Below are 72,089 nucleotides of genomic sequence, written 5' to 3' on the forward strand. Positions count from 1 at the left end.
CAGCCCTCTAGAGGGCAGCAGATTCTCAAAGAAAAGCCATTTGCAGAGGATGCATCTGCTCCAGTTCCAAAGCAGACAGGAGGTTGCACATCCAAGAGGCATCTGCATCGTGCACGTCTGCATTCCAGCCAGGCTCTGCATCGACCCCCTGCCGGACAGGTGCAGCTCCCAGTGAAGCCAATGGGTGCTACGTGTGCACAGCCCAGAGTGGAGTTTAACCCCTAATGCATGGCTAGGCTCTCCCGTAGCTTCTAATTTAGGCCTTCGAGTGAAAGCTCCTGCCAAGGAGACTGTTCCGGAAGGGGAGCAGGTCACCAGAGCAACTGAGTGGCTTTGGCGTGACCCGTTCCTGGCTGGGACATTGAGAGACCACAATAAAACGGTGCAGAAAGCACATGCTGGCAGGTGCAGAATTCCAGGCTCCCGCCTCTGCAAGGCAGAAGCACCGTATAGTCCTGCGTGCTGCATTGCCCCAGCCAGCTGCAGGGGTGCTGCCATAACCTGGGGAGCAAAGGCTTAATGAGGGCCATGTGGTCACTGATTGGGCAGGGGCCTGGGGTGGGTGCTGATGCTGACAGCCCCCCTAGGAACATCAATCTGTGAATGCAACTAGTGGCAAACAGCTGCCAGCAGTTGTTGCTGCAGGTTTAGGGACCTTGCGGCACCTGTAAACCCCCCCCGCCCCGGTACTTCAGCTTCCTTGTGTGTGTAAAATGAGGCTTAGCAGGTTTATCTGCTCTCAGAGATGTGGCAAGACTCAGCTGAGAGCAGTGACTGGAAGGTGAATGGAAATGCAAAGAACCAGTGCTGCTAGCATAACCCACAGCTTAGCGTGTGGTACTTGTCCCCCCTATGCCCAAGCCACGGGCTGGTACAGCCCCAGCGAGAGAGGTTTAGCCTGTAGCTCAAACCATAGAGACTCATGCTCTAGCTCTGGGAGCCCCCTTTCTGCCAGCCTCTGCCCGAAGCCACCCTGGAGTTTTACCTGCTGCTGTCTCTTCACAGGAGTTAGCAGGCTGAGGTAGATGCCACTGCAGTCCTGCTGCAGCACTTCTAGTGTAGACTAGCCCTGAGTCCATCTGAATCCTAAGCGCACTTCACAAAATCGCTACCGCCGCTGCCTTGTAACGCAGAGGGGTAAGGACTGCACTGCCGTAGATGGACATGAACCCAGCACAGCTTTGTGCCTTAATGGGCTGTTAACTGATTAACATGCAGGTGCAGATAAATAAGGTGCATAGCAGGCCTAGGAAAGGATGAGTAGAAGAGGGTGCTGCAGGGCTCTGAAGTGGCCTTCATTTGGCTTGCATCTCAGGGCCTTCCTGGCAGTTTCAGGAGCTAGGCTCAGGCATTGGCTATGAGGGGCAGGTAGACAAAGGGGAATCTTGGCAAACCACTGACCAATCCTGTGGGTAAACCATGTACTGAGTTCATAGCAGGGCAGGTGGTATTAGTAACAGGCTGCAGTTCCTGTGATTAGTAGGATCTACTCCCCCTCCAATAATCCTAGTTAGCTAGTTCCGGGGAGGGGGATTTCTTGGGGTGGCGTGTCAGGTCTGTCCCAGCTCCCTTTCAGAAATGGTGTGTAGGGAAAAACAATCAGGCAGAGGAGAGGGAGGGTCAGTGGTTTGACCAGCTGTGGTGTCAGGCATGGGTGATGCTGTTTGTATGAAGGCCTTTCAGCAAAGGGCAAACCAGGCCTTCCTTGAGCTCATCTCCCCCGGAGCCACAGTCAGCCACCTTCAGGCCTTGTCTGTTGGGTCAGGAAAGATAGCAGCTAAAAATACCAGTTTAGGGCTCTGGGGCTTTCTTCCTCTAGTACTGGCCTGCTCCTTTTAGCGGGTGAAAGCCTAGGGACTGGGGTAGTCTGCTAATTTGCCTTCATTTAATAGCTGGAACATGGGCTACTATTTGAGTCCTAATAGGAGCAGCATTCTGGTTTAGGAGCACTAATCTAGCCTCAGAGGAAATGAAATAAAGGAAAAAATACTCAGTGGTTTATGACAACCCGGGTGGGTATTACTGGGGAAGCACATTGTGGCACTTCCTAGTGTTGTGGTCCCTGTGCAGATCTTGCCTGATTGAGTTTGAAATGGTTGCTCTCAGTTCGAGTTTAGGTGGATCTCAACTGAGGCCTGACAAAGTTTGGTTCGTGTGCTTTGATGGTAGATTCAAGAAATCTGAATAAGATGCCCATAGGGAAAGTTTCTTTCTCAATCCCAGCAGTCAGTGAATAGCTCATACCCTAAAGCATAAAGCTTTATATCCCATATCAAATGTTCTTCATCCTATCTATAACTGTGAATGTTTTCATAATCCATATTAATGGCTAATTCTTTCCTTCATTCTTACTGTATCCTTGGCCCCAATGGTATCTGGTGGGAGTGAGTTCCACAAGTTAATTATGCATGATGAAAATGTGCAGTTCTGATTCCATCCCGGGCAAAAGCTAACCCCCTGTTGGGCCAACAGCAGGGTTTGAACCTAGGCCCTTCAGCATTAAAAGCGTACACCTTTTAAACCTCTGAGGCAGACCAGCCACTAGAGGAAGACCAAGACCCACTCTCTCCTAATATGTTACACACTCTCCTAGTATGTGGATTCTCAACCTGGAAGGCTGCAGTCATCCTAAACTTCCCATGTTGCCCAAATGGGAGGACGATCCCAGCTAGATGGGGGAGGTTGCTGAGGATGGGTCATGCCAAGAGAAAAAAGGGGCTCTGATTTTCCATAGAGTGAGAATATTCCACAAGAAGATAGAAGCTCATCAGGCTGTCCTTAGCGTGTTATCACACTTTCTCACATCTTTCTCATTTTCCTTCCTGATTAGAATCAAACACAACACAAGGCAGAAGGAAAACACTCATTAGGTTGTTGTCCAAAAAAAAAAAAGAAAAGAAAAAAAGAGCACCTTTACTTGCATTTTCATCAATAAATAATTTACAGTATGTACATGCAGAGACACCCATTATGGGTCCAAAACACAAGGAGCAGTCAGGAGATTCTTCCCCCCATCCCAAAACCAAAATCTTTTGTTTTTATTCCAACCACATCAGGTCTTCCTTGGCCACACTTCACCTTTAACTAGAATTGGGTCAAACACAACCAAAATAAAGTGCTTAACTGTTTGCTTCTAAAAGAGGGATAGCCCAACCACCATAATATATTCAACCACCACTGGAGCACTGACCTACTGGGGGGGGCCTGGGCTATGGAGAGACAATCAAGATCACGGAGGACTTTCCTCCTCCAGAGAGTAGCTCTGACCCTGGCATAGCATCCTCTCTTATGCTGGCATGACAGGAAGTGGCACCGTTGACAGCAGATGTCACATGGCCATTATGGACTATACTGATTGGCTAACAGCAATGTCACTCTCCGATGTGCTGCCTACACAGGGCAGTACTATTCCTGTAGTGATGGCAGCTCCATGACCCACCCCTCAATATAGTTGGGATTATTTGTGGCATACCCAGGTGTGTCACTGCCCACCATAAAGCTGATAATGTGACTTTAAATAGTCACCTCTCCAATTTCTAGGGGCAATAAAGATTCAGTTTTTATGTAGTGAAGGAACTAAAGTGATTGAATAACTCTGGCCTTGGCTAGTCGCACTGAAACCAGAGAACCTGCCGGCTGCTAGCTACCAAACACACTAAGGGAGTGGAGTTCCCCCACTGACACGTATGCACGGGGTCAGCAATGGACAGTTCCTAGGACTTGTGCTCACCCAAGAAGGTTGGAAGCTGTTAAACTCAGCAGAAATAGACTATTGGTCATGCCATATGGCCAGGATAAAACCCAACTCAGAAACAGGCAGTTCACAGCCACTATAGGAGCCTTAAGGGAGGCAATGTGGTCTAGCAGACTGGACTGGGACAAAGGCGACCTGGGCTCTATTCCTAGCTCTCACACTGCCCAGCTGTGTTACCCTGGGCAAGTAATTTCATTAATTCTGCCTCAGTTTCCCCTTCCTTCCTTAGCTATCTAGATTGTAAATTCCTTGGGGCAGCAACTATCCCTCACTAGGTGCCTTGGGGTCCTGATCTCAGCTGGGGCATCTAGGCTTCTCTAATTTAAATACAGATAATTTAGAATGTCTCAATTATTTCTTTTTCGAGCTGCCTCCCCCTCCCCAAGAGCTCTGTGGCCAGCGAGTTGGTAGATTTACCCTCCAGTGGTTGGTCTCCCCAGCTCCCTACATTGTGAGATCCCTATTTTAAAATCGCCCTAAACAGAAACACGGGCCACCAGCGGACAAAGCAAGGAGCGAAGTAGTAAACACATCTTTTTGTTATTTCTTTTCTGTTTTTTGTTAAACACCTAAAAACCAATGACATCTCTTTATCTGTACAGTCACACGAAATCCATGCCAGGGGTCCATAGATTAGAGACAATATAAATTACATCCAATGACACACGTTGCATTTCTCTGCTGCTTTACAAATGGGAGTTCTAGAGCTGGCAGGACACAATGAATAGTTGCTTAGAATATCAGGGTTGGAAGGGACCTCAAAGCAGGACTAATCCCCAATTTTTGCCCCAGATCCCTAAATGGCCCCCTCAAGGCTTGAACTCACAACCCTGGGTTTAGCAGGCCAATGCTCAAACCACTGAGCTATCCCTCCCACCTGCGAGTATTTTACAGGAGGCTGCCATGTGGCGCTAGTTTGTATGCGCTGCAGGGCACGTCACACATCCAGTCCTCTTTGGGCGCCGTCAAGAGACCATCCATGATCGCTGGTTGTCCCAGTGATCTACCTGCACTTCTGGGGAGACCTCTGGGAAATTCGTGCTGTGGGAACGATGGAGCATTCCCCCAGAGCTGTCCCAGCTCCAGGCTGAGGTACAGATGGTCTTGTCATTTGCTGAGCAAACCATCAGGCAAATCCCAGAAGAACACAGAGAAGGGGAAGGGGCACTCCATCCTAGTAGAGGAGATTATTGATCGTTTACTGCCAGGGAACAGAGCCTTTGGACACCTGGGATTTCTCAGGGCCTGCCCTGGCTGGATTTTCAAACAGTGCCCTCCTCAGAATCGAGCCAGGAAGAACTAAGGTGCAACCGGTCTGAAATGAGATCACTCGGAGAGGAGCAGGTGCTTAGCAGCAAACAAGCAAAACTCCCCCCCGCACTCCCTGGGCACTGCCTTTCTTAGAGCTTTGCCCCAACCCCACAGCTGCCCTCCTGTGTGACAAAGAGGGACAGGGCTAGAGTGGCGACACTCCAGCCTGTCAGTGAGGGGCTTGAGGAGGTCTGACTGGTCACCCTGAAGTACAAATCTGGGAGATCACTGGCACCTCCCGCCTCGCTTTGCCTGAGCCCCCTGGGAGCTCATGGAATCAAAGGGCCACATCACAAGGAGCACTTCAAATGCTGGGAGGAGGCCAAAGGCAAATGACAGAAACCACTCGAATACTGGCCAGGTTTCTCCCTTTGCATCTCTGAGGCGAGGAGGCAGGGCAGGGAGGGCCCAAAGGATTCAAAACCTCGTGGCTATGAAGTGAATCAGAGCGTTAATGTGCCAGGATGGGATTTCCCAGATCCTATTAGCTCCCAGATGCCCTGTGAAGCACAGCAAATATAATCAGTGACTGACTCCCCCACACCCCCCGGAATGGTGCCCATCAGCGAAAGATGTACTGTGCGCCTCAGACCCCTGCAGGGAACTGGGTGCTGGGAGAGCAGGGTCTTTAATAAGGGACAGATACCATTCCAGCCAACTGCCCGCCCCTGCACCCTCTCTCCGTGTGGGTGTGAGTCCAGCGCCCGGAGGGCACCGTTGTAGCTCCTTTGTCTGGTGTTTAGCACCTGCATTTGCACAGGCAGCCGGCTGAGCCCCAGGGGTGAGTGGGCCCCGCTTAGGTGCGTACCACCAGCTGTTTGCATACACAGTCGTGGGGTGGGGTTGGGGGGGTGTGAGCCCTTTAGCAGGTGGAGTCATTTGCGTGAGCAAAGCGGGTGTGAAAATCAGAGGCCAGCCTGTCTCTGTGTCCCGTGATGGTCTCTAGGCACGGGCCCATCTCGCCAGCACGCCATCCTGACCAGCTGGGGCGCTCTCCCCTCCTCCCAGGCAGCAGCTGCCAACTCTCCTAACATGAAGTCACTTTCACAAATGCCAACATCACAGTCACCACAACCGTTTGCAGTACCACGAGGGAGCACTAGAAGGAGGCGGGGGCATCCCACCCTCCTCACCTGCATGAAGAGGAGAGGGTGAGCTGGGGAAGGGCTATATAAGGTCTGGTTGCTCTCTGGGGCAGGCCCATGGCGTTCCAGGGAGTCTAACTCTGAGGACAGGGGCTGATTCTTTAGCTCCCAGCCGGACCTGCTGTTCAGCCTCTCCTCATCCAGCACAGACCGTCATCCCCTCCTGCTGAGCTCTTCCCCCCGCAACCGAGGTCACATCTATAGGAACACTGACCAGCACTGACTCAGACACACCAGCGCCACCCAGAGGGCAGGGAGGGTCCGGGGATGCCCCGAGGGGGCTGTGTTTCCTGGGCTCAGCTCCCGTGTCCTTTCATAGAGGTGCAGCTTGTCCTTGTTGGAATGAAGCATCTTCACGTCCTCGAAAGCGTAATAAGCTGCCAGAGTGAAGTTGACATCCCCCGTGGTCAGGAGGTCGAAGACGCAGGACTGGAAGTACAGGTCCTCCACAGGGAGCTTCTCCCGGCACTTGGCCATGGCCGTTTCGTAGGTGAAGAACTCGGGGGAGGAGACGAGGCTGGGCCCTTTCCTGCGAGCCCGGCCTTCCGTGCCCTGAGCAGAGCGGAAGGTCTGGAAGTCAATCTGTTGGTTAAGCGGGCAGCCCCGGAGGCAGAGGTAAAGGCCCTGGTTGTCCCTGTCCTCCACGGCGTTCACTACCTCCTCGGGCATGCGCACGGCGAAGGTGAGGTAATGCCCCACCTGCCTCACCACAATGGTGGTACCGATGTACTTGGCTTGGATCTCGATGTGCTGGCCAGACACCTTCTCGGTGATCTTCAGGCTGTTGGCGCCATGCTTGTCACCGCCGTTCTTGGAGCCGTCAGCGAAGGCAGCTGGGAGCTCGTCCATCTCCGCCTGGTACACTTTCTGGTCCACACACTCCTGGAAGCTCTTGAAGATGATGGTGAGCTGTGAGGGGATGGGGGGAGAGAAAGGGGCATTAACCAATGCTGATAACCCATTGAGCTTGGTCACCAGTACATCTCATTAATGAGTACAAGGGGGTTTAGGCCTGACTGGTTCATTCATCAACCACCACCACGTGCCTCCAGAAGCGGTTTGGAACACGGAGAATCAGTCTTTTGGGGCATTTTAAATTCCACAAGCACAGAGTTCCCACTACGAGATTTCCCCCTCTAATGCATAAGGCCACCAGGCTTCAGCCTACAGGCATCAAGGGGCATATCAGCTACACACAGGAAGGAACCAGAGACAGGACTAGAACCCAAAGGTCATGCTGCCAAATCCCACAGAAGTTACTTGTTGGAGCTGAGCTGTGACCCTGAGACCTGGGAGCAGAGGGGGAGGGAGAAAAGAGTCCATTGGTTAGCCCCAACTAATATGCATCATGTCCCCAAGCCACTGACCTATTAATTGTTCTTTACACTTAGCGCATGCTTCCCTTCTTCAATTCACTGCAGGCCCCTTTGACAAGCCTGTGAGCCAGAGGGGTATCCAGCCCCATGTGGTACGACCACAGAGAGGAAAAGGGACTTGCTCAATACCATGCAGCAAGATGGCGGTTAGGCTCCCAGGTGTTCCTGGCTCCCAGTTCTGTGCTCAGGCTGACCCCCTCTCTCTAGCTGGGATTTCCCTGTCAGGCTACAGCAGGTTTTAATACCTCATGGGAGAGCTTACAGGGAGTTTAGAGCTTATACGGAGTCTATTTATTAGGGATGTGTCTGAACCAAAGTGCTCTCAAAACCTCAGTGAAGTTCCAATCTGGATCTAAAATACACAGCTGACAACCAGGCTCCTGGATCTGACTCCTGGGACATTTGGATCCATCCTGCTATTTATTTACATTGCTTCTGGAACAAAAGCCAATTTCAAATGGCTCCCAGTGGGGCCCCGGCATTCCCCTTGGCTCTCCCCCTTGGGGGGATCTGCACCAGCCATTCTGCCCCAGATTTCCCATTGCTGCTCCCACCAGTTCAGTCCCACTTAGTACAGCAACGGGGGAGCTGTAGCACAGATCAGCCTCCACCCCTGCTCAGCACAGGTTTGCACAACACAGGGCTTAAAATCCCCGCAGCTTCCTGGAGCCAAAGTGGGTACCACTGATGGAGCTGAACTGGTGGTGGGAACAGCAGGGAATTCTAGGTAATACTTCCTAGCACAGCCGAGGCTATCCACAAAATACCAGCCACCCCAGGCCCTCTTTTGGCAGCAGCATAGGGCCCATTTCTTTGCCCCTGCAGAATACTCTCTTAGTCTGAAGGGTTTAAGTGGAGTTAAAAGGTGTGTCCCTGTTTTCCTCGCCAGATATCTCTATTAAAACTTTCAGGTGTTGGCAGGTATGCACCAGGTTACTGGAGGTTGTATCCTCTCGCTGAGAACACCCTGCTCCAGTGAACAGCACCAGAGCGAAAGCCTGGTTGCACACAGACACCATCTGCCTTGGAGCCAACCTGCGGAGCGAGGGCTGCCTGTTCCAACAGCTCTTCCTGCTGGGTAAACTTGCTGAGTTGCCACCCTGAGCAATGACTCATCACTTCTCAGCACCACGGTCTTGACGCAACATAGTGCAGTGCCCCAAATAAGTTCCAGAACCTAAGGGCCCTGCAAGCTGCAGGCCAGCCCTCATTGAAACTGTGATGCTTCCCCCTTTAAACAGGGATGGTGGCAAACCCTCTCCTCAGTCACCCCAGGAGTACTGTGAAAAGGGTCAGACATGGATCGGTGCTCCCCCAAGGCCTGCTAAGCAAGCAGATCCCTTCTCACCAGCCACCCTACCTTCCTCTGGATCAGGGTAACTGAAATGTGTTCCCTTCCAGCTTTAGCACTCATGCAGCAAAGAGGAATTCAGCCACAGTGTCCCTCAGCTCCAGAGCCGTCCTCAAGCAGAAGCCAGATTTAACACTTAAGCCGTGTCACTTTGAGTTCCATTGTGCTACAACTGGGCATTTGCCACTGGATTTACTCTGTGCTGCACCCATCCCTGGAGAACATTTATCTTGGCTGCCACAGCACAGTGAGAACAGACTGCGCCCCACAAAATGCCTCGTCCTGACCACAGACACAATTACTAGCTAAAGCAGCTGGGAAGCCAGCACTAGAAACCCAGCTCTTCAGCTCCAAACCACAGGCTTTCCCATGTCAGCCAACACTCTCTCTTACTCGTCATCGGTCCTACAGCACGTCAGGTGACTTATCCTCCCCGGGGGACTAGCCACTGGGGACACCACCACACACAGACAGCCAGAGCGGTATGGAGATGGTGACAAGGGAACATGATCCCTGAGGCTCCCCCACTTCCACCAGGTTTTCTTCTCCTCTGGCATTAAAACCGTGGCTGGTTGTGAGGGGGTGGATGGATGAGAGGGTTTGGAGTCGAGCTGGGGCCAGATGGTTCAGGTGGACTGGGCAGGGAGCCTTTCACCTTATGGTGACTGCTTCAAATCAAATGCTGGTCAGCAGAGAGCAACAGAGGTGACCACCCTACGGCTGTGTGGTGGCACACATGAAACGCATTGTGTGTGTGTGTCTTGTTCCCATCACAGCTGGCACTCACTCGCCCCCTCGATGGCAGAGGCACCAGAGAGGCCAAGTTGAAACCTGGCCTTGGATACTGAGCGACTCGCTCTCCTCTCCAGACGGCGCCTGCCCATCCGGCTTTGAGGCAATACGGAGAGATCTCCCCCTGCTCAGCCTGCTCTGGAAATGAAGAGAGGGCTTCTAGCCTCAGCGCTGTCAGCCTGGCACGCCATTTGCTTCAAAATTAAAAGGACACAGCCGAGGAAGCCACTAACCTACGGGGCTGAATTCCTCCCCACCCGGTGGGGGTCTCTGCAGAGAGACACAAATAGCAGCATCGTTCTTCTGCAACCAACAAACTGCTCGTTATCTGCCCACCCCCCTGCAGCTGAGTGCAGGACCTGGGACAACTAGACAGGACAGGCAATGTGCATAAAGAGCACTGGATCTCTCTCTCTCGCAGTGGGGGCCTTGGCAAGAAGGTGAGTTTTCACCCTGCTCTGCAGGCTCCTTCAGCTGCCATCTCTGCCACTTTGCACAGGCCACAAAATAAACAGGAGGGCGGGTTCAGCGAGTTTTACTTGTTGCCAGCCATCTCTGGCACCTTGTCATCCGCCTCCTGTTCCCATCCCTGAATGGGAGTGTCGCAGTGCCCTGCAAAGGAATCTGGCGGGGGGGGGGAGGAGTGTCTGGAACACAACCGCAGCTGCAATGCCATGGGGAAGGGCAAAAGGGAGAGACGTGTGTGTTTGTGGTTTGCCCTTCAGGGGCTGCTGCCAGCCTTAGATCCCTGGGCCTGCCCACTTCATGATCTGTCCCTTTCTTCGCAACCCAGACCTACGCCAGGGATGATACATCTCCTCTGATGATGCTCAGCAATCTGAGGGGGGCCAGATGCGGTGGTGAGAAACCAGAGTCCATCTAAGGGAGGTGGGGAGTGGGGAACCAGGGAGAGGGGCTTGATTTTCTGGCCCGGACTCTGCACTTGTGCTGGGCTCGGACTCTGTCTCAATCCGCTGAATAACCTGGCACTAGTGGATGAGACTCACCAGCTTTTTGGGACCCTTTTGTGGGTGGCAGTGGGAGAGAAAGTGATTAAAAGGGTGACCCCAAGGGAACAGTGTCAGAACGTCACCATCCCCCACGGGGCAGCCAAGCCGCCCCATGCCTTTACCTTGGTCGTTGCAGTCGCTGAGGACCCAGGTAGCACTGGCGTGTTGGTGACCTGGACATTCAGGTAATTATTGTCTATGAGTGGCCAAGCCCCCTGCACTTTGCAGGTCTGGAAGCTGTCTGTGAAAGTCCTGAGGTGGGGGTCCCCAAAGAGCCCGCAGTGGGTGTAGTTTGGGGGGGCTGAGTGCTTGTGAAAGCTCTTCTCATAGTGGCAGATCTCGGGGCTGTCGGAGCGCTCCTGGCTGTCCCCGGGGGGCAGTGTTCGGAGGCGGGGCTGCGAGGTGGGGCCATCTTTGGAGCAGTTGTGTTGGACCATGAGGTCATCTATGCCATGAACGGCAGAGTGGTAGGCCAGGTCCCCTCTGCAGGTACGAGCCGTGCGGCGGGTGCAGTGGGCGTAGGTGCGGAGAGCCGTGCAGAACTCTGGTGCCTCCTCCGTGCCCAGGTGGTGAGAGCCAGATGTGGCCGCCCAGAACTCAGAGTTACACTTCAGGATCTTGCACTGAGAGGTCGCTGAGGGACAAAAAACACAGGCGCTGTCAAGATGCCCAATACACGGATCAAATACAGCACACCACCAAAATGCCACCACTGCTGGAAATGTAGGGCTGGAAGGGACATTCAGAGGTCATCAAGTCCAGCCCCGGGTTCTGAGGCAGGACCAGGTAAACCTTGACCATCCCTGGCCGGTGTTTGTCCAATTTGTTCTTAAAAACCTCCCAAGACAGGGATTCCAGAACCTCCCTTGGAGGCCTATTCCAGAGCTCAGCCACCCTTAGAATTAGAAAGGTTTTCCAATATCTAACCTAAATCTCCCTTGCTGTAGATTAAGCCCATTACTTGTGGTCCTACCTTCAGTGGGCATGGAGAACAACTGAGCACAATCTCTTTATAACAGCCCTTAACATATCTGAAGACTCTCCATGTTGGCTGGGATGCTGAGAATAGCTTAACATCATTGATTCTGGGGGGGAAATACCATTGGGCTTTTAAAGTCAGGAGGCTTTTAGGGCTTGACATTCAAAAATATGCATGAGCAATTGCGCATCCAAAATGGTGTTACAGTGGTGCCATTGATTTGCATTCGCATTTAGCACAACTGCATGCCCGAAACAGGTGTTTGTGTGCAGTGGGCTAGCTAGATGAATAACTGGTCTCCCCATACAGCTGATTTGTATACAGGGGCATTGGCTGTGAGGCTTGGCACACAGCCCTGGGCCTGTCTGTGGACAGTGGGGTAAAACCAGGTTCTCAGCAGCCGTAAGTGGGGAAGCCCTGGTTTTACACTCCACCCTGCTCTCAGGAAGGGAACTCAGTCAGTTCAGCAGATCCTAGCACGCCTATTTTCTGACTGACAGGTATGGTTCCGAAGACTGGGGATTTTTCACGGATGTAAATGCACTAGTGCAAGACCCTAGTGCAGACACACCACACTAGCATGAACAGTGACTCACACCAGCACAGCACCCCCTTGTGTCAAATTGGGCTCTCTGCATTAGGGCAGCTACAGCAGTGCAACCCCCTCAAGTGCAGACAAGCCCTGAATAAAGCCACACCCCTAGCCCAGTAGGTAAAGGCATGGGGCCAAGATTCCTGGCATCGGGTTTGCCTTCTGCGGCCGTTTGTTCACACTCCCGATACCTCCCCACCACTATGTTGTGCTGCTCTAGCATGGTCCCCAATTGCTGGATCCCTCTTGTGAGTCTCCTCTACTGCACTAAAACCTCTTGCAGTGCAAATGCCTGGCTCCTCCAGGGTCAGCAACTCACTCAAACCAGCCAACCCGGCAGCTGTCTGGGGAGTCCGAAAGGCACAGAGCTGAGGAGGAAATACAGTGCAAAGGCGGAACAAACAAAGTACAAAAGAGCCTTCTCAAGCAGCTATCACTCACCTGATCTCCTGTACCTAGCACCTTGACACAATGCACGTTCCAGCGGCTTCACTAATGCTGGGAACAGTGCGCGCCGACCTCTGGCCCACCTGCCCCCGCCTCAGTGCTTTTCTAAAGCTGCAGAGATACGGGTATCAAAGGGAAATGTGTGAAAGGAAACAGGCAAAATCCTAATCAGCTGCTGGCCTTGGTTGTGTAGAGAACAGATAAGCTTCAGCAAGACACTAAAGCAGCCTGCTCCCAGGTCAATGCAGCCAAAGGGGCTGTGCATACTGACGGCCCACTGCCAACCCTGACTTCTGCAGCTGAGCACTCAGAGCTGCGCTCAGGTTCCCAAAGCCTAGGTGCAAGACAGGGAAAGGCAAAGTACAATGGGAGTTTAGATTCAGTTCTTTTGGGGGGACGTATTTTCCGCAGAGGGACATGAAAGTGACAGTGCAAAGGCACTTGGCCTGCATTGCACATTGCACAGACAGTGCGCTGCCAATGGCAATTTGGAACCTCTCATTGCTCACTTTGCTTAAACATTCATGGTGTTTTCCTTTCCCTCCTCCTCATCAGTCCCATTTGAGCTTGGAGGGCATGGAAACTGTGCAGGATCAGGCTCAAAATTAATTTCCAGATGCATTCTGGGGGTGTCTTAAAGCCCTACATGTTTATTCCTGTCTTGGGCTTTGTTTAGAGGGGAGTTCACAAGGCAGTTACACATGCACAAATAAAGCTACAAAACCCAGCACCACTTCATACGGAAAACAGTATGTTCAAGTTTTAACTATTCCCTTGCAGTGTTGGAAACACAACAGGTGCTGGAGAAAGAGAAGGGGAACAGAACTTCAAATGAAAAGAAACCCGGCATGGAAGCCATCGATCTCATGTCACTTTCCAAGAGGAATGAAATGCAAAAGGAAATGACGGAAAGTTTCTGAGTTTAAAAAATCCAGGTTTAAGAAGCTTAGGTGCTAGTAATAACACAGGGAACATAACAGAACCTCACTCGATTTTATCAGCACCAAGCTTATGAACCATTTTTCCTGACTGGGCGGAGGAGGGGGTAATCAGAGTGAAAATGATGTCAATGAAGAGCAAGTTGACATCCCTTCACATTGCGATCTTTCAATGCATTGGAAATCATTTTGAAGAAGTTGGAAGAACAAGAAGAAAACAATGCAGTGCAGTAGACAGCAACCTATGAACTGGACCTATCGCAATTTGGAGGTGTTAAATTTTATGAACTTTCCATTCCATGAACTCCTTAATCCCCAGTTAGTTTGTAAAATGGGTGTTCCACTGCATAGGATTATTTTTATTTCAACAGCATCCACTTAAAACTGAACATGTAATTTCATCAACACCCCTTTTCAGTGGATTGCATTTTGCTGGAACATAGTGAATCCATGTCACATAAGCGTGGGTTTTTCATCACAGGCCGCTATGTGAGTTGCAGAAAAAGCCTGTTGCTGTGTGTTTCAACCAGATGAGATTTTACTGTTTGATCACATTATCCCAGTGGTACTTACCCCGGGGTCTGGATTTATGACCTCTAACTCTAGGCCTTGAATATTCTACAAAGGCTAAAAGCCACATGTTAAAATTGTCGGGGATTAAACATGGCTGATATAATACTGTCCAACAGGACACATGTGAGGGCATGGTGCATTAGAGACAGAGAGCGAATCAGAAGTGAAGAGCGCTACGGAGTCAGGGACGCTGCTATAAACCATCAGATTAGCACGCGACGGGACACCTCCGCCAGAGTATCAATCTGTCGTTGTGATGATTCAACCAGACTTTGCTGTCACCTGGAATGCAAACAGGCAGCATTTCAAGGTGAGACATTCAAGGTGTGGGTTGGAACGACAAGTTCAGCGTGGAAGGCTGTCATGAAGGGAAATTGCAGCTCCCTTTCTTTGGTGACAAGCCACCCAAGCTCAGGGTTTGTGATGCCACTGAGAACCTCACGACAGAAGAACTAAGTAGCTGAAAGGAGCACTGGGTGATAAAAACAGAACCATGTCCAGAGACCCCCATGGTCACCAGCTAAACCATAAATCCATGGCATCAGGCAACAGGACTTGCAACAGACGACTCAATAAGACTCTCAGCTGTCAGTAACAGTAGCGCTTAGATGCTCATTTGTAGGAGCCCAGCTATTATCAGGAATAGATACTTTGTGCTGGTCTCTCTGGTGCATCTTTAGCTTGGAACAGGAGGTACAAGCCAAGTTCTTTACTGGCATTTGGGCTACGACCCAAAGCTGGCAATGCAGTAACCAGGGTTTTCCGGCTGTGTCACAGGTCCCGTCCTCCTTTTGAGACAAGCTCGCCGGGAGGGAGTTAAGGATCCAGTGGCACTCAGAGCAATAGCCTCAGGGCTGCTCTCTCAGCACTGCAGGCTCTCATAGCTATGGCCATAGGCACGTTATCGCTGAGCACAGGAGGGCTGCACATGGCTGGCGTCTAACTCATTACTTTATAAGGTACTCTGAGAAAAAAAGAAAAGAAACAGAAAACGAAAAGCCTGTTGCATTTCTTCCCTTGACCTGTAGGGGGAGCATTTTTCTTAAAGATCTTATCATTTGGGTTTTGGCAAAATGTTCCGATTTGCTGTTTCGTGCAGGGCCCCATATAAGGCCAGATTTCCAAAGCCAGGTGGCTAAGGAGCAGGACTGCACTGTGTGTGTCTGTGTCTGCATGTAAGTACGAACGCAGCAGAAACACTTTCACATGCAGTTCTCCCATTTACAGGCGATACACCGACTGGGACGGCACCTCCATTATGGAAAAGGCAGCCCATCTCGTTCTGGGTTTGCACCTGGAGCAAGCCAGGGAGGTGGCCCTTCCTTCTTAATCTCTCTTCTGCCAGCAGATAAAGACGGTGGGGTCAATTCCATTTCACAGGGCACTGAATAACCGTGGGTCTCAAGTAGGCTGTTTGGCCTTGTTCTTTTAATCTGTTAGCAAAGCCTCTCTCTCCCCTCCACCCCTCGGTCTGCGCCTCCCTATCCAATCTGTTCAATAGTGTGATTGTCTGACACCTGGAGCTCACATAAACACCTGCGTGACTCACCCCACCCCCCAGCAAGACACGTGTCAGGACCGAGGAATCCTACAGCCCCGAGGAGTGAGGAACCCAGCAAGCAGAACTATGCAGGAAAAAGACAGCGACCCTTCCCGCTTCCCCCCCCCCCCCCCATATGCTTCTCCTCACGTCTCCTATTGCAGAAGCTTTGGTATAAAAGCAAAAACTCATTTGAACAGAAGCCAAGAAACTATGTTTATTCAATTTCATATAATCTATTTTCCATCTCCTCACAATGGATCTGTTTTTCAACCGCAGATGACTTAGCATGAAAACAGGCCCCTCTGCTGCTATCGTTCAGCGACGCACGTAGCAAGTCGCCTGAGCACAGGGATTCTGGGCACAGGCCTCACCCAGGGGGCTTGGACCTAGGTGTCATTTCGCAGCCTGCCCACCCACATGCCCCCACATCCCATGCCCGCGGGCCTGCTCCCTGGCACTGTGATCATGAACGACGGGGGAGGTGGGTCCTGGAGACTCTTTCTCTGTCTCAAGATATGGTCCATGCTATGTAAAGATCTGGGAGCCCGTGGCCTTTGGAAAACTGATGGGTCACTATTGAGCAAAGTGAGACCATCTATCTATATCAGGGGTGACAGTCATGGATTCCCCAGGGAATCTGGGCTAGCCCTCCTCAACTGGAACTCTGTAGGGTGCCGAAAAAACAGGCCCCTGAATGTGGGAGTTTAAAATGGAGGCTAATGGATGTGCAAGAGTTCAAGTAGCCAGTCAAAATCTACTGACCTTAAGGCTGGCAGGGATCATTAGATCATCAAATCTGGCCTCCTGCGTATCACAGGCCATAGAATTTAACCCAGTTACCCCTGTATTAAATCCAGTAATTTATGTCTGGTTCAAGCATCTATTTCAGAAGGAATGCAGCACTTCCACTGGCTGTTTGTTCCACTGGTTAATCACCCCCCCGTTAAAAATCTGCACCTTATTTCCAATTGGAATTTGTCAGGCTTCAGCTCCCGGCCCTTGGTTCTTGTTAGGCCTTTCTCTGCTAGATTACAGAGTCCTTTTAGTACCTGCTATTTTCTCCCCAGGAACGTACTTATATCTATACCGTACTTAAGTCAACTCTTAATCTCCTTTTTGATAAGCTAGATAGATTGAGCTCTTTTAAGTCTCTCCCAATAAGGCATTTTCTCCAGCCCTCAGATCATCTTTGTTTGTCTTTTCTGCCCCTCTCCAATTTTTCAACATCCTTTTTAAAATATGGACACCAGCAGTGGATGCAGCATTTTAGTCTTGGTCTTGCCAATGCTGTGTACAGAGGTAAAAGGGCTTCCCTACTTTTACTCATTACTGGGGTAAATTTTTGACCAAAACTTTTTTTTTTTTGGGGGGGGGGGGGGGGCGCGAAGGCAGATTTGGTGACACCAAAACATTTTGTGAATTCATGGTGATTTTGCTGCATTATTTTGGTAGAAAAAGAAAAATTTGGAATAATTTCATTTTGACATTTTCTAAATGAAACTTTCAAATTTTTTTAATTTGAAATGACTTTTAATTTGAAAAGAATTCAAAATGCTTAAAATCAAAGCAAAATGTTTTGCTCTGGTTTAGATGAAACATTTTGTTTGACCTGAAATAATTTTTTTCTGACTTGCCAAAAATGTCAAAAATGTTATTTTTGGTTCCACTCAAAATGATTTAATTTTTTTTTCAGAATTGCTAGCAAACCAAAAAATTTGTTATCCCTTTATATTTACTCACTGGATCCTTGTGTATAGATCCAAGGATCACACTAGCCCTTTTCGCCACAACATCACCCTGGGACCTCATGTTCAGTTGCTGGTCATATGATCCCAAATCTTTCTGACTCCTTTCCAAGACAGAGTCTCCCATTCTGTCCCTAGAGGTATAACTAACTTTGCATTTGGCTGTATTAAAACATTTTGTTTGACTAGGCTCAGCTTACCAAGAGATCCAGATCGCTCTGCATGACTGCCCTATGCTCATTATTTACCACTTTGTGTCATTCACGAATTTTATCAGAAGTGATTTTATATTTAGTTCCAGATCACTGAGAAGACGTTGAATAATGTCTGGTCTGATAACAATCCCTGCAGAAACCCACCAGAAACATTCTCAATTGATGACAAATCCCCATTGATAACTAATTTGTATGAGCTGTCTGTTAGCCTGTTTTCAGTCCATTTAGCATGTGCTTTATTGATATTGTATAATGCTAATCTTTTAATAATATCATGCGGTACTAAGTCAAACACCTTACAAAAATCTAAGTCTACTACAGCTATGCAATTTTCTTTATCAGTCAAATTTGTAATCTCATCAAACAATAAAATCCGGTTGTTTGACAAGACCTAACTTTTTTTTATAAAACCATGTTGACTGGTGTTAATTCTATTCCTATTCTTTAATTCTTTATCAGCTGAATTCCATATAAGCTTTCCCATTATTTTGCCTGGGACTGATGTCAGGCTAAGCGGCCTATAGTTGTCTGGGCCATCTTGCTTGCCCTTTTTGAATATTGGCACAACATTAACACTCTTCCAGTTTTTTGGAATTTCCCTGGTATTCTACAATGTATTAAAAATTAACATCAGTGGGCCAGACATCTCCTTAGCCAATTCTTTTAAGACTCATGGGTACAAATTATCCAGGCCTGCCAATTTAAAAATGTTTATCACTAGTAGATGTTGTTTAACATCCTGGATGTTAAACTGGATGGACTAAAAAGTACTTCATCCTCTTCATGTGATAGGAGTACATCCCCCTGCTTCTTTCCAAATACAGAACAGAAATAGTTACTGAACACTTTCCTGTATCATTAATAACAATTTTACCACCTCCATCTAGTAATGAGCCTAGCACTATACTATTGCATAGATTTCTTTTGTTCCTAATATGCTTTAAAAATGCACCTTTATCCATCATAATGAGATCCAAAATAGAGTTGGGTGCAATACCTTTGGTATCAGAAAATCATCATCTACAATTTTTAGAAACTCAAATGATAATTTACTACAGGCTGCATGAGGCCTCCAGCATGACTCCCAAGTCCTCTCATAACAACACAACTTTGCTTTCCACACATTAGAGACAGGTGATTTTAACATTCCAATCATGTGAATCTTCCCACCAGATTTCAGTAATGCCAATTATATCACATTTCTTCTCATCACTGAGAACTTTCAATTCCTCTTGACTTCGGCTACTTTTGAAAATGGGACATAGGCTCCTAAGTCACCGAGGTGCTTTTAAAGCATTTACCCATAAACTAATTGAATATATGCTAGTGTGTAAATATGTCTGTATGTAAGACTCATATTCAGTATGAATTTTTATTGGCGTACGTATCAAAATACTCTATTACCTATGGCCAAACTCCTCAGATCTGAGGACCTAGATTTCAAAGATGCTGTATGCCTGGGATTTTGGGTGCTCAGCACATGTGAAAATCAGGTCACTGAGGTACAGTGCCTAGCTAGCAATTAAGGAACCTAACTTTGGGTTTGAAAAATGTGACCTGTATGTTTTCATATTCCCAGTTCATTCTTCCTATACACAGAGAGAGACACAGGGGAGGGGGTGGACGGAGGGGGAGGAACAACATATAAACTACTATTTGAAAAGTCACAGAGCAAGGTCAATTCCACCGAGACTTCAGGGAAAGCAAAGACAAACTGATGAGCCCTGGTCTACAGTTAAAAGCTAGCCACCCATGAGCATCATAGTTAAGCTGACCTAACCCTGGCAGTAGCTGCGGCTAGATTGAGGTTGGAAGTATCTCGCTACAGTGGCATAGCCCAGAGCTGCCACTGTAGTGCCTACACATAACCTTAGTTACAAGTCCCTGCAAGAAACCCTCATCCCAGCACATCGTTCCATACCAAACACCTACCAGTGGCTTTTCCCTGGTTCTCCTTCTGGAAGAAGAAACTGAATGAGAAATGCAGTGGTTGTTGTCTTTTGGTGGGGGCCATAGGATGCATCGAAGGGGCAAGGAATAGCCTGTGTGTGTATGTGTGTATGTGCATGAGCCGGAGGAAAAGTTTGGGACTGGAGGATATGGAAACATATATAACACTGCATATTAACACCTACTAGAATATAGTCTCATGTTGTGTTTGTGTACCCAAGCAGTCAGCATCTGCACTTTGTGTGAATGCCTGTTTGTGCATCTACTTTGTGTCACGTGCGTGTGTACAGCGAAGGCAGTGTGTGCATAATGTGCACTGGGTATATTATGTGTAATGACTCCGTGTGCATGTATACCTGAGGTCTGTCATGCTGCTGATAGAAATAAACCCATAACTGCCTGTTCTGTGGTGTATGGAGAAAGTTGACAGAGAAAACAAAAACCTCCATCCCACCAGCTTGACTGATTGATGGCATCCCTTGAATAGAATCCCCCTGTTTCAGCAGGAGGAGGGGGAGGAACCATGCAGTGAAGAAGAGCCCAGTGGCCATCTGACCCAGGCTGTGTGAAAGGATTTGTGCATCATGGCAGCATTAGTTTCTTCCAGGGACCTCCTTTGAACTGTTAATCAAGCACAATCTTGCAGAATAATAGCCTGATTATTATTGCCTTGTTTGCATAACAAAGAGGCCCAATAAAACTGATTTGATTGAGCTCAGAGGGGGTGTGAAAGATCTGTCCTGAGAAAGTCCCTGCAGGAATGCAGCAAACTGCTCCCAAGTCTCAACCCAGGAAGAAAGACAATGCAATTTGCCATCAAGAAAAAACCCAATAGACCAATAAATTACCCATGTGCAAAGGGATTAGATCAGGTTTCAGCTGCATTGGCGTGGGGGCTGGGGAGATACTGAAGGGGGAAAATAAACCTGACTCTCTTAAAGTGGCAGTGCTCATTTTTGAAGGAATGGAGGGTGGGGGATCATTTTGAAAGGGGACACTCTGTATTATGGGCTGGATTCTGCCCTCCTTTACACCAGCTTAAATCTGGAGGAAATGCAAGACTTCAAGGTAAATGCACTTTGATGGAGTTGCTCCAAACGTCTGCGGGTGTAACTGAGAGCAATGTTCATCCATGCAATCTCCTTTTTAACCCAGTCATCGTCCTACCTGCACCTGTGCTGGAGAACATGGGAAAGAGATTTCTCAAGGTGTTTACTTATGTTTAAAGAAACTGAAGGGCCAAACAACCTGACTGGGCTATTCCATTTCGAATGTCTGTCATTCAAGTGAATGGACATTGGAGCCCCTGTCCCTCATCCTCTCCCTTTTGTTTCCCACTGGGGAGTTCCTCCTCCCCTCGCATCACAAAATCATGGAGCAAGTAGAGGTGGAAAAATGCAGTCAGGGTCTTCTCTGGCAACAGATGCTACAAGAAGAGCCCTTGATTGTTCTTGTCACTTTGCTTTTTGTGTTCAGAGAATCAGCTGACCATGGATCCAGAATACCTTGCAAGGAAGCAAATGTTTCTCCTCCCCTACAAATGTCCTCCTCAAGTGCAGCAAGGTTTTCTCCTGCAACCAGCAGAAGCTTTCGCCTCTGATCTTTGCATGGAAAGGAAAGAGCCATTAATCAAAGCTGGGGAGCTCTTCACTAGTCCCCACTGCAGCTGGAAGCAAGTTTCCCAACCTGGGTAGGCAGACCGTGCTAACACGTCTGGAGCTAGCATGCTAAAAATAGCAGTGTGGGTCTTGCAGTTCTCAAGCCTACAGAGTCAGGTGGGCTTGAGCCCCGCTGGTGTGAGTCTTGTCTACCCAGGTCTTGTCACTCCCAGCTGCAGGGTAGACATAGCCAACTGAGCCTCCTGTGTGAGACGCTGCTCCAAGAATTACGAGCAAAACTTGAAAAGGTGAACGTCACAGCTTGGAAATAGGTGTTCCTAAGAAATGAGATTGCTAACCGGGCTGAAAAATGATCGGGGCGTTTACATTTGAAGCCACAAAGAGCCACAGATCCACCCCTCCTTCACTGTTAAACTTCTTGAGACTCAGGATCAGGGTTCAGTGTTTCTCTTGCAACAGATACTGCTAACAGCTAAATGAAGATAGCCTGGTGTCCAAGAGATCACAGGTTCTATTCCTTGGTCCGCCACTGACTCACTGTAGATGAGGCCCCATGCCTCAGTTTCCTCACCTGTAAAATGGTGTTAGGGAAACTTAGATCTATGGGTGAGAAACAGTGGCCAGGAATACTGGTGTGTCATCACAGCAAGCACGAAATCTTGAAAGCCAGGCTTGCTTGGCAGGTAAGAGAAGAAGGGTTGCTTTCACAACACCAACAGGTCATCCAAGATCTCCACTGCTTAATAACGGTGGGTAAAGCACTGTTTATAGGTGAGAAAACTGAGGCCCAGAGCAGTGAAATGACCACCCAAGGCCACTCAGTGACAAAACGGGGAATTCACAACAAAGTTTTCCAACTCCTAGTTCCCTCCTCTAACCAGGAGACTCAGCGCCCTCCTCAATACGCCCTGATGGGACTTTGTATCCAGCTCCATCAGAAAGGAGCAGACAAATCCATTCAGGCTCTGCCAGCAGCTTGGATTCTTAGATCATTTGTCCATTGCGGTTCCTTTGCCCTTCACCTTTAAGGTGGGATTCCAGAGTCACTTACAATATCCATTTTCCCACCTCCAAGTTTGATAAGCCATTGGGATGAGCCAGGCGTCAGACCTTTCTCCATGAGGCTGAGCCATGGTTGGTGCAGGATGGTGCAGACAGTGCCATGAAGGCTGCTGTGGGAAAGCGCTTTGCACGAGAGGTGTGTGTTTTCTCTAGGAATAATCTGCCCCACCACTTTCTTCTGAAATTTCAACCCTTCAACACTTGGCTAAATGAGATGCAAAAATGAGGAGACAGAGAAAAGCCCCAAGCACATAAATCTGAACGAGGCAAATTTACACAATTAAACAGCCTGCCAAGAACTGCGGCATTTCAATTAGAGGCGTTGATTTGAGTGCAGGGTGTGGAGAGTCAGCTGCCTGCCTTTCACAGATGTCAGCTAGAACCTTGCACAACCTAGGGGGAATTCACACAAACACACGTACGGCCCTGTGTCTTGCACTCTTGCTGTCTCTGGGAGTCTGATGAGGGTGAGGAACAAATCTTTTAAGTAGATCTGTTTACAGGTACGCCGTCTCTCACCTCCCCACCCCGCCCTATACAACCCCATTCGCATACCACCAACCCAGCTGATACTCAACTTGTTCTATCTGACTCATACTGCAATGGAAATGATGCACGAAATCCATAAACCCTCCAAACACTATTGGCCCACCTAGATGTCAGTCCCTGATAGTCACTGGGTGATTTCTAAAAGATGCCCAATGCTGGAGCCGCTGGGCGCAAGTTCTAAATGTCTGAGAAGAAATGAAAAAAATCAAAACCAAATGTATCCCCCTGGCTCTCCACTCCCTGCTCATTCATCCATCCCCGCCCCCGGCAAACGCCTGTGAGGAGAGATGGGTTTTGTGTTGTGCCATAAAGGTCAGCAAACTCAGCTCTGTCAGAGCGCTGTGGGGAGCAAATTCCAGAGTCAGGGGTCCTCCAGCAGGAACACCCTGCCACATGCACCAGCCACAGAACCCCACGGGCATGTGGGGGATTGTCACATGACCTCACAGCCATGGTCGGGGTGGGGAAGGAAAGATGGGTTTCTCAGAACCCAGGCCATTTAACTGTAGGGCTTTGGAGACAGAAGCCAACAGCACTCAAAGGAGTCCAGAAAGCCAATATCTAACAGGATGCTTACGCCACAAAGCCCCCTTCCTGGTGGGTTATTCCATAGAACAGTCATGACACAAGTGAAATGCATTATCTGTCCTACTCTCCACATATCACCACACATTTAGGGCCAAATCTGGCACCCATGAAAATAAATGGCAAAACTGCCATGGGATCAAGGCTGGGCCTTTCAGCTCCTCCAATAACCCAGCTGATGCTCCACCCAGAGGAACTCACTAATCTCGCCTCTGTAGAGACTTGCATTCTCCCTCCCCAAGTGCAGCTCCCTGTAGCCATGTGCAGGACATTAGACAGAGCTGCTCAGTCTGCACTTAGATGGCTACTTGTGCATAGGGAGCCAGCTTGTTCTTTTGCAGTAAAAGCCCTATGACTTCATCGAAGGGATGGCATCTGGTTTTGCAATTGGACATAATTCAATTCTCCCTCCTCACTACAGAAACTTCTGTGGGCGGAGCGGTGATTTTGTGAGCAAGATTGCACTTGAGTGCAAAGAAATCTGTAGGTTACAATTGAAATCCCCGTTATTGTTATTACAGTTAATGCAAAAAAAAAAAAATGACCCAGTTATGGGACTCCTGCTCTTAATTACAATATTTGTCAATTGTAGGTTACAAAGCCTTTTAAAAGCATTTATAAGTGAATTTAGTCCTCATGAAAGAAAGGCACTAGCAGCCCGTAGAGCCAGGCTCAGTGTGGACAGGGCTCTGCCAATGCAACTCAATCCTGACCTGCAGCACCCCATATATTTCAATCCCAAATCCTGTGTCAGTGTCTGTCAGTTCTCACTTGTAGCACTGCCTGCTATTCCAGTCCTGGGCTGCCAACACTGCCAAAACCGCTCAATCCTGACACACACACACCCTGCAAACCCATGGCTGGTATGTCAGTCCTGGGTTCCCCACGCAGCTCCGCTGATGCACCTCAATCCTGACTTGCAGCGCCTTCTGCTAGTCCAGTCCTGGGTCGTTTCCCCACAGCTCTGTCAAACAACAAAGCAAAAAAGAGCAAAACCTGCAGCATCCCCCTGCTCTTCTAGTCCTTGACACCGCCTCGGATCTGCCAATGCACCTCCAGGCTAACCCACAGCAACACCCCGATAATTCGAGTTCTGGGCCTGTGCTGAGATGAGACTGACAATTGTGTGCAACTGTGCCAAAGAGTTTGGTGATTTAAGTGATGTGTCCCTTAGGGATTTGGATGAGAAACCCTAAAACTTTTTGTCATTGTAGCTTGACCCAGCATTTCAGCCCAGGTCTCCAGAGGCAGCAGGTTGGTGTAGAAACCCACTAAGTCCCTGGGTAAAGAAGTTTTTATGACTGCACAGCTCTATGATCACTTTTATGTGCACGTCTGACATGGTGCAGCTGTTCAGGCCACAGAAGAAGAAAACCTCAGCTGCTGCTATTATAAACCCAAAGTTCCCCATAACGTCTCCCGGTTCCTATTAACCAGGGGCTTGGAATTCAAGAGAGGCAATTCCCATGAAAAAAGCCCACACCATCTGCATTTAAAGACAAGGCACCTTCTTTTAGCCCCAATATGATTCTCAGCGGCAGTCATACAAAACTCCCCATTCCAAATAAGAGACCCGCTTCAGCACAGCAAGAAACCTGTGAAGCCAAAATACTTCCAGGTCTACATCTGAGTCCTGTCTCCATGATAACGCCTAACACAAGAACCATCCCTGTGGCCACTCTGCCATATCTCCCCAGGACTGGGAATACTCCAAGCGCTGTCACTTTAAGGGTTTAGAAGGTGTTGTTTTAACAACCTCTAAGCCCCACTTCTCAGTTTCAGCTTAGTGCTGAGATCACATCCCTCACTGCCGCTAAGAGACAAAAGCCATTTATCAACCTATCTGATAAACCTCCAATAGGCTGGATCCTTATCTGGAATAAACCACACTGCCTGGATGGATTGGAGGCATTCATTCCCACTCCTTGGAGAAAGGGGCTTATTACAGTTTGGGGACAGAAAATATCAAGGGGAACTGGATCAGCTTCTCAGCTAGACCCAAAAGCTACAGCAGCTTCCTACAGAGTGTGGTACAGGGGACAAACCCCGGAGTCCTTCCTTAGGCAAAACTCATAGGGCCAGATTTTCAGTACAGTTCAGCTCCCATTTAGGCCCTGAAATACAGGGCTGGATTTTAACAAGAGCTGGGCACAGGGGGTGCTGAGTGCCACATACGTTACCCTAAGGGTCGCAAACGGGAGCTACTGGATACCGAGCACTTTTAGAAACAAGGCCCTAATAATGAGGGCTGAGCACTTGCAAATTGAGCCTTGAGAAATCTGGCCCCTAGACTCCTCCGTAGGAGATTTGCTTAGGGAACAGGGAATAAAAAAATGTCAGACTTTGGTCAGACTCTCCCGCCGGCTGTTTTGTACCAATGCAACTCCACAGTGGGGTTACTCCTGAGCCATGCTGGGGTGAGAGGAAAATCCCGCCCCAGGGTGCAAATGAGGAGAAACTCGGGGGTACGCCACGAGGGTCAAAGCACCAGGAGATCTGAATCCAGCCCGATGTTTCATAAAAAGCAAAAAAAAAAAAAAAAAAAAAAAAAAATCAAGAAAAAGTGCAGGGCTTGGTGGGGCACTCAGCTCACACACTGAGCGCTCTGTCGGGCCAGGCTGGGAGCAGCGCTTGGCATGGCCCCTCTAACACAGGCTGTAACTTTCAGAAGCAGTTTTAAGACTCCATCAGGGTTATGCCACCACTTTACCATGTGCTGCTGAGATGTGAATTCGCAGGAGGCAGAGTGGAGAGAAGGGGGGGAGACACCCAGGTGCAGACACCCCTTTTTCTTCCTCCTACCTCGTGGACCCCTATTAAAATGCAGAGCGAGGGACAAGCATAATGAATGAGGAGTATGGTCTAGATTTGTGCCCAAACTCCTCTTAGCAGTTCACAGTGGGTCTTGATTACCCAGTTTTGCCAGTTCCTTGAAATATATTTGGCTGTTGAAGGGAGAATTCAAAACAAAACACAAACACACAGATCTAATATCAAGTTCTTTCTTGTATGGCAAACTCAGCCCCAGCACTTTGACTCAAAGGCTGCAACTTAAGCAACATGTATCAGATCTGATCAAAAACTCCCCACTTCTCTGCGTTCAGTTTTCTCGGGGCTAAAATAGCCCAATGACCAGGGAGATCTAGGTAGACATGTTGATCCTAATATTTCAACGAAGGGGTTTATTTTACTGTACCAGGGAGGTGGATAATTTATTTATTTATTGCATGTGTGAGAGAGACATCTTAGCTTAAGAGATTTAGATAGTGCCAAGGAAATGCACGGGCAATAGAAAAGGGAGAAATGTTATAAAAAATAAAAAAGGGGATTTAACTTTAGGGCTTTTCTTTTTCTTCCCCCCTCCACCCCCCCATGAAAAAAAAAGGAGGTAAAGGAACTGGAGAGTTTTGGAAGGAACAAATCTGCCTCTGTGGAGTTGGTTTCCCCTCCCCCAACAAAAACAAGCACTCACCGCTTGAAGGAATTTGCAGCACAGATCTGCCAAAAACATTGTGAAAAACTATGGGGGATTCATTGGAAACAGATGGCGTTTTCAGCTGTAATTCTGAAATTCTCTCCTTTTCTGACACAATACAAACAAACCGGGGTAAGGCGGAGGGTGGCCCTCAAATGTTATCAAACAGAAAGATTAGCAAGAGCTGCAAGTGTATGTCGGTGTGCGGTGCAGGGGGAAGCAGTAATGGGGGTGCCAGGCTTTGGGAAGGGGGATCAGACCCTTGTGGGGCCATCTGACTTGCTTTTACCCTGTGACCGGGGCAAGATCTTCCAACCCAGCTAAGTGAAGTTTTCTAACTGAACAACGGCCCAGCAGAGGAGGCAGGCAGTGCTAAAAACCCAACCAAGGCCAGGAGGGAATGTGTGGTGACCCCCTCCATCCCAAAGCTGTTTTGTAGGGTGTAGGAGGACTTGTAGCACCTTAGAGACTAACCAATTTATTTGAGCATAAGCTTTCGTGAGCTACAGCTCACTTCATCGGATGCATACTGTGGAAAATACAGAAGATGTTTTTATACACACAGACCATGAAAAAAATGGGTGTTTATCACTACAAAAGGTTTTCTCTCCCCCCACCCCACTCTCCTGCTGGTATGCATCCGATGAAGTGAGCTGTAGCTCACGAAAGCTTATGCTCAAATAAATTGGTTAGTCTCTAAGGTGCCACAAGTACTCCTTTTCTTTTTGCGAATACAGACTAACACGGCTGTTACTCTGAAATCGGTCGGGTGTGTTACTCCAGTTTTATCACAGTGCAATTCCCTTGAAACAAATGAGGTCCAGCTGCCGTGAGGTAGCAGTGGATCAGGACCATTAATGTGTACGTCTGTGTGTATTTAAACGTCCCTTCACATGGCCAGAGCTTGCATGAGGGCTAAACCTGACCCCCCCATCCCAAATCACAGCTCAAGATTCAATCCCCAATCACTGCCTTGCTTTTTAAAAGCCCAAGGAACATTTCAGACTTGAAGCCAACTTCTGTTGCTCCCCACCAGCTGGAGGCATGCAACCAGGCAATGGGCACAATCTGGCATTGAGTATAGATTTCCCTGGTCACTTTTTCCTTCTTCCACTGCACACGGCAAACCTAGCCTAGCCTGCATTTGAGAGGGCAGGAGGGGAGATGTTTTCTGCCTCTTCAGAACAATGCTCTGATTGCATTAGCCACTGTGTAGCCACTCTGATCACCTCCCTCCTGGAGGGACAAGGCAGGTTTGGGTAGGCACCAGCGACAGACAGAATCAGAGATCAAGAAAGAAGAAATGTGGGCTGAAACCTCAGCCCCGCTAGCTTTTAAACATGTGGCGAACTGCTGCAAAGAGAGAGAGAGACAGAGAGGCCCCCAGACAGGGGGTAACTGAATCTGCCAGCAAAGGCTTGGTATGAAAAGTCTTCAACCCAAGGGGCTGTTGCTTACCTGCAGGGAAGATGCAGAGAAAGACAGGGAGGATTTGGAAGAATCCCAGGGCTGTGGATCCTGCCCCTCTCCCCATACCCATCCATCCAGCTCGAGCTTTAACCACTATCCTTTCCCTGGAAGAAGAGTTAAAAAAAAAAAGAGAGAGAGAGAGAGAGAGAGAAAGAAAGAAAAATAAAGGGAAAAAAATAAATCAATCGAAAGGAAGGAGAGAAACTGAAAAGAATCCCTCAGACCCCCAGCGAGCGAGTCTGTCTAGCTGGGCAGGGCAGGGAGCCCTAGCTGGCAGGCTCCAGTCGCCTCTGCACTGAAATTACACAGACTTTTTTTCTTCTTCTCTCCTTCTCCCCCCCCCCCCCACCCCTCCCCGCGTACAAAACAGCCAAAACCATCAATCATCCCCACTGCCTTCCAATGTCTACTGAGCTCTTCCCTTCCTCCAGTCAGCAGCCAGCGTCTCCGCCTCCCAGGCCAGGCCGGCTCCTGTTACAGGCCAGCAGCGCACTGAGGCAGGGGGGTGGGAGAAGGAAAGAGGCGGAGGAATTAATTCATTCCATGCACTAGTCTCGAGTAATAAGAGAGAGAGAGAGAGAGAGGCTGGTTACACTAAAGAACTAACCACAGGAACCCCTAACCCCCAGCAGAACACCCCTCTGGAAAGAGAAACACACCCACATACTGGCTAGGCTGGACAGGCTTCCCTCTGCACTTACAGCGGGACTGACTGTACAAGTGACCGTGCTGGGTCCCGGATTTCGTTCCTGGCCATTTCACAGTTTGGTTCGCAAGTCACCAAAAAATTATTATTTTTTTCTAGCCGCCAGCAAGTGCCTGGGATCTGAAAAACCGGCAGGGTTTCCTCGGCTGCCTACCTAGTGAGACAGCCTCGCTGAGCACGGACACAGCACTTTGGTTTTCAAAAAGCTGCACAAAGGTTAAGTGGTATAGCCCCCGGAAGGGAAGGGGAAGGATCATTATCTCCCTTGAAGTAAAGGGGAGACTGAGGCATGGAAGTCCAGCTCCTAAATCTCATTGAGGATCTGGGCCTGCGAGCTTACATAACTTAGCCAAGGTCACCCACTGAGTCTATGGCAGAGAAAGAGGACATAGGAGTTTCTGGCTCCCAGCCCTGTGCTCAGTCCACTAAAGGATGCTGTCACCCCTTGTCATTGGCAATGAGCATTCTGCCATCAGAAACCAGCTGACAGTTTGCTGTAGGCGTACGTGTTTCACAACAGAATCCAGCTCTTTCTTCCACAGCTGCATTAACAGGAGTGAAGTAAGCCCGTATGACTCAGAAACACACATGGAGCAGATTTCATAGCTTCATGTCATTAGTCTGATAGATGTTAGAAATGGAAATGCTCTATTAAGTCACTTAGTTGAGCTCCCAACCAATGAAGGCTAGATCCCTATCATACATTTACTGGTGTTTTCTCAAGACCAATGTTAACTAGCCAACCAAATACTCTTCCGGAACTTCCATAGGATAACTATACTGCAGCCTAACAGATCTCACTGTCAAGAAGTTGTTGCTGATATTCCGCTTGTCCCTATCTATCTGGGAGAGTTTTACCCATTATACTGATATAGTCATATAGGTCTAGTTGTACCAGCGTAACCCCCATATGGATACTCTTATTCCAGTAAGAGTGATTTTCTTCAGTTTAGTTTATGTCACTTGGGAAGGGGTGGCTAAACCAAAGAAAGTCGCTCTTAAGAGTATCTCTGTAGGAGAAACTAGATTTGTTTAAATTCACTCCTTTGCTTACAGCATAAACACTTTCCTTGAAGCAGGTTCAAACTACATTGAACGAAGGCCACTGTAATTCTGAACGAGAGCATCTGTACAGGGGTTTAATGCACTTTAACTTCACAATTTTAGTTAATTCATCCTAACTTTCCATGCCACTGCAATGCGGATGGGAAGGGTTTTTCCACCGATGCAGGTAATCCACTTCGACCTAGCTGTGTTTACAGTTGGGTTACCTCGACCTAACTACAGCTCACAGAGGGCAACATTTTTCACTGCCCAGAGCGATGTAGCTAGGTTGACCTAAGTTTTAGGTGTAGACCAGGCCTCAGCTTAACAAAAAATCCTGCCTGGGGTGAAGTGTAGAGGCTGCAATAAGATCTCATATTTTAAGAAGCAGATTCATCAAATATCTCCATTTGGCTATTGTGTTAAGTTGTGGGGTTTTGAGTTTCCAGTAATCCAAACAGCTGTGTGGGCTGAAACCATATGTGTAGTTGGTGGTGGTGGTGGGGTGTTACTGCCCCCCCAAACTGCAAGCCTTGGGCAGGCATGGAATTTGCCTCCCTGTGCGCGGCCCTGTTGGCTTGACTGCAGCTGCCCCGCAAATACAGAAGTCAAACTACAGATTTTTATCCAGGCTGTACTAGGAATAAAGGTGAAGGTGATTCTGGGTGGAATCAAAAGAGCGCAGCTGCGAGCGAGGGGCCTTGCCTGCTTGACAAAAGGGCTGCAGCCGGCTGTGAGTTTGAACCAGCGCCATTTCCCTCTGTTCTGATCCTAGAGCCTGCACACTTGGATGCGCACAAAAGTCAATGGGAGGTTTGTGTGCAGAAGGGCTTCAGGATCAGCCTGAGCAGGGAAAGAGATTAAAAACAGACCCACATGAAGCTTCGGCCTTCAGGTCAGTGGCAACTGTGCTGCCAGAAAACAGATATCTGGTTCTACTGACTCCAATTTGCAACTTTCCCCTTTTTCCCCCCATGGCCCGTGGACACATTTAGGCTCAGCTGCATTAGGTACTGCACGTTTGACTGCTGTTTGTGCACAACTGAAGGCAGCCGCTTTCATTGGTGAAAACTATACATTGGTCTAAACAGACCCAAAATATGGATGTTTCTGAAATTCCACTCTGGAATTTCTACTCCAGTTCCACATTTTGCAAATGACCTCTACCTTTGTAAAAAGAAAAGGAGTTCTTGTGGCACCTTAGAGACTAACCAATTTATTTGAGCATGAGCTTTCGCGAGCTACAGCTCACTTCATGCATCCGATGAAGTGAGCTGTAGCTCACGAAAGCTTATGCTCAAATAAATTGGTTAGTCTCTAAGGTGCCACAAGTCCTCCTTTTCTTTTTGCGAATACAGACTAACACGACTGTTACTCTGAAACCTCTACCTTTGTAATGAGTTGAACCGAAGACCTGGTCACTAGCATCCCCAAATTGTTTGAAAATTTGGGATCTGAACTTTTTGCCTATGGGAGACAATCTAGGCGTCTAGCCTTTGAAATGAATTGGGAGGCGATACTGACTGCATTTTCCCTTATTTCTTTTCTTCCTAAAGCCTAAACGCTGTCACCAACAAGGATCTCATGTTTTAGATTGCACCTTTCATCCTAAAGGATCCCTAAGTTTTTTACAAACAACACTTCATCCACCACAGAAATGCAGCCGCTGTGAGGTAGAACACAATAATGCTGTACAACAACTTTGTACAGGGAGCAAAGAGGCATCCTCAATCTAGTGGGCTTCTGGGAGTATGTAGGGTAGTAGAATATTGTGATCCGAATTGGAATTAGAACAGGATGCTAGAGCTAAAACACCCTGGCTCCTGAATAAAAGTGTCCATAGGATTTAAATCAGTGCGAGCAGGCAGGATCTCTGGTTTATGTATCTCATGGAAGACAGGAGGACCTGTGAAATACCACTCATCCTGGTGAGACTCCACCCTGTGTAGCCACAGTGGAGTGAGTTATGGACTAAGTGTTGCCTGACCCTCTAAGGGTCAAATGTATCCCTGATGTAACTCCACTGATTTCCATAGGCTCACAACCAGGATGAATTCAGTGCTAACTCTTTGGTTTTTAAAGAAGGATCAGCTAATCAGAGGCTCCTACAATACCAAGGACAGGGGCCAAATCTACCCTTGAAGCCAATGACCTGATTCTGCTGCCACTGACATCAATGGAAATAGAACTGAGCCTTATAGGAGCCCAGATTCCCTGTCTTCTCCTAAGTAATCATCCTTCCTATCTACAGAGACCATCCTGTTTCATCTAATTACGTGTGTGTGTGTACATTACATACACATGCAACTTACAGAGAGGATGGAGAAACCATGGCCAGCTGTACAATCTTAGCCTATGCTGTTCTAAGTTAGACCATGCACTGCCATTGAGTCAATGGGGCTGAGTGACTGAATGAACTGAATAATTAGAACCATTAGGTTTAGCACTGATGCCTCCCCTTACAGCCTTTCCTAATGAATTTATTTGATATCTATAATTATACTGCTAAATAGCAAATATGGGAAATTTTGAAGACTTTCTGCTGCCTGTAGCTAGTGGTTAGACTAGGGGAACTATTCCTGGCTCTCACAAAACCTGACTGTGGCCTCTATCCACCAATCTAGCTAACCACTATGAATTTATTTGCCATTCAGTTTAGTATCTAGGCACCTTAAGAAAATAACTTCACTGCTCTATGCCTCAGTTACCTCCTCACAGGGGCTGGGAAACTTAATCAACGGATGCTTGCCAAGTGCTTTGGGAGCCTGGGCTGAAAGTTTTCAGAGCACAATTCTGCTCCCACTGAATCCAATGGCAAAACTCTGATTAACTTCAACGAGTGAAGAAAATTGGGCCCCAAAACAGCAAGTATGATATAATCTTTTGTAACAGTGCATGGTATCATTTCAGTTCATGAATCACCATTTAATATCTAGGGCTGTAAAAGCCTGTAGTTTATAAGCCTGGTATCAGATACTCATGTATTATCTACATTATGCATACATGGACATTTAAACAGCTACTGATGAGAGATTTTTGGAACTTTCTTATGACTTTCCCAGTGTTTCCATGCGATTAGGATGAACCCCAAATGTGTAGCTACCCAATGAAGGTGAATGAAGATGAGAGAGATGATGTGTGTATGGGCATGTCTCTAAACACACTGAGTGCTGGAGTATTTAGACTAGTGAACAGTTTTGGTGCCAAATATGAATACCATGAATAGTAAAAAACAACCAAGTTATTCATCAATTTCAAAACTGGTTCGAAGGACCATGCAAAAAACTAGAGGGGACAGCACACAGCTCTGAAACAGACATATTTCTCTCATACCCATTTTGAAGGATCTCCCCATTGGCACAGGGTGACTATAGAGTAGCTCACTGGCTACCCCTTGCCGATTGGCCTTGCTTGTATTGTTGTTACCCCACCTTCCCTGCCTATTTGTTTGGCTGACTTCTTGTGTCTCGTTTTAAATTTAAGCTCTTCGGGACAGGAGCTGCTTTTTACTATATGTTCATATAGAGCCTAACCCAACAGGGCACTGTTCTGGGGGGCCTCTCGGTGCTGCTGCCATACACATAATTCTAATAACAGCCATTGAGCCATGAGGGTTCCCGGGATTACATGTGTTCAGGTTGGCTAGTGTGTTTCACTCATGCTCTGCAGAGAAAGAGCAGCTTTTCCTGACCTTTCCCGCCACAGGAATCTGAATATGAACGGTGCTTCTACATCATGTAGGGTGGCCAGACAGCAAGTGTGAAAAATAAAGGAGGGGTCTAGTTGCGTATATAAGACAAAGTCCCTAATATCAGGAGGTCCGGTCACCCTAACAACATGTATTGGGATTTGGTTTATACAACAGAATTCTGATCAATTCCAAAAGCCAATAGAAAAGGGGAGGGAAAGGGGCATTGACTCTTTGGAGAGAAAAAGGATCAATGAAACTCCGGGAAAGATTGACAAGTGATTTTAAAATGAACGTGCAAATCAAGCCAATGCTTGTGCTTTGGAGGATTCCCTTATTTTTTTAAAAAGCCCAGCAACTCTGTATCTTTCTTGCAGCAAGGATCCAAACCTTTAGAGGTTGCAAAACGGTGATTAGATGCAGAACATTGCAGTATTTTTAAACAAGAACTGTCTGTACCCTACATTTAATTACCGCTACACTGCAGTCTCTCTCAAAATGTGGATGTGTGCAGTAACTCCCATTGGATTAGCATTTAGACCCTTAGATGTTAGGGAGCAGCTTTATATTACTGTGTGTTGTCCTAAGCTCTTGTGGCTGCTGGATAAGTGTCTCAAAATGCTGCTGTGCTAACATGTTTTCCTGCCCTGAAAAGTCTGTGTATAGCAACTAATAGGGAAGGTATTCTATTGCAGGCTTCATTAGTGCATTGGGCATGGTAGTGACAGTATCTTAATGGGGTAGGTCAGGGGAGATGGTATTTGAAAGAGGCTTTGAAGAGAAGCATGCAGGCTGACTATTGCTTGGCAAAGAGCAAAGAGGATTCTTCGTTTCAACAGCTGAGTTTCTGGTGCTTGGGCAATCTAAATATACATCTGCTTATATGGATCCTGGACTCAGTAGCCTGTCTCTTTAAAGGGACACTGTTAGGTGTCAGTTTTGGATTATTAAGATTTTATAATGCTACCACCAATAAATAAAATACTTTGCTTGTATACAGTACCTTCCATCCAAGAATCTCAAAGCCCTCTACAAATCAATTAAGCTTTTCAAAACCCCATGAGGAGGGTAAAGTTATTTTGGGACAGCTACATGAAGTGATCACCCAAAACAACTAGTGCAAATACAAGGGCTTGTCAATTTCTAATGCAATAATGATCAAGCTAGAGAGGGAGGAGGAATGTTTGAGAAATCCTTCATTCCTACCCGCAAAAGAAAGCAAAATGAGCTGGATATTTTCAATAGAATAAAGCTTGTCACGTCAACTTGTTTGCAGTTGTAACGGTGTCGTATTATAGAGACAAGGTGGGCGAGGTAATATCTTTTATTGGACAAACTTCTCTTGGTGAAAGAGACAAGCTTTCGAGGTTGCACAGAGCTCTTCTTCAGGTCCTGAGTAAGCTCTGTGTAAGCTCAAAAGCTTGTCTCTTTCACCAACAAAAGTTGGTCCAATCAAAGATGTTACTTCAGCCCCCACCTCCACCTCCCCGTGTGACAGGTGACATTCAACTCCTTTCTCCCCCTAATTTGTTTGCAGCATATTGTGGGGCTGGGCTTGACTCTCACACATCACAGAATATAACCTTTCCTTGTTCTGATGTGTTTAGAAGGTTGGCTGGAATTCTTCTTCTGTATATTTAGTTCTCTGCAGGGAGCTCCGCCTTCATCCCCATCTCCTACCGGAGTAAATCCCAAACAACATTCCTATTGCATCTATTTCACATCTGAATGAACCTCTAATAAACAACTGGACTAATAGGTGGTCATGTCTGTGAGCAAGTTTCATGACTGTTGGTGAAATGTGCATGGCTCAATTGAAAATCTGGGTAACTTCTAACTGCCAAAAAATAAACAGAAGGGATCTTCAACCCCCTTTTGACTTTCTGTCAGAACAGAGAGAAATCAATTTAGTATAACTGGACATTAATGCTGCCCCTTCTTTCCCAGCTGCTTCTAAAATTGACTTTTGTCTCTAGAAATTGCAAGAGTTCCTACAAATATATTTGTCTAATCTGCCTCTTCCCATCTAAACAGGATGTCTAAGGACCTCTCCTAGATCTCATCATTAAAAGGTAACAGGCCTTTCTGTGGAACAGCTGGGATGGAAATACCAATTTTTCTGAAGGCTAGATTGTCAATATACTGTGGCTGGAGAAAGTAGAAGGAGTTTAGTAGGGGCACAGAAGCAAGGAGGAGCCTGCTCTTTAAGGTGCCTTCTGACTTTAGGTGGAAACACTGTACCTCCCACTTGGGTTGTTGAGTGTGGATTCCTGAAGATGATGCCTAGAAATGTGAAAAGAAAAGGAGTACTTGTGGCACCTTAGAGACTAACCAATTTATTTGAGCATTTGGTTAGTCTCTAAGGTGCCACAAGTACTCCTTTTCTTTTTGCGAATACAGACTAACACGGCTGTTACTCTGAAACCTAGAAATGTGATCTACCACCCATGCCATTTCTGCTTTCAGTTATGAAATAAAGGACAGTCTAGTAGATGTTGTCACTATGCATTTTTAAAAGCTTTAAAAAACTACCTGAATATCTCCCAGGAAAATAAATCGTTACAAAAAATGAGGCTAGTAAAAATCCCAATGACCCCATCCCTCTGGATTTTCCAAACCCGTTATACTCCCTACAGAGGATGCAGTTGGATGAAGGCTGTATTTTTTGAGCAGGGCATAAGCACATGTGCGCTCTCCCGGGAATAAATAGAACTCGAAGCTCGTTTCTTCCCGCTAGGTGGCGCTGTTTTCCCTAAACTTTGCAAAAATAGCCGATTTATGAAATAAATGCAATCCAACGCTGCCTTAAACCACATGACATAACATCAGCTTACAAGCTCCCATTAAAATCTCAATTTGGGGAAACTGATTCTACCTCTGAGCAATGGCAATACAATTATTCCCACAGGCAGCAATCAAGAATCACATCAAAACAACACCAAACTTTCATCTCTCGCCTAAGAACCATCACCACCACCTGTCTTGCAAACACGACATGGTTTCCTTGAATACATATAACAACGGGCAAGTCCCTGGATGAAAACAACACTTAAAGAGGATGTTTTGCAACCTCGCTGGTGGTTTTAAAATGTCCTAACTCAAGGCTTTATTCTGCCATCCCGACATTGATTAATGCCTTATTACCCGCTGAAATCCGTGGGACTTTTTGTTGAGTAGGGTGTTACTCAGCACGAGTAACGGTAGCAGAATCTAGCCCTCTGAGATGAACGTAATGTTTGCTTTAGCCTATATAGCTATCCATCTCTCTCGGTACTTATTTGGCTCTCATACGCATGGTATCTGAGTGCCCGGATAGCTGTCAAACTAGCTTGATCTTGAAAACATTCTGTATTTTTAAATCATAGTAGCTGGGGATAGGAAAACGTATCTACATATCGATCCTTCTGTGTTTTGCAATAAGGATGCCAGCTAAGCCCCGGCAGCAAAACCCCTTCTAAAAAAAAAATGTTTCCATTTTGATCAGTGTTTTGCCATTAAGTTCACTTTTTCATTTAGATGGGAATAATTTGGCACAAGGACGCTGCAAGTCCGGGGGCAACCAGAAAATAAAAGAAAGAAAGAAAGAAAGAAAGAAAGAAAGAAAGAAAGAAAGAAAGAAAGAAAGAAAGAAAGAAAGAAAGAAAGAAAGAAAGAAAGAAAGACTCGTCTCTCTCTATCTCTCTACATGCACAGAGCATGCAATGAAGAAAAAGAACCAAAGCACAGAATAAGCATTTACAAATGGATAGAGAAACTCTACAGAGGATCTGAACGGACTCTCAGGCAGAAAGAGCACCTGGTTAAGAAGCAAATCAAGAAGCAATTAGGGAGGGGAAGGGTGGAGGGTGGATATCATGCCGGAAAGAGAGTCCAGGTAGCAACCCCAAAGCAGGCTAAGAAGGAAGCAAGCAAAGGTTCACAGGGATTCCTTGGGAGGGGGTGACCCTTTGTTGCAGGGAACAGACCCCAGGGGTTGGTGCCTTTCCCCTCCAATCCACTTTCCCCCAACCTCACCGGCTCTGGTGCTTACCTTATCGGCTGCATCAGCCCCTCCAGCCCGCTGGGGGGGAAGGTGTTAGGGAGGGGCAGGTGGACGCTGGAAGGACCGGGAGGGGGGAGATGGTGGGATTGTCCGCAACAGGGCAACCCCCCCTCCCTTCCCAAAGAGCCCCCCCTGTTGGGTTAAGAGCTCGCCACTCTCTTCAGCAGCAGGACAGGGAGAGCAGCATCTTCCTCTCCAGCTGCATGTCTGCGAGAGACTGGCTGAGCCAGGGCAGGGTGTGAAAGGAAAGTGATTTCCCAAGCAGATCACTCAGCCTGGGAGATAAAACGAAGCAGACAGACAGGCAGGCACAACGGTCCCCCCCCCCCCCGCCCCTTCTGCAAAGCTCTCCGTGTGCTGGTGTGAGAAGGTTAGTTAGCATGCAACAGGGGGGATGGAAAACAGAGGCAGCTCAGTGCAAGGCGAGGAGCAGGGGGAGAGAGCTGGTCTGTGGGTGTGCGCCCCAGTGATCCACAATCACAGGGATGGGAGTGAGGGGTGGTCAGCAGAAGAAAGAAAGTAATTAACAGTGGACAGGAAATTAGGGTGCAGGCAAACAAACGGGGGAAGTGAATGCACAGGACCCTGCCCACCCAGGGCTCATTCCTGTAGGATTTAGATCTGGCACCTTTCCATTTCTGCCCTGAACTAGTTAGGATTGTCCACCTGCAGCTCAGAGGAGGAACAAAAATCTGACATGGTCCCAGGAAAAAAAGAGAGTTGGAAATGGTTATTTCCTGGGGGAAATTATAATCACAGATTCAACATACACACATACAGTATGCATGTGTGCCTGTGTGGGGAGTACATGCATACACATGCACAAAACACAGTTGTAATCTCTCTATGTGGTGTTTTCTTAACACAGAGAGTGGGAGGGAGTACAGAAAGGATTGTCTAGAGGATAGTTCTGCTAATGTATGCATGCATTGTAGATAATGCATTGGGTAAAGCAAATAAACCCCAACATGCTTGGGCAAGTTGATTTTCTATTTTCACATTTTCCTCACTGGGGAAAGGGAAGCGAACAGTACAAATGAAGGAGCGCAGCCAGGAGAGAAAGGAGAAACCAGTGCATTGTTCTAGATGATAGAACCATACAAATTACATAAAGAGGTAGATCTTTTGTGTCCCGTAGACAGGGGGGAAATAAATAAAAGAGGAGAGAATCCATTCAAAGCTGTAACTAAAATGGAGATTTAATATTCTCTGAGCTGCTGCTGTCAGTCCCACCACTCAGGTGCAGATACATGTGTGTTAAATCAAACTGCACATATTGTACACGTCACACAACTCATTAGGCAACCAAAGCTGTTGCCTATGGAGTCAGTGAGAGTTTTGCCATTGATTTCAATGGGAGCAGTGCGATGAAGAAATTACATACAAACCCAAATATTTAGGAACTTGGTCTAGTCCTGACCTGGATCCCTCATTCATCACAACCAGCAATCAAGGTTGTGATACTGTAGAAAGCCTGACCGACTGAATTCAGAACTAAAGAGAGGCTCCGGCCTACACTGAGCTATTTCCCTATATATTATTATTACTACGGCCTTTATTTTAATAGAAAGTGAATGAATGCACAGCTCCGAAAGTCTGTGTGCCAGACAGACAACTAATTACTGCAGTCCCAGAGTGGTGAACATGCTAAATATGCAGTTGCCTTTGCAAGTGTGCAGATAGGAGCAGCTCTTTGCAAAGAGTTTTTCAGTGTGGAAGGCAACAAATGCGAATGGCAGCTATCAACTGCTTGATTAAGTCTGCAAAAAAAGAAATGCATCCGAGTTTAACAATATGAGCGAAAGTGTATCAGGTGCAAATTAGAAAACGGGCATGCATTAACAATAACAAATATAAACATCCCTGCTGCAAAGCTCCAGTAGAGCAAAGACGTCTTTTTTTAAGCATGAATCTCCCAAGTATACACTACTGAACAAGGACTAGTTTAACCTTGGGTCAGATGTGAATGAGCTAGGGATGGTTTGATGCCTGGCATAAAACCAGTAGCATCTCTCTAATAATAACTAATAGTTTTATCATAGTATCCTGATGCCCCTCCATCAGGGACCCTCATTGTGCTAAACACTGTACAGACACAGTGAAAAACAGAGCCTGCCCTGAAGACATTACAGGCTAATTTAAGACAAGACACAACAAGTGAGCGTAACAAGGGAAAGAGGTGCAGAGTGGAAATGAGAACATGCATTTCCATAGGCCAGCTGTGTGCACAGCAGGGTGGATTCCAGTCAGATAATTAAAAACCATTGTAAAGGTACATATAAACACAGAACTAAAGTCTTCACTGACCCCCTACCTAGCTGTTAACCTTAGGCATCATCAGAGGAGTTGGCACCCATGGGAGTTGCTGTGTGCGGAGCACTATTGAAAATCTGGGCTTTGTTGAGATGCCTGAATGGGCGCTACGCTTTTTCGAAAATCTGACCCTAATCCTGCATTCTGAGGTCTTGGAAATCAGGCCCTGAGCTTCTCTTGGAATATCTGGTCCCTGGTGCTTCATGCAAAATACTGGATTGACATTGCAGGAGTTTGGAGCCTTCTCTCTGCAGAACAATCTCTTCTCTTCTACACTGCACTCACATCAGGCATAGTCATCACCAGTGACTGGTGACGTAGCTGTACAAGGAAGTCGTTTGTGGACAATCTGACGTAGCCACTTATTAGAATTCTCTTGTCCTTTCAAGTGGGCATTTCGCTCTTTGGTGAAGAAAAACAATCCATCCTTCTGAACATGGACACGATGGTAGGGCAACACAAGCTGAAAAGGAGATGACAGTTATTCCAGACGAACCAGAGAATTGAGGGAGAAAAGGAGAGGAAATCTTTGCTCTCCATGAGTTAATGGATCCTGTGGTTCGCAGCCTGGTCTAGATTGTGTGGATGCTTTGGGCTCTGGCCTAGCCACCGGTGTAGGGCAGTTGATGGGATGTGGGAAGCATGTGAATCCAAGGATACCCACATGCCACTCCAAAAACGTCTCCTATCCAGTTAGAATTCCCTTTGGGTAGAATGCACAAATACACGTTAATTCAAAAGAGAAGTGTGGCCCACTGAGGTCTCAATATTACATGGGCTGAGGGCTGCTGTCCAGGAATCCCAGCAGCTTACTGCAGCCCTGGTCCAGGGCTCAGCACTGCAGCGGATGTGGTACCATGGGCATCCCTCTCCTCACAAGCTATGCACAGTGTAACTGCTTGCTTCAAGGTCAGCTTCTCTGCTATGAGTTGGTGAGAATGGGGGACGGAGGCTAGCAATGGTCAAACCAGTTCAAGATTAGATGAGACCCAACCTGAACCTTAGCCCAAGACTGTTTCTGAGGTCCACTAAAAGATGATCAACTGTTAAAAATGCATCTTCCTGCTTTCTATGCAGGGCTGGGACCTGGCTGGGAAACGAAGCAGCTAAATAATATATTTCTACAGGTTTTCTGGCCCGACTGGAATCAGGAACCATTGGAAATATCAAGACCATCTTCTCAGTATGAGTGGGTGTATGGGGTCCCTGGAAGGCAAGGGTGTGATGGGGTGACCCTGTCACCTGCTAGGGAAAGAACTCCCCCCCCCCCACCATGAGAGATGTGCTCCTCCTGTGGGGTGATTGACTGATTGCCTCCCAGCCACAGAGGGCGGAACTAAGTGATGAGCCTTTAGTCAGCTCAGCCTTATAAGGAGCCTGAGGGAGTCTGGGAAGACAGACTGCAGAGGATGCAGGACTCTTCTGCAGGCGAAGGCTGCCTTTGGCTGGAGAGCTGAGCCACAGGAATAGAGCTAACTCCTGTGGTGGGCTCCTGGGAGAAGGCGCTGGGCAGCCAGGGAGGCAGCCCTGGAGTTGTTGTGCCAGCTGAGGAACAGGGAGCAGGGTAGGCTCCTGTTGGGGAGGAACCCTCAGCTAAGGCCTATAAGGAAAAGGGAACTGAAGAGAAGCCCAGGAAGGCAGAAGACCATTGGGATTTCTGTGGTATCTGGACTCCCAGCAGGACAAAGCCTGGGGAGTCCATGCCCTGGGCAGGGCCGGCTCTAGGCACGAGCAAAACAAGCAGGTGCTTGGGGAGGCACATTTCTAGGGGCTGCCTTCCGGCGCCGGCCACGCCGCCCCTAGAAATGTGCCCCCGCCACCCCAGCTCGCCTCCACTCCACCGCTGCCGCTCCCTCCCTCCCAGGCTTGCCACGCGCCAAACAGCTGTTTCACGCGGCACGCCTGGGAGGGAGGGAGGAGAAGCCGAGCGGCGGCGCGCTGGGGGGAGGCGGTGGTGGTGGAGCAGAGGCGAGCTGGGGAGGGGAGCGGTTCCTCTACCCCCTCCCCGTTACTTCGTGCGCTCCTCACCTCTCTCTCCCCTCTGCCCCGCCTGCTCCCCTGAACGCGCTGCCTCTCCCTCGCCTGAGAGGGAGCGGGGAGAAGCGGAGCGGCAGTGCGTTCAGGAGACCAGGCGGAGCGGAGGTGAGCTAGGGCAGGAGGCTGTGGGGTGGGGGAGCCACAGGAAGCAATGGGGCGGGAAATGCGGTGCACCCGGGGGAGGAGGCAGGGCCGGGGATTTGGGGAAGGGGCGGAGTTGGGACAGAGCCGGGGGCGGGGGGCACAAAAAAAAGCAGGGGGGGGGCAAAATTTTTTTTGCTTGGAGTGGCAAAAATCCTAGAGCCGGCCCTGGCTCTGGGAAGAGAAAGAACTATGAGTTGAGCCCGCAAGTGGGAAAGAACCTTTTGTCTATGTCAGCTTGGGACTAGTACTGAAGACTATATTCGTGGTGGGACTTTGAGTACCCTGGAAGCAGATGGAGCCTTTATGTGACTTGGCCAGAGAGCCAGGCTACAGCAGACCCAGAGAGAGAGAGAGAGGGAGGGAGGCCATCACAGGGCCAAGGAAGCGGCCACCACAGGGACACTGGAGATGAGGACCCCTGGTAACATCGCTACAAAGGGGTACTACTTGAGGTGCGGACTACCCTTACAAAGGGGTTAACTTCGACTGGGACCCAGGACTCCTGGGTTCTATTTCCCGCTCTGCTGGATGATGATTTGCTTTATTCTCCTGAGCAAAATGCTTTCCTCCTCTGTGCCTCATTTCCGCCTTATCTCCAAAGTGGGGCTAATAGCTAATATCTCATAATAATATCTAGTTCCCTAGGGCAGCGGCGAGGACTCAGTCAAAGGGCCCTGAGAAGCGTGATGGGTTACATCATTAGCCACAGGCGGCTTAGGAAAGAGGTGGCAGTGTCTCTTCCTTCCATAGCCCTGGTCAGAAAGCACAGCACCAGGACTTGGAGGGGAGTTGGGCAGCCCTGAGACCCTCCGCTTCCCGGCTCCCAGAGGCCCAGCCTGAAGGAACGAGTTGTGAATGGCTGATGAGCCCCTCCCCCAGCCCTTGAGAGATGATCTTCCTTCTGTGCCCGCGTAGCAGAGTGTCTCATCGCTTCACTCCAGCGCTTTCTCACCCTTAGAATACACTGGACAGGGCTGACGCATGTGGAGGTGAAGAATGTTCAGCTGTGACAACCGGGGCTGGGTATTATACAACCCCAGCCACCAGCACAGCACCTTTTCAAAGGCTTCAGATCCGCTACAAATTGCTTCTGAATGACAATGGGAATTTCTCGCCCTTCACAAAGCCCCACTATTAGCATCTTTATTGGAATAAACTAGCTAATTTCTCCAGTCAGAAGGCTTGTCTGGAGAATACCTAATTCCAATTAAGTGGATATTCATCAGCAGCTCTGGCACTTGGAAGGCAGAAGTGGGGGCTGTTGCCTTGCCTGGTGCTTAGCTCGCCACCTGCTGAGGTCCAGATCTCCGGCAAAGACCATGGAAGGGACCCAATCAAATCCAAGTGCAAACATCAAGGCAGGAAACCGCTAACGACCAACCCAGCCACAGGGAACTTGCGTTTCTCAGTTCGGCTTTAACTGTGTCCAATAACTCACAGTAAAAACCAGTGAGATATAGTGTAATGTGTTTGGGGAGGGGAATGTGAAGAGGAGATACTCAGTAAGTTAGCCCTTTGCTCAGCTGGGGTGAATCAACAAATCTGTTAATTTCTGCATGGATCAAGACTATGGGGCATTGGGTGTGTGGGAGAGATAGCTCAGTGGTTTGAGCATTGGCCTACTAAACCCAGCTTTGTGAGTTCAATCCTTGAGGGGGCCATTTGGGATCTGGGGCAAATATTGGGGATTGGTCCTGCTTTGAGCAGGGGGTTGGACTAGATGACCTCCTGAGGTCCCTTCCAATCCTGATAATCTATGATTCTCTGATCTATGAAATCTGTCCTTGGCCCAGCCAGGCTTCAGCACTCGTTGACTTCAACTGGAGTTGCACCAGGGAGGGATTCTACTTGGTCTCTCTGCCTGTTGTAGGTAATGCTAAGGCACCTATCGCTGTGCTAAATGTTGCTGTTTCTCTTGTAAAAAGTAGAACAGAGTTTCGCAAAGTGTGGTCTGCAGAGCAACAAGGGGCTGTTTGGCAAAAGTGGAAGGAGTTCACATGGTGCGGGTTCTCTTTGTTTCCACATGCAAAACTGCATTAAAAGACAGCACAAACTACCTTAACCGCATACCCAAAAATCTACAAAGAGATAAAGCCCCTCGCTGTTCTTGCTCTTGAAAATGCATGAGTAAAGCATGTGAGATCTGGGATGAATGTACTTAGATGATAAGCTCCTTGGGGCTTTTTGTGTGCTTGTATGTTTGTACAGCACCTAACACAATGAGGTACTGGTCCTTGGCTGGGGCTCAAATATTACATAAAATACCTCTTGTCACTTTTCTGTGCAATTACTGTGGTAGCCACAGGGATATTCTGAGCTTACCTGTGGGAGGGGAGGTGGTTCGTACGATGGTGAATGGCAGCAAAGGTGTCCAGGGGATGAGCTGCTAAGATGTCTTTCACACTATGAAGAAGTCTGACAACTCTGGTGTCTACAGTAAATCTGGAGACCGGGCACTGGAGAGGGTGGACCAGTGCCCTGAGGTGGTACAGATGCCTGGCTAGTGTGTCTTGCTCATGTGCCCAGGGTCACACTGATTGCCAGATTTGAGGTTGGGAAGGGCAGACTGGCTGAGACCTTGTGGATTTTTTTGCCTTCCTCTGTAGGATGGGAGGTGGTTCTCCTGCTGGGATCATCTGGGCACATCCCACTGAATCAATACCCAGTCATTGCAGGGGCCTCGAGCATTGGCAGCCCCTCAGTCTCTTGCATTGTCTGCCTGAGGCACACAACAGGTTAATCTCCTGAGGATGAAATACTCTAGTCTAAATAAAGTCATTGGGCTCATTGTAGAGGTATTCTGGCCACAAACTCTCAACTCTGTGACATACAGGACACGCAATGCAGCTGAGTTAAGGTTGCTGCTGGAACCTTCATTTTTACAGCATTGGACTATTTCTGATTTTAATGGTGCAGTGTCCACAGTGTAGCCATGTGGTATTTTTGCATAGAACAGGCATGGTTAGGGCCCTCTGATCAGCTGGGCCTGAACCCCTCCTAGACTAATAGTAGTTGATGGCTGCTGTGACTTACAGTCTGTCTCTAGTAAGGACACTTTCTCTATACTTTATAGAAAGGACTCAGATGTAACCCATGCAGCCTTCATAGTCAAGAGGTATTTATGCTCTCCAGTCAGTCTCATTTTGGAGATGGATTTTTTAAAATATTTTATTCATTTACAAGGAAAAACTCAATCTGGGAATTTCAGAAGTGTAATTTACATACAGTGACTAAACACATCCCTGGAATGTGGAGCATCCACCCGATTTTCTGAAGAGGCTTCTCAGATATAAGACTGCTGCAGTGGAAGCCACAGAATAAGACAGGGATCGGCAACCTTTGGCCCGCGGCCCGCCAGGGTAAGCTCCCTGGCGGGCCAGGCTGGTTTGTTTACCTGCTGTGTCCGCAGGTTTGGCCGATCACAGCTCTCACTGGCCACGGTTTGCCGTCCCTGGCCAATGGGGGCTGCGGGAAGCGGTGCAGGCCGAGGGATGTGCTGGTCACCGCTTCCCGCAGCCTCCATTGGCCTGGAGTGGTGAACTGCGGCCAGTGGGAGCTGCGATCGGCTGAACCTGCAGATGCTGAAGGTAAACACCCTGGCAGGCTGCGGGCCAAAGGTTGCCAATCCCTGGGCTATAGGGAGGGGTGGCGTGAAGCAGGGAGAGAAACTTGTGGTCTCCTTAGATCTGGAAATGGTGGATAAAGTAAACCTTACGCATCCACCCAAACCTTCCTTCAAAACAGAACCAGAATCAAACTTCTTCTGTGCTGTGAAAAACATGTATGTTATCTTTGCACTCCCACCCCATAATTCTGCTGCTGCTGCTGAATGCCTGGGTGCCAACTGGGAATAGAAGGGCCAAAAATAGCCCAATTTAGGCTCCACTGTCCCATGTTCAAACCACATTTGTGTGTGGTGTTGTTGACAACCACACATTGCACAAGCCCATCTCAATCCCTTTATGGAGGGAGAGTGGGTGCGTCTCCAGTGGGCTGTAGCACACTGCTGCTCCACCAAGAAGCTTAGCCAACAGGCTGGGTGTAGTGTGGATCCTCTAAACTGGCGTGAGGGGAACGGTCACATCAAAATGGATTTGCTTTGCTTCCTGCTTGGACGGACAGAGCTTATGCAGCACACAAGGGGTCAAATTCTCTGTTGGTGCAGTTCCACTGAAGTCCATGGAGTTACATCAGCAGGGGATTTGGCCCAGGGCAGGCAGCTCCTTTAGTTTTCATCTCCCCCCGGTGCCAGTTGCACACACTGCCTTTATCTACCTCTCTGCTTTGCATGGGGCAATAAGGAAAAGCCAAACGTGTTTACTCTTCCGTGTCACCTTGAGTAGCAAAGCGGTGCTTAGAAAACAGCAGCCACACATCAAGCTTCTGTCTGCGCATTCCCCCCCTGCCACTGACTAAGCTCAGCTACCTGCCTTTCTATCCTGGCCTGATGGCACCAAACACCCCGCACAGCAAGCCCGTTCTCACCTCCTTGGAGGGTTAACGGAAACAAGAGATGGGCGACCTAACCTCTAGTAAACAAAGCATGGGTGCCTGGTGGGGTCAAAAGACAAAAATGAGAGCAAGCCCATACACGGACTAGGCTAATGCTGCTGCTGCTCCTTCTGCCACCTGCAATAAGGCCCCTGGATCGAAACTCCTGCTTCAGGAATCTCACTTCATCATGCTATAAATGTCGCCTTTTATCTCGATTGTGGTTATATGATCTAAATAATTAATTGTTCTGTTTGTTAGAGGGGGTTTTGCTTTTTTGCTTTTCTGGACACTTTCTGCTCATGTGCTGTTTTTTATAAAGGCAAAATGATTCTTTAATGCTGACATTAATATTGCATGATATTTAATACACATTATTAAAAAAAAACTGATCAAGCTCAAATCCACAATAGGAAGCCAAAGTTGTCAGTGCTGAGTTCTCTTTCCAACCCGGGTTGTATAAATAGCCCAGTGCAGAGCAGTAAGTGGGAGACTTAGTCATGACCCCCCGTCTGTTTTCTTATAATCAATTAGTAATTATTAGGATGTACATCTATATAGGGTCTTTCATTCCAAAATGCTTTACAAACTATATACAGGGGTCACTTCACCTACCACTGACATGCAGCCATTGCTGGGGTGGAATGTGGCAGCTGCTCACCACCAGTAATTCTCTCTCTCTATTCTACGTAGGTTTTTATAGTGCTCTCATCACCGTAGTATCTGAGCACCCTCCAGTCAGGCATTAAGTGGCAGGACTAACATCTGTCATGTGGAGTTTGTTTTCTCATCCCCTCCCCAGGAGGAGACGTGTGTGCAGGGGCGGGTATTGTTTTGGTAGGCTTTGTGCGTGTGTGTGTGTGGGGGGGTGGTTTTGTAATACATGTTGCTATGTATGTATGTTAGAGAAGGCATGGTCAAAGAAATGCACATTGTGCTTGGAGGTTTGGGGAGGTTTGTGATCCTCAGTTCCTGGGAGGAGTTCATTCCATAGTCTCAGACCAGCCGCTGAGAAAGCTGTGTCTCCCTCTCGGATGAGCTTTACCCTTATTGTAGAGAGCTCCGTTGTGCCCAAGGAGCAGAGTTGTTGACCATGGTCTTCATCCTAGAGCTTCAGGTAGAGTTCAGATCTCCTGGGCCAAGGCCATGGAGCACCTTGACGATAAGAACAGAAACCTTGAACTTGACTCAGTATTCCCTGGGAAGCTAGTGTAGAGAGCAGAGGACAGGTGTGATGTGCTCACGGTAACCTGAACAGCAATACTGCACAATTGTTTAAGGCAGGCAGTGAAGTACAATACCGTATCCACTTGAAACAACAGAATTAGAGCATGGCAGCATTTGGGGCTAGGTTTAATGCTCCTCCTCTTGGGAAAGTGCCACGTGATATTCAAATACCACAAAGGAAAAAGGGTACTGGGCACTTTCCACAGTACAGCGCCCCCTGCCATCAGACATGGGCATTGACTCAGTACGGACTCAGTGGAAAGAGGGCCCAAACAGTGCTTCCTGCAGCACCTGGGTTTTCCACCCAAGCTGTGACCTGACCGATGTAACTGGAGCAACCTAACTTTTGAGTGTAGACCTGGCCTAAAGCAGATGTCTGGTAAGCACCTTAAGCACTGAGTGATCACTGGACACCACACTTCTCATTCCAGCAGATCTCTGTGTGCTTTACAAACGTTACCAACTATGTGAGGAAAAAAACCACTTTGTCCACCATCAAAGGACAGCTGCCTGACTGGATTGGAACAGCTGCGCACAAAAAAACACAACACAACAGAAGGAACAGAAACTACAGGGTAAAGGGGCGAGATGAGCAGCAGAATGAAATCCTAAAATACACAGATACATAGAGGTGAATGTTAGGGAGAGAAAGTGATCACTCAACTTGGAATTTGGCCAGGACACCATGACCAACACCCCTCTGCTCTTGTGAAAATTGTCATTGGATAATTAATAACCACATGAATATCCCATCCCATCTGAATCCAACAGTTAATAATCAGGACTCTATGACATTTACATTGAGTTCTCCTGTTGATCAGTTTTCCTTTCCATTACAACTGAAATGTATATGAGAAGTAGGTCACCTGCCTCCTGCACACCTTCTAAAAGCTGCTTAGACATCTGCCGCTCTCTACAGTCGAGTGGTAGAAAACATCAATTTTTCTCACCTTAAAAAGGACATAGGAGTAAAAGTCCATCTATTCCAGACTTGCATTATCTTAAGAGGATTTTAGTGTGTGTGGTTGGTGAGACATAAAGGCCAAATGAAAATAAAATCACACACTCAGGAAATTGCAGAGAATGGGCAGGGTTTTTTTCCTAAACCAGATTTCAGTCTTTGCAGGTTGTGTCCTTTGATTCCTATTCTCCTCAGTATGCCACCTGTCTCAATAGTGTTGTATGCCGGACAATTTTATAACCCAGGGCTGCTGGGGCTATTTGGAGTCAATTCAGTAGCTTCTTGCTGAGCTCATCATTATTATTAATTTTTGTATTAAGCTCCAGCTCAGCTGCTTGTTGTTGCTTTTCACTTGGCATGTGTGCTATGGAAGAGGAATGCTTAGAATTTCCGTTTCCATCCTGTCAGGTCCTCCGGCTTGGGCCTGACCTATCCCCAAGAGCACAGTGGATACAGCTGGAAAAGGGCAGGCCTGGTCTTGTGGCTAAGCTGGGAGACTCCACTGACATTCGCCCTTCTCTGCTGCCTGATCACCAGGCAGCTGGAGGCGGATACTAAGACCTGTCCCCGGATCAACTGCTGCCTGGTTAAAAGGCAATTTACGATGCAAGGGGGCTTCCTGCTCAGGGTGGGGAAGGAGATTTGGGTCCAGGCTCATGTGATAGAAGAATCTTCTGGATCAGGATGGAGCTGGTCTTCCCTGATCATGCTTTGAACTATCAATCAGCATTTGATTAGTTGACCAGACAAAGAAACCAAAAAACCCTCACGAAGTTTGCTGCCCAGAGCACCACTCTGAACCCTGCAAAGGTCAGAAGTGATTGCACTAGAAGCCTGGACTTTGCTCTTTGCATTAATGGTTGCATGTACTTTGCATGTTTTTATATTAGAAATCAGTGGGGGACTCTGAGCTAAGTCATAATGGGACCAATTCATCCCAGATGTAACTCTGTGGAAGTCATCGGGGAGGAATTTGAATCCATTGTGACAAATTCTCTCATTTATAGCTATGCAACCCCATTAACTTCAGTGACAGGACATCTGCAACTAGAATTTGGCCCAGTTCTTGCAGGTCCAAGGCTAACACTAATACACTGATTTATCTGATGCCTAAATATATCAGGGATCAGTTTGTCTGGGCCAAGAACTCAACAACCACAGCTTCCTTCCCTAAAACAATCACCCCTGCAACAAACAGAGACGTGAATGTGGCCTTTCCATGGGGAGTTCAGGAATAATGGGAGGATGGTTGGACCCCTTTTTGACACAAGCAGCTACTCAAAGCTTGTAGGTTGTTCCATCTGGGTGCGAGTAGAAATTGGTGATGGAGGCCAGTATTTTCTTTGAGGCCATCTTGGTTTTTTACAAGTAATGTGTTCAGAGAAGCAGGACTTTGCTCAAAAGTCCCTGCAAGCTGCATGAAAACTTTTAAAGACACTGTAGTAGAGGCTCAATTTAAATGTACACCCCAAATTAAAAAAACATAGTAAGAGGATGAAAAAAGTGCCACTTGTGGCTAAACAACAAAGTAAAAGAAGCAGTGAGAGGCAAAAAGGCATCCTTTAAAAAGTGGAAGTTAAATCCTATTAAGGAAAATAGAAAGGAGCATAAACTCTGGAAAGTGAAGTGTAAAAGTATAATTAGGAAGGCAAAAAAAGAATAGCTAGCCAAAGACTCAAAAAGTAACAGCAAAAATTTTGTTAAGTACATCAGAAGCAGGAAGCCTGCTAAACAACCAGTGGGGCCACTGGACAATCGAGATGCTAAAGGAGCTATCAAGGAAGATAAGGCCATTGCGGAGAAACTAAATGAATTCTTTGCATCGGTCTTCACGGCTGAGGATGTGAGGGAGATTCCCAGACCTGAACCATTCTTTTTAGGTGACAAATCTGAGGAACTGTCCCAGATTGAAGTGTCATTAGAGAAAATTTTGGAACAAATTGATAAATTAAACCTTAATAAGTCACCAGGACCAGATGGTATTCACCCAAGAGTTCTGAAGGAATTCAAATGCAAAATTGTAGAACTACTAACTGTGGTATGTAACCTATCATTTAAATCAGCATCTGTACCAGATGACTGGAGGATAGCTAATGTGACTCCAATTTTTAAAAAAGGCTCCAGAGGTGATCTTGGCAATTACAGGCCGGTAAACCTAACTTCAATACCAGGCAAATTGGTTGAAACTATAGTAAAGAACAGAATTATCAGACACATAGATGAACACGATTTGTTGGAAAGAGTCAACATGATTTTTGTAAAGGGAAATCATGCATCTCCAATCTACTAGAATTCTTTGAGGGGGTCAACAAGCATGTGCACAAGGGGTATCTAGTGGATATAGTGTACTTAGATTTTCAGAAAGCCTTTGGCAAGGTCCCTTGCCAAAGGCTCTTAAGCAAAGTAAGCTGTCATGGGATAAGATGGAAGATCCTCTCCTGGATCAGTAACTGGTTAAAAGATAGGAAACAAAGGGCAGGAATAAATTGTCAGTTTTCAGAATGGAGAGAGGTAAATAGTGGTGTCCCCCAGGGTGGGACAAGTACTGTTCAACATATTCATAAAAGAACTGGAAAAAGGGGTAAACACTAAGGTAGAAAAATTTGCAGATGATACAAAACTATTCAAAATTGTTAAGTCTAAAGCAGACTGCGAAGAGTTACAAAGGGATCTCACAAAACTGAGTGACTGGGCAACAAAATGACAGATGAAATTCAATGTTGATAAATGCAAAGTAATGCACATTGGAAAACATAATCCAAACTCCACATATAAAATGATGGGGTCTAAATTAGCTGTTACCACTCAAGAAAGAGATCTATGAGTCATTGTGGATAGTTCTCTGAAAACATCCACTCAATGTGCAGCGGCAGTCAAAAAAGCGAACAGAATGTTGGGAATCATTAGGAAAGGGATAGATAATAAGACAGAAAATATCATATTGCCTCTATATAAATCCATGGTATGCCCACATCTTGAATACTGTGTGCAGATGTGATTGCCCCATCTTGAAGAAAGATATATTGGAATTGGAAAAATTTCAGAACAGGGCAACAAAAATGATTAGGGGTATGGAACAGCTTCCATATGAGGAGAGATTAATAAGACTGGAAGTTTTCAGCTTGGAAAAGAGATGTCCAAGGGGGGATATGATAGAGGTCTATAAAATCATGACGGGTGTGGAGAAAGTAAATATGGAAGTGTTATTTACTCCTTCTTATGACACAAGAACTAAGGGTCACCAAATGAAATTAATAGGCAACAGGTTTAAAATGAACAAAAGGAAGTATTTCTTCACACAATGGAAGTTCATGGAGGATAGGTCCATCAATGGGTATTAGCCAGGATGGACAGGAATGCAAAATCTGTCCGAATCACTTGTGCACACAATTTTGGTGCACTATCTGTGTGTGCAAATGGATTTCTTGTGCATGGAAATGCCACCATGTTAGTGTACAGTTGAGAGTGTGCAAAAAGTGCACATGCAAAAATTTCCACGCGCAAATGGGGGCCAATCTCTGAAAATTTGGTGCTCAGGATGTTGTACTGATCAAAATAGTCCTTACTGTCTTATACTACACTGGGATACTGCCTAGGAATGAGGAAGAAGGAGAAGTTTTTAACCATGGAATATCCTTAGTTTGTTAATCACTGGAAAAAAGAGAGGTTTTGATCAAATAGTGTTAGAAAATATTTAAAAGAACTGTAACTATAATTTTCTCTCATTTGAAGCAAGATGCCTTAAAAGTGACCTGTGATAGAGCTTGTTTGTTTGTTTGTTTTGGTGGTGGTGGGGTGATGATTGGGTGGAATGTTTGTTTCATCACTATGGATGAAAACATGCAAGAACGAACAATGTACCTGTGGATTTATATATTTGGGTGAGGTGTTTCTAGCTATTTTTTTTATCCTGCTTGTTTTTTACCTTAGAAATGTTGGGATTGTCAAGTCTTGTCTTCCCTGCTTTTGCTGGAGGACTTCTTGAAGGTCACAAAGAGATGATTATTACTTTAATTGAAACTTGAACAAAGGCCTCTTTTCAACAAAGTGTTCATTTGGCATTGGAATGAAGTGACTGTGAATAAAACCCAAGAGTTTAAAAACAGTCTGATTACAGATTCTTTACCCTCTTAATTGCTCAGCTTTCAATCCCTTATGAAGTCTTAGGCCATATCTACACGCTAGAGACCTTACAGTGAAACAGCTGTACACTTGCAGCTGCACCACAGTTAGCCTGCGTAGCCGATCTCTTTTACCGCCCAAAGTGCTCGTGTAGACGTAGCCATAGTTTCACTAGATCTGCAATCATCATATAGGCTAGACAAGGATAGACAAGATCTGAATTCCTAATGTAAAAATCAAGCAGGGCTTCTGGACAAAAATCTTTCAGGCCTTCTTTTTCTGTCAGAAAACAGCAAAAAAGGGCATAAGCCCAGGTCCTCCACCCCTTCTTTTCAGGTCATCTTTAAAAAACAAATAGCGCCCCTTCGGGGATTATGCTGGATTGGATTTCGTTTAAGCCAAAGCAGTCACCAAATCCCTGCTATTAGGCCAGGAACACGGCTACTCTGGAAACAATTTTCATAATTTGACTACTTTGGTATCGTCTCTCCCTCACCGTTGCTGTAATGTAAAAGGGTTCAGTTGTCCTTTCCCCAGAGAGATCAGCAGCGTTGTGAGGAACAAGCTCTGTGCTAATGAAACCCCATCTTTGTTTAATCAAAGAGGGATTTCAGTTATGAAATGATGACCTGGCAACATGTAGCACAGGAGGCAGGCTCACCCTGTAGGACATCCCTGGGCAGATCAGATCTGGTGACTCAAGCACAACTGAGTACGCATGGGCCTTCATTAACCCCAGCTCCTGACACTGTCCTTGCTTCATTGCGCATAGAAGGGAGGGGGAACCCATGGCTCAGGCCACTTCTTCCCCACCCTGCTTTGGCCTCACATTTTGGCTGGCTACCATTGTGGCTCCTTGCAGCTCTTCCTTATGTGAATAGTGCCACTGAAGTCAACTGAGAATAGCAAGGGCTACGAGAGAGAGGCAGGACAAATCAGTGGTTTGGGTGCTGGCCTGGGATTTGGGAGACCCAGGCTGGATTCCCTGTTCATCCACAGGCAGCTGATATGACCTTGGGCAAGTCACTTAGAGCTACATTCACAAAGGGACTTAGCCCCCACTGAGATTCACAAAACCCCCACTCAGCTGCCCCTAACCCTGTAGGCGCCTAAATTTTTGCAGTAAAAGTTCCCTAAGGACCTATGTTGGTCCCTTAGCCAGGAGCTGTAGCAGAGCCATATCATTTGTGAATGAGGCACGCAGGGGGATACATAACACATGCTGAAGTTGCACTTGCTTACAAGGTGCACGTGTGGGGGCGTGCCACACAAAGGCTCTCAGCTAGAGGAGCTAAGGCCTGGTGCTGGCACCCCCTATCTTCCACTCTCTCCAGAGACAGCAGGATCATGGTGGGGAAGCCACTGGTTGCCCTGCTGTCCCACATACAAACTCCTTCTCCTTGTGCTTCAAGGCTAGAAAGTGTTAACCAAAGGAGGACTGTCCGCCCCTAACGACCAGGGTTGCTGTTCCATGCAGATTGGTTTTTCTTCTATTGATCGCAATCACTGAGAGCTGTGCCTGTAACACACTGCCTTGAATTATTGCAATAACAATAAGCACACCTTGGTAAATAATACATGAGGCGTATGCAAGTCTATAGTCATTAGAAGGAAGGGGCCCACAGTGCTTGGTAATCAGCCGGGCTTAGTGGGTCTGATTGAGATGTAGCGATCTGGCATGAAGCAGGATTTGTTTTCTTGCAAGCGTTCTATCCCTAGAAGAGTAGAGAAAGGCCACTTTTCATGGTCATGAATTTTGCACAAGGTGTCTAAAAATGCCTCCAACATTTCACAGCATAATACAGCTCAGGTGGGAGTGGATTCCCGGCCAGTCTCCAAATACTATGATACTAAGGCATCACAACTGATAGTATTTAATATATCCTAATGGCAACAAAACACACCCTGGATAATGCATTGCTCTGTGTTAGAGAGAGAATTATAGCTGAGTTAGTGGACTAGATGTTTTCAAAATGCAAATTAAAAAAAATGCATTGATTTCCATTTGTCTTCTGAAGAGGAGAGGTACATTAGAATGCAGTGTTTCCTTAATGAAACTACTTCCAAATGGAATGCAGGATGACATATTCATGGTAGACAACCCATAGCTGGGCAGGATTAATTAAGAACTCTCACAGAGCATCACGGGATTATATGTACAGATTGCTAGGTAAATTAGATATGCTATATTTTTGCCTGGTGGGTGGGTTTATATTGCTCTGATAAAGTCATAAGAACATAAGAACTTCCATACTGGGTCAGACTATGGTCCATCTTGCCCAGTTACCTGTCTCCGACAGTAGCGCATACTAGACCTTCAGGGATATTGCACAGAACAGGGTAATTATGGGGTGATCCACCCCTGTCTTTCACTTGGGGATTTAGGGTCACCCAAGTATGGGGTTGCATCCCTGACCAACTTGGATAATAGCCATTGATGGACCTACCCTCCATTAACTTATCCAGTCCTTTTTTGAAGGCAGTTGTACTTTTGACCATCACAACATCCCATGGCAATGAGTTCCACAGGTTGGTTGTGTGTTGTGTGAAAAAGTACTTCCTCTTGTTTATATTAAACTGCTGCCTATTAATTTAATCGAGTGACCCCCTGGGGTTTTTTTTTTTTATTGTGGGAAAGGGTAAATAATACTTCTCTATTAAGTTTGTCCACACCAGTCATGACTTTATAGACTTCTATCGTATCCTCCTTTTAGTCATCTCTTTTCTAAACTGTACAGCCCCATTCTGTTTAGTCTCTCAGCATATGGAAATGACTACATACCCTGAACCATCCTTTTCTGAACCTTTTCTAGTTCCACTATATCCTTTTTGAAATAGGGTGACCAGAACTGGACACAGTATTCCAGGTGTGGAAACACCATGGATTTATATAGTGGCATCATGTTATTTTCTGTCTTATTTTTCTACCGTTTCCTAATAGTTCCTAACATACTATTAGCCTTTTAAACCACTGCTGTGCATTGAACACAAATTTTCAGAGTACTATCCATGGTGACTCCAAGGTCTCTTTCTTGGGTGGTAACAGCTAATGGAAACCCCATCACTGTATATGTATAATCAAAATTATTTTTTACAATGTGCATTACTTTGCACTGATCAGCGCTGAAGTTTGGCTGCCATTTTGTTGCTCAGTCACCCAGTTTTGTGAGATCCTTCTGTAACTCTTCACAGTCAGCTTGGGACCGAACTATCTTGAATAATGTTGTCTCGTTTGCAGACTTTGTCACTTCACTGTTCACTCCCTTTTCCAGATCGTTAATGAACATGTTGAACAGCAGAGGTGTCAGAACAGATCCTTGGAGGACCCTTCTGTTCACCTCGCTCCTACCCTTTGTTTCCCATCTTTCAACTAGTTAATGATCCACGAGAGGACCTTCCGTCTTATCCCATGAGTACTTAGTTTCCTTAAGAGCCTTTGATGAAGAATGGTGTCAAAGGCTTTCTGAAAATCCAAGTACACTACATCACCCTTATCCACATGCTTGTTGGCACTCTCAAAGAATGCTAATAGATTGGTGAGGCATGCCTTTCCTTCGCAAAAGCAGTTTTGAATTTTCCCAAACAAATTGGGTTTATCTATGTGTCTGATAATTCTGTTCTTTTCTATAGTTTCTACCGGTTTGCCCCGTACTGAAGTTAGACTCACTGACCAGGCTTGCCTCTGGACCCCTTTTTAAAAATTGATGTTACATTAGCTACCTTCTAGTCGTCTGGTACAGAGCCTGATTTCAGTGATAGGTTACACGGTACAGTCAAGCTAGATTTTACAAAGAGTAGAAAAGGAAGCACTCGCAGAAGAGTTCCTCATTATAGCAGGCAGCTGTAGATGGAAATGAGTCATTTCACTCTATTATGGTTTCTAGCTGATGAGTATTAAAGAGTGTACATGGGCATCTTTTCCCACCTCTGACTTCATCCTGCAGTCTAAACAGAGAGTTGTTTCTCACCAGGTGCCAGGGTGTCTTCTATTTCGTTTTCTTTTTTTAGACGAAAAAAAGTGCAGTTAGTGCCAGTGAAAGTATCAAATTGGCAGCGTGGGAGATTGAAGCTTGCCATTTAGGCATAGGACAATCACAGAATGGGCAGTGGCAGGTCCCCATACAAATGCCACTCATGTCCCTCAATTTTGACCTGGAGGAACCCATTTCTAGGAGTCAGAGGAAAGTTTATTCCCTGTAGCGTATTTCCTCCTTGGCATAATTGCTGTGATCTGAGTTGTCGTGCACACCTTCCATGAAACTCAAATGGAAACTTTTTCCCCCCCTTGAAGTTAGAATAGAAAATGCCAAAGTCCCTTGAGAGCAGCTGTTCTCCCAGCATGTTCAGACTGACCAGGAGTGAGAATGAAGGAGATAGTTCTCATGGATTTCCAGCCCAGTTTTACAGACTGAAAAGGGCTGTGTAGTTTGGAGAAGCATCTCAATGTTTGCATGTTCATTCAAACCAAACCAAACCAAATCACTGGAGATTTGTGGCCTTTAACAATTAACACTGGCTACTATAATTTACTAAATTTGGTGCAGAATACACCAAATGCCTGCCATGTTGGGGTATAGTTAAATACATGGGAGAAATACTTGTGACACTCTGTACCTCAAAATAGCATCTTGGAACGCTCATATTCACCACCATCATATAATTATGAAACGTTTTGTACAAAGTGTGCCTTGTGAGGTATCATTTTAAAAGTCTTGATCTGTTGAACATTAACATCCTGTTGGATTGTATGTGCTATCATTACAAGTTATGTGTTACTGAAATATGTTGTGAGGATGGGAAAACCCACAACCAACTTTTCAGTAGCCATTACCAGCCAGACGGTTGTTCATGGCTCATCAACACCCAATCCACTATCCCAGAGACTACTCGGAAAGGCACGTACACAATGGAGACTGCTTGACCAATGGGGAATGATGGACTCCCAGGTCACAGCAAGGAACTCTCTAGCAGCTGGAGGAAGGTATAAAAAGAGAGACTGTGACATCATCACTTGGCCTCTCCCCCCCACATCTTAACACCTGGAGGAATGTCTGAAGGAAAAAGACTTTGAACTGGGGAAGAGTGGTCCCAGGCTGGAAAAGGAGTCCAGTCTGTGCATTGAGGAACTGTAAACCTCCTTGTGTCATCTGTTAGGGTGAGACATTAGTTGATTCAAATCTTATTTACTCTAAAAGTTTAGGATTTAGAATGCGTGTTTACTTTTTATTTTCTTAAGGTAACTATTTCTGACCTTTATGCCTACCACTTATAATCACTTAAAATCTATCTTTCTGCAGCTAACAAACTTATTTTAATATTTTATTCTTAGCAGTGAGTTTGTCTAAAGTGCTTGGGAAATCTGCTCAGGTTACAAAGGCTGGTGCTTGTCCACTTTCCATTGACCCAGTAGCGAATTAGGTAACAAACTTACACTGGCTAGGCTTCTGATCAGTGCAAGACAGTACAGTTCTGGGGTGTAAGACTGGGGAGCTGGGGGGAATTGGCTGCAGCCTCCTTACTGATGGTTCATGAGTGGCTGGGAGATTTTTCATGCAACTCAGTTGGGTGTGTCCCTGCCTGTGGATGTCTGTGTAAGTGCAGTGCTTGTCAGAGGCTTGTAGCTTGACATCAGCATCACAATGTGAGAGGCAGCCCAAGCTGGTGCATTTGAAGGGCTCAGCAGTCCTACAGTCCTTGGGAACCCCATCACAATGCTATAAAACCACTTTTCTCTCTAGAAATATAAAAACGAGCTTTGTGCCAAACTCGGCGTTATCACCTGGAACATTCAGAACCTCTGAGGATGATTTTAAGGTGCTGGGTTTTCTCCAGTATCAGTTCTCTTGCTTTCCTCTAGTGTAATTAACAAAATAAATCTGCAGCTGCCTGCTATCACACAGAGCAGAACTCCTACCTAAAAAATGATGATCCCTGTGATTTTGTGCTATTGCTAAACCTGTATTTTTCTGTACTGTGCACTGCATCATCTGCCCCAGAAAAAACAGAAGGAAAGAGAGAGAAACTAAATCTCAATCTGATCCATGTAGGCTAGAGAAGAAAGTGAGGAGAGGAGAAGGAAAGACCCACTGACCATGAAGAATATAGACTATGAGAGATGAGGAAACAACATTATCTGAACTGCTTTGATCCAAGCACTATTCAGATCCCAGTGCAGATCCCAGCTCAGACCTCCCACTCCCAGAGGACTTAGCCAATTGGCATAGGCCAAACTACCAACCTTGCCAGTGTCCCCTTTGAAGTGGAATATTACGCTGCTATCGATAATGCTCACGCTTAGTTGGTGAATAGAATATGTGTTTTCATGGAAGGTGCAGTGGTGGCAAAGGTGGAGTATGGGGGGCATACACCAGGAAAAATGCATGTAGGCCACTGGCTTCAATCCAGTTCAAGTCAGTGTCTGATGACTGTTTAATGGCCTGTGTGAAATGAGCTGGTGGTCTCAGTCCAGTTCCTAGTGCCCCAGTGCACACGATGTAAAAAACACCCCCTCTGCTGTTCCAGTCCATCTCTCTCCCCAACCTCTGCCAATGTACATGAGTCTTGAACTCCCCCAGAGATATTCTAATTCCTTCCCACCCCCAAGCCAACCTTGACCTAGAGCACCCACTACTGCAGTCATGGTCCTACACGCAGCTCCACTGATGCATCTCAACCCTGACCTTCACAGCTTCTAGGTATTGCCATCCTGACCATAGCTTTGCCAATACATCTCAGTCCTAACCACATCACCCCCTGCAATTCATTCCTGGGCTTTCATTGAGCAGTGCCTGCCAGCCAGGCCCAGTTATGTCAAGTGGCACTGTTGTTTTGTGAATGCTGCCAATTGTTTGCTATAAGGATGATGATTAGAGACCATCAGACTCATTGTTCTTGGTAACTGGAGCCAGGATTTGAACCGAGGCCTCCAAAGGCGAAAGGCTAATACACTCGCCTCCCTCGGTGACACTGAGACCCCTTGACTTTGTTAGGGCGACGTATGAGGGTTGTGAAATCTCGACTACAAGCCGTAAATGATGCATGAAATGAGAAATCCCTGCTTACTGCACAGAGAGAATGCAGGCAGGCTGATCACTGCTGGGCTATTTGCTCTATAATATGCAACTAACACATTGTGAGAAAAGCTCAGCGAAGTCCTAGACAAAAGAAGAGGAGAATCCTAAACAACCTCCAAAGCGTCCTAAATTCAATTATGACCTGGAATTAAATTCTAATGGATTTTGGCCCCCCCTTCCCCCCCAGCCATTTTCACCCCAGGCAAAATCCCTCTCTTAAGGAGGTTTCTCTGAAGGCTCAGGACAACATGTAGTGGTGTTAGCCACATACAGTGTTTTTGATTCACAGAAAGCCCTGCAGATACTGTTGACTCTTGTACAGATTTACTTCTGGGTAAAATCATAATGCTGGAAGTGAGAGAGGTTCTGATGTTTATGAGGCTCAGAAATCCAGGCTGCAAAGGAGGGAGGTAAAGCCCATAAATAGTTATGAAATAATAAAATAGAAGGTGAGGAGTGGGGGAGAAATGTTTCCCTTTCAAGAGGATGAGATCAAAGCCCCTTCCTGCATATTTCCTGCTCATAAAAACAAGTCTGGGTTTCTAGGTAACAAAAAAGGAGACACCAAGGATAAGATGTTTCCAAGGGTTTTGTGTGGAGGGAGGGATTTGAAATAATAGAAATGCGATCAGCCTTATCTTATTCTGAACCCCGCACTCGTAATCCAAACTCCAGTGAAGCCCATTATAATGTGAACCAAACTGGAAAGCTGAAAATCCTTTGCATCTGGAGTCCTTCTGTAAGTTGCAACCCATTGGTTATTTGTGAATCCTCTTTTAGCTTTCTATGGATACTCGTCCCATCACTAAGCCAACATTCTGTCTGGCAGTTAGCAGGCAAGGGAGGGCCAAATCTGGAGTAGCAGCGAATGTTGCAGGCATGGCTGGAGGTGCACTGGGAGAGCTGTGTGTGGTCCCATAACTGGAGTAGCAGAAGGTTTGCAGATCAGGAGAGAGCTGTGCATGGGAAGTTCACCCAGCTCCATGCTCTACTGATAATGCCCTGCCTTCAGGAGCACTAAATTCATTCACCCACAAAAAGAGCACAAAACATGACTCATCCCTTGTTATATCCAGCTCTCAAAGCCTCCTCCTTGAGTTGGGGGCGTCCAAAGTTGTCCTCGCCTTGAGGATGGGTAACACCATTGTGCAGTTCATAATATCAGGGATGCTTTACTGTTTAGTATAAAGTAAGTTAACTTGCAGGACTACCAGATAGTGCAATGGCAGAAAGCACCCAAAGCCTCAGCCAGTGAAGGAGAGAAGTTACTCTCTCAGCCATTGATTGTGCTCTGTATTTTTGAAAGGGGTTGTGGGGGGTGCTGATCATTGTAGCAGGGGAGATACGTCTTCAGGTTTTGATCTGTTTTTCTGGCAGGATCTGGTGCCCCTTTGAGTTGGCGTGTCCTGGTCTGTAGGGAGCTTGTGTCTGATGATGAGCTTGGAGGGATTAGGGGGTTGTTTGAAGGCCAGAAAAGGGGGTTCAGGAAAGATTTCTTTCAGGATGGGGTCCCCGTCAAGTATGGGTTGTAGTTGTTTGATGATACCCCATGTGGGTTCCAGTGTGGGGTGGTAGGTGACAACTAGGGGTGTGCGGTCAGAGTGAGTTTTATTTCTCTATTGAAGCAGGTTCTCTCGGGTACATGGGTGGCCCATTCTATGATGCTTCAGGGTGGCAGTCATGGGCAAATGCCTGTCCAGAGGCTGCTGGGAGAAATGAAAACAACCTCCACCCCCTGCCCTCTCTTCCTTAATGAACAGTGTCAGTCCTCCTGCTGGCAGCAGGCTGGGCCTCAGCTTCATTAGGGGAAGGGGATGGATTTGAATTTCAATGAGTGGCAGGGCATTTGTCAGCTAATTTAAGGCAGGCAAGGTGCTAAAGCCACAAGCTCATTAACAATTAATTGCTTGCGAGGTGGGACAAGCACATTAATGAATGGTCACCTTTGGAGGAGGAACTGGGATTGCCCCAGTCGTTATGGGGATATCAATGCTCCAAAATCAAGAACAGAGGTGCTTATTATAGCAGGCAGTTTGCACTGTCCATAGTCAGTAGAAGGACATGGCAGGGAATCTGCCTGGAGATGCAGTACACTGTCTGAGCTACTGCCTAGCCTGCCAGGTTGCGGAACCATTTCAGTGCTAAGCACTAACGATAAACACTTGGTGCATGCCGGGGAAGCTGCCCCCCTCTGCCGGGCCTGGGCAGTTAGAGTTGTTGCTCAATGAGGAAGGCCATTATGGCAATTTAGAGCATGACATAATGGGTAGCCCACTGGTCCTGGAGGTGAGGAAAGAAGGGGCTGGAAGGGAGAGCGGAAGAGAGAGAAAATGAGAGCAAGGCTGGGAGGCTAACAAGAGGGGTGACTAGCACTTTCAGACTGATGCTGGCTTGCAAACTCCACCTCCCACAACATTGTTGCAGGACGGTGGCCTAGCTGGCCATTGAAAAATCTGGTCACTCCTTCTCATGAAGTGCAGAGGAAGAGAAACACCCAGAATGTATAACACAGAAGGGCACAGAATTGTCTCTATTTCCCAACCTATTTCCAGAAGAGCCAAGGGCTCTTTAAACTGCCTGGTTGACGGGTGTGCTATTGGTCCCACCTATGTCCTTTACACCAAAGACCTGGGAAGGACCTTGAATACCACTCTTCTGCCGGGCTGACCTCGTGTGTCTATCTACATGTGTCCATCCATTTCTAATGTGCCTGTCACCGAAGTATCTAGGCACCAGTGTAGTCATTTAGGGCTAAATTTCCATCCAGTCTCAAGCTGACTTCCATGACCTGCTTTTTTTTAAAAAAAATATACACCAGACCCTCGCTAGAACATGCCTCCATATAGCGCGAATTTGCATATAATGCGGTCGGCGGCCATGGATCCCAAATTTAATTACTTTAATTGCAATTCATTTTAACGCAGTCCCCGCTATAACGCGGTACCGCGCACGGATCCCAAATCCCGCGTTCTAGCGAGGGTCTGGTGTAGTTTAGTTCTGAGCAGATCTGGTAAATTGTTACACCAACACTTTGCAGCACTAATTTTACCATTCCACAAAGCACAGCTTTGGCGTACCCGCACGTTCTGTTATATAAGCCTTCCGAAGTCTGTAAAGCTAGAGGGATGACCAGCTAGTAAAGGAATAGTACAACGGTTTCCCCAACGCTCGGTAGTCAAAAAATGTTCATTTGTTTGGCCGATCGTGCCCACAAATCCCAGCCTGCATACACTTTGACCAAGCAATTGGGACCAGCTTGTGTGCACAAATGGCTGCTTGCACATGACAAATGAGTGCACGTTTATGTGCATATGCTTTCAGCGGCGCTTCGAAGTGCACACATAAAAAATAGTCCAGGGCTGGGAGTGGGACTCTTCATTCCTCTGAGTTCATTTTATGTCCCAGCAGCTTTTATTATCTGAGGCTTTAAAAACTCTTTCTTTCACTCAACCCTGCTTTCAGCTCTGAGCACTCCTCAGGCTTTCACCTCTCTCCCACGCCGTAATAAGGTAGGTGGGCCAAATTAGCTGTCAAGAGCCTAAAAGATACAGGTGCCAGAGTCGATTCTTCCCTCACTGCTCCTGCTTTGTTCCCAAGAAAACAGGGTATATGTGCATTTTCTTCGGCTCCTAGGATGTCAGGACAATATTGCTAAAATAGGGATTTGATTACTCTGTTGATGAATACCTTCATAAGGGTAAAGAATTTTGTGTATGACATTGTCGTAACTTTCTGTATCGTCCTATGAAATCGATTTACCCTCCCCAGGGTGTTGTGAAGATAAATACATAAGAGAGGCACTAAGATGCTATGGCAATGGAGGCCAGCCATAATCTAGGACAGTTGACAGTTAGATAAGAACATTTAATGAAATGGATGATCTGTTATGGGGAAAGGTTATTTATACTGAGAACAGTGAAAATTGACATGTGATTGAGATGTTAAAGAGTAGGCCCATCCAAGAAAGGTCACAATGATTAGCTATTTTATCACAAGGTTTGTTAATAACTTTAATAATCACAGAGACCCATTAATTTCTGTGAAAGCAAAACCCAGACCCAGCTTAAACAGAGACACAAGTGATTTTTTAACTTTGCAATGTAAACGAGGAGAATAAACAAAATGCAAAAGTAAAGAAACATACAGCGATTTTAACCTGCTGTTTTTAGTGTCTAACTCAGACAAAATGGCAAAGTAATCATATAGTTTATACGGACTGAGACTGAAAATATAAAAGTAGGCAGAGAGGCTGCATAATGATCAGAAATTAAGAACATAAGAACAGCTCGGTCAGCCCAATGGTCCATTTAGCCCAGTATCCTGTCTTCTGACAGTGGCCAATGCCAGGTGCCCCAGAGGGAATTAACAAAACTGGTAATCATCAAGTGATCAATCCCCTGTTGCCCATTCCCAGATTCTGGCAAACAGAGGTGAGGGACACCATTCCTGTTCATCCTGGCTAATAACCATTGATGGACCTATCCTCCATGAACTTATCTAGTTCTTTTTTGAACCCCGTTAAAGTCTTGGCCTTCACAACATCCTCTGGCAAGGAGTTCCACAGGTTGACTGTGCGTTGTTTGAAAAAATACTTCCTTTTGTTTATTTTAAACCTGCTGCCTATTTATTTCATTTGGTGACCCCTAGTTCTTGTGTTATGAGAAGGAATAAATAACACTTCCTTGCAGTATAGACAAGGATATTACAGGGAAACTTCAGTCTGAAGAGGAGGAAACACCAACTCACAAGAGTAACCAGGCCTCAGTGGACTTATGAAAAGGCCCTGTACAGCAAAACCAGGATACTTTGAACAGATGATTACCCCCCAACTATGAGAGTTGGAAAAAAAGAACCAGGAGCTTATTATGACCTGTTATGCACATACAGTCGATGGACCTTGAAGCCTGAAAATAAGTCCACAGGCTTCCAGATGCAAAACATGAAACCACAGAAGACACCCTGTTTTTTCTCAGTGAGCTGTGAGGTGACGGCTGAGCTGAAGGTTAGACTTGGAGCGGATAGTGCCAGAGCCTCATCCGGGACAGAGACTGCACCTTGATTGGTTCCATTGCAGAACAGTCAGAGAACCATCTTCATCTTTGTTTTTGTAATTTTCCATTTCTTCTCTAAATCTGGTTTTGATTAAATAAAACATACATTTACAAAGACATCTCAGGTCTGTCCTTGGGCAAAGCAACCTGCTAGCCAAAGAACCTGTGAGAGAGATGATATCCTGACTGTGTGAAATTAATTAGCAAGGGCAGTTAAATTGCATGTACTGCCTACGGTTCTCGCACGTGGCTTGGGTGGGTCCCAACATTTCCCTAAGACTCATCTTGCTTTGGAGCACATGGGAATCTTTAAGATCTAGCCTGGGTTTTCGGCATATGCTGACTTGTAATATAAGCAACCATCTGCCACTCTACCTGCCCACAGTCCCCCCACAAATACAGGTTTCTACTTTAGATTTATTGAATTTCTCCCGTAAAACACTGGATGCACTGATATAAATTCCAAATCTGTTTATGCAAGTCAAATAATGCAACTTGCTGCCATCTCTGGGCAGACATCCTCCCACATGCTGGATAAAGTGAATCGCCATTCCATCAGACTAAAACCTAAGGAAAGCAGGGGAGTCCTTACCCCAGGCCTTGAAGGTCAATAAACTCTGGCACTGTGTGCATCATGCATTGCTGGGGCAGATTTTGAATAGTGCTGCATCAAGCAACTGCCTGTCCTAGAACGTAAACAGAGCATTCATGGTTGGAGAAGCTGTTGAATTCAGGGGACAGATAGATCAAAAAGCAGAGGAGATAGCAAGGAATTCCCTTCACAGCAAAGACAAGTTATTTAAGTTTCTGGTCATCCTATCCAGTGCCTGATGTAGTTTGGGGTCTGTTTTCCATTACATAGCACAATCCCACTTGTAACTGATGTTGCAGGTACAGAGATCTTCAAGGAGTAGATAAAGCCAGGGAAGTGACTTTATAAAAAACAATGCAGGATATTCACTGTTCTGCTAGTTTACACATATTGGCTTTACAGTCCCTTGCTGCTGGCACTGAGAGCTCCGCCCCATATCTTAAAATCACTTGACCCTTTTTTGCTTCCGATATCATCTTCACTAGCAAAAGCTCTGAAATCACTGGCCATTGTGTTGATGATACAAGAGGCAGAGTTTGAATGGAGCCCACATGTCTGCTGCTGCAATTGGCCATGCAGTGCTCAAGTGAGTAGATAAAACTTCTCCTGATGTTCTCTTGATAGATTCTCTGGTAGCAGAAGACTGGGAATGCGGTGTTGGCGCCCGACTTCCAGCCCAGGTCGCCTCTTACACTGCAGCATAATGAGGCATTTTTCTACGTAGAAGGTGACTTGCGGGAGTGACCTTTTTCTGAAGATGTAATTACTTCTTGTAATTGCTCTGGTAACAGAACACTCAACATATTTTCCTCAGATTCTAGTTTTAGTGGGGAAATGTCATTGCATTACTAAAGCTGCTTTTAATATTTATTGCTTCATGTTAGACCTGAAGTCCCTAAAGCCAAATGCTGCCAAACTCTTGGGAAGTTTGGGTCTGGAATTTGGCCCACTGAGAATTTTGCCTGAGGAAGAATTGAGCAAGAATAAGAGCCAGATCATATCTACAGGAAAATTTGCGAGTCCTGGAGTGGTAGAGACCATACTAACTCAATTTTCATCAGATATAGTACATTTTGAAAGAGGACTCCAGAGTACGTGATAAATGCAGAGTTAGTGTTCTCTATGGAATTGTGTTGTGTGTACGCATGCATTTTCCCACTGGACTAACTTGAGTTAGTGAGGACTAAACCTGCTGTGTAGAGAAACCCAGAGTTCTTTCCAGAGTGGGGCAGGGTTTACATCCCCACAAGCCTCTCATGGAAGGAGCAGCAGGTGCCATACCTTACAGCTCCCCAAGATCTGTCCTGCTCTCGATAATTTTCTGGAGAGACAGGACCATCTGTGCACATGCAAAGGCCTTCTACCTTCCCCCTGCACTGGGCTCTGGGGTTACCAGCAGCCCCACTAGACCCCTGGCAGCATGGCTTCATTGGAGTCAATTTCTGAGGTTTCTGGTACTGGCAGCTTCCCAGTAAAGAGAGGTTCCATAGCATAGGGTCAGTTCTCAGCGAAAGGTAACACAAAGTGGGGCTGTACTATCTTTAGTGCTAATTCCCCATGGGGCTTTGAAGGGAACTTGTCTTTACTCCGACCTCACCTCCAGCATTCCCCACTGCTGCCTCTGGGACATCCCACCCCTCCTCACACATGGACCCCAGGGCCTGCAGAGATCCATCCATTGGTCTGGGGATGGGGATATGGTGCCATGAAGGCATCTGAGTTTCCTTTCCATGTTGGTGTCAGGTTCCATGGGAGTTGTCCCCTCCCTCTCAGAAGAAAGATTTCAGGCTTTGGCACTGTGTGGCCATGACTGGTACATCTGTCAGTCTTGTGTGCCATTGTGGTTCATGGAGACTGAACGTGTCACGTCTCTTGTTTCAGTTACTGCTTTGTGCTACTCCATGAAGGCAGCTCCTTGCAAGGACCCCATGGTCCTTTGGGATGTCTGAATGAGCTGTTTCAACACTTACTGACTCCCCTAAGAGGAGAGAGAAGTAAAATTCTCCCGTCAACCCCCATTCCGCTTTTGTAATCCAGAGTCACCTGTGTAAATGTTGCTTTCTGTTAAGTATATGCTTGCTGAACTTTAAAGGACTCGCAGCACCAAAATTAGACTGCTCCGGGGGATGCTGCAATCTGCTCAGTGCTGTTTATTGCACTGAAAGGCTCCTATAATTGCAGAGGGGTGAGATTTTAGCAGAGGAATGTTGATTGAAGAGTTTGGCTGAAGAATGCTATTTTCCCAGTGGCAGATTAAGACAGGATGATTCAGTGTCCCCTTCTTTCTCCTGTTTTCTAAAGGGGCTCCACATTTTATGATTCCTTGCTCCAGAAATAGGGAAGTTGGTAGAATTGGGGCTGATCGACCTGGACCTGAATCTCAATCTGGATCTCAGAGTGTTTGGATCCGATGTTCTGGTTCAGAGCTGTCAGTAGTTTGGGGGTCCCATGTTTTTAGTTTATTGGGCCCTGCTTTTCATAGAATCATAGAATATCAGGGTTGGAAGGGACCCCAGAAGGTCATCTAGTCCAACCCCCTGCTCGAAGCAGGACCAATTCCCAGTTAAATCATACCAGCCAGGGCTTTGTCAAGCCTGACCTTAAAAACCTCTAAGGAAGGAGATTCTACCACCTCCCTAGGTAACTCATTCCAGTGTTTCACCACCCTCTTAGTGAAAAAGTTTTTCCTAATATCCAATCTAAACCTCCCCCACTGCAACTTGAGACCATTACTCCTCGTTCTGTCATCTGCTACCATTGAGAACAGTCTAGAGCCATCCTCTTTGGAACCCCCTTTCAGGTAGTTGAAAGCAGCTATCAAATCCCCCCTCATTCTTCTCTTCTGCAGGCTAAACAATCCCAGCTCCCTCAGCCTCTCCTCATAACTCATGTGTTCCAGACCCCTAATCATTTTTGTTGCCCTTCGCTGGACTCTCTCCAATTTATCCACATCCTTCTTGTAGTGTGGGGCCCAAAACTGAACACAGTACTCCAGATGAGGCCTCACCAATGTCGAATAGAGGGGGACGATCACATCCCTCGATCTGCTGGCAGTGCCCCTACTTATACATCCCAAAATGCTTTTCATTAGGGTATGACTTGGGGCTAATAGTAGGGTCTGTCCTATAGAAAGGTACAACCAGCTGGGGCATGTCGGAGAGATCCTCTCTCAGCCCATGCTATAGATTTGTGCAATTAGGTACATGGTCAGGGCTTTACATTTTCCTCTGACACATCCAGCAGTTACCACTGTTGGAGACAGGTTCATACACTAGATGGACCATTGGCCTGTTCCAATCTGACAATTCCTGTGAGTGTCCCAATTCTACTTTTAATTGGTTACATGCTTGGAAACCATTCTGTGTGGGAATTCCTAAGGTCTGGGCTCCCTTCCCCACACATGGGGGGGAAGTGTTGCCCCATGGCAGGATCAAGAGTGTATTTCCTTTGCTCACCGGTAAAGTCACCTAATGCATCTCTACTCTGACATGGCTAAAAAGGTGCTGATTAATGCGTCTTTAAATCAAACCCTTTATTCTCATCATCAGCCTCCAATAAATGCTGCAGTAATTATCTGTGCATCTTGCAGCAATCTCTGTCCAGAACCTGGGGTGGGAGAAATCCATGACATGTCAACTCACCAGGACAGCCCCTAAAATGACAACTCCTCTAATAAAGTTTAATGTGCATCATTGTCAGAGTTCCCAGCTTTTGAAATGACATTTCCAGTGGTAATAACGCTACTGGAAACTGAAGCTAGCCAAATGATCGATAGCCATAACATGATGGCTTCTTTTTGGAACACACATTTGAAGTAGAGAATGACACAGGTGCATGAATGACGTATTAGCTAAAATATGCTGAGAACTGGTGGTGAGAGATAACGGGTGTTGGGTATTTAAACAAAAATCATCTTGCAGGTTTTAATTAAAATTCAAACATTCAAAAGGCCTGATCCTGACCTCACTTAGACTGGTTTACATCAGCAGTTACTACTTCGGAGCCTAGCCTTTGGGTACTAATTTAAGATAAATAAAAGAACAAATTATAATAATAGTCAGTAGCGTTGTATCAGTGTAAAGTGAGATTAGAATCAGGTCCAGCATGCTGAATTCCATGCTATTTTGGAGACCGTAGTGTTTTCACTTGGCCTTATAAAAGTCTAGCTGAGGGAATTTATTTGTAAATATTTTATCTAAAACCCCAGGTTGATTCAACACTCTACCCATTTTTGGGTGTAAACCCATCAGTTCAAGATCTGTTATTTTCCGAATCCAGGAAGACTGATTTGCCAGTTTTTTGAGAGGGCTCACAAGTGCTCATTTCATCATGTGTTCAAAATGCTTGTCTAATATCCTAGTAACAGAGGAGTTTCCAGAAATGTGTTCTATTCCAGCAGTTCCCATTGCCAATCAGAATGATATTGTTTTCCATTTTCATTGGTACCTCAGGTTTTATTATTACATTGTGGCGTAAGTGTGAATTGTGGCAAGGAAACAGAGATTGTGCACTGCAGGAAATAGTGAATTAATACATATATATTATGCTAGTGAATTGTGCAGAACTACAATACAGGGGGAAAATGGGACAAATAACAAACATACTAGTTTAGACAGGATGCAAATTCTCCACTGGATCCAAGCTGGGTTCTCTTAAGTAACCCTCCTTCTTTCTCACAAGTAGAAATGTCCTTTGTGTGTGTGCGATGCCATGTATAACACAGGAGTGGAACACAGAGAAGAACCTTATGGTACATGAATGGACTTCAAAGCACCACCAAAGGCAAACTGGTTTATCGACTGAGAAATAAGAACAGGACTTTGAAAAAAATGGAATCCTGGGCTACATACAATGGTATAAAATAGACCCTTCCTTCCACTGTGCTTCCAATTTGCTGAATGCCTGTTGAGCATTCAGACCTCCCACTGACTCCAACAGCTCTGGGTCTGAAAAGCAAAGTGAAACTGGCAATAATCAGAAAAAGAAACTGGTCCGATTAATTTCATTGCTTGAGAAAAGTTAAAAAGTTTACAGGTAGCCTAAACGGTGAAAATCCTTTTTTTTTTTTTTTTTCTAAATCAAGTTTTCAAGTGGCCTGTAAATTTTCAGGGTCACTGAATCAGGTAATCAACTAATTAGATAATCAGCTATCTGCTTTGCATACTGAGAAGCCTGATTGAGCATGAAGATTCACTTGTTAATGCAAGTAAATGGTTGTGTGTATATCATCTGTATGGATAGAGGTCCTTTTAAACGTTGTCCCTTAAAATCCATTCTGTGTTAGTTATCAAAGCTGTCATTGAGAACACTGGTAAGTAATTAAATATTGATATATATCATTTCTACTTTGACACTGTCCTTTGAAATGCTAAGTGCTTATTGAGGTTAAATAACTTCTGTATAGCAGAAACTCTATGTATCTGTTATTCAGTTGTCCACTCTCAACAAATGTGCTTTTAAGAACAGCCTGGTATACAATTCACAACAAGTTGCGTATAGATGCAGTTTTCAGAAAGGAGCTCTTATTTCTATATCTTCTGATCATTTCAAGACATCTGCAATAAAGCTATCTGCTAGTGAATACATGCGTTCAGAAGAGCTCAAGTAAAACTGCAAGCAAAGAGAAAAGCAAGAATTTTGGTCTTGGATTTAAGAAGTAAAGTATTGGAAGGATTCCTGGGTCCAGATCATCAAAGCTATTTAGGCACCAATCTCCCACTGAGGTTCTGAGTCCCAGACCTCATGAGGCAGGGAGTTATTAGTTTCAATAATTAAATAACAATATCATACATTGGATCCCAAAGCACTTTAGAAACTTTTTAGACCAGAATCACTTCTTATATCCTGAAATGAAGCCAACTTTGGGGTAGAACACCACAGCTGTTTAGCAGCACACAGCAACATTACAGTTTAGGACAGGATGTGAAGAAGAATTCTACATCCACCTGAAACTGCAAGGGAAATTTAAGGACGTAGAATGTAATTGGCTAACTTGGAATTTGGCCAGGATAAATTCCAAGTAAGGCAACAGTTGCTCAATGTGATCCTTATAAGTACTAGAGAGACCATTGTCACAAGACTCGGGGCCATGCTTTTAGAAATGCAAAAGAGTGGCCC

At 46.5% G+C, this 72,089-nt stretch overlaps 1 protein-coding gene across 1 annotated transcript; it reads right to left on the bottom strand.

The window, feature by feature from the left end:
- Nucleotides 1–2,898: 2,898 nt before the first annotated feature.
- Nucleotides 2,899–28,793, bottom strand: RGMA (repulsive guidance molecule BMP co-receptor a). The gene is made up of 3 exons (XM_073304232.2): nucleotides 28,470–28,793; nucleotides 10,862–11,373; nucleotides 2,899–7,119 (listed from the first exon to the last, which is right to left on the bottom strand). Exons 1-3 carry the CDS (start codon nucleotides 28,549–28,551, stop codon nucleotides 6,409–6,411), a joined length of 1,305 nt encoding a protein of 434 aa, XP_073160333.2. The 5' UTR covers nucleotides 28,552–28,793; the 3' UTR covers nucleotides 2,899–6,408.
- Nucleotides 28,794–72,089: the final 43,296 nt, after the last annotated feature.

The sequence above is a fragment of the Lepidochelys kempii genome, chromosome 10 (assembly GCF_965140285.1).
Source record: "Lepidochelys kempii isolate rLepKem1 chromosome 10, rLepKem1.hap1, whole genome shotgun sequence".
In the NCBI taxonomy this organism is placed as follows: Eukaryota; Metazoa; Chordata; order Testudines; family Cheloniidae; genus Lepidochelys; species Lepidochelys kempii.

What these genes read in the sequence shown, in the direction of transcription:
- RGMA (XM_073304232.2), bottom strand. Translation starts at nt 28,551, where the DNA reads ATGGGTATGGGGAGAGGGGCAGGATCCACAGCCCTGGGATTCTTCCAA. An exon ending in TCTCTGCATCTTCCCTGCAG is followed by an intron (nt 11,374 to 28,469) that starts GTAAGCAACAGC and finishes TTTGTCCCTCAG; the next exon opens with CGACCTCTCAGTGCAAGATC. An exon ending in CAGCGACTGCAACGACCAAG is followed by an intron (nt 7,120 to 10,861) that starts GTAAAGGCATGG and finishes ATCCCCTCACAG; the next exon opens with CTCACCATCATCTTCAAGAG.